Source organism: Vombatus ursinus, unplaced genomic scaffold, assembly GCF_900497805.2.
Source record: "Vombatus ursinus unplaced genomic scaffold, bare-nosed wombat genome assembly UNPS02014781.1, whole genome shotgun sequence".
Taxonomy (NCBI): Eukaryota; Metazoa; Chordata; class Mammalia; order Diprotodontia; family Vombatidae; genus Vombatus; species Vombatus ursinus.
Genome location: NW_020954559.1, coordinates 7213881 through 7285969, shown reverse-complemented (window position 1 = coordinate 7285969; position 72089 = coordinate 7213881). Strand labels below are relative to the sequence as shown.

General features: G+C 36.6%; 2 protein-coding genes across 6 annotated transcripts; one reads left to right on the top strand and one right to left on the bottom strand.

Moving 5' to 3' along the window:
• Positions 1 to 19709: 19709 nt before the first annotated feature.
• On the bottom strand, positions 19710 to 44771 carry LOC114046342 (protein ABHD13). 2 transcript variants are annotated; one of them, XM_027866648.1, is made up of 3 exons: positions 44633 to 44771; positions 23763 to 24796; positions 19710 to 20478 (listed from the first exon to the last, which is right to left on the bottom strand). In XM_027866648.1, the coding sequence occupies exons 2-3, from the start codon at positions 24759 to 24761 to the stop codon at positions 20458 to 20460; spliced, it is 1020 nt and encodes a 339-aa protein (XP_027722449.1). In that variant the 5' UTR covers positions 24762 to 24796; positions 44633 to 44771; the 3' UTR covers positions 19710 to 20457. The 2 variants fall into 2 exon arrangements, with proteins under 2 accessions (XP_027722449.1, XP_027722450.1); XM_027866649.1 differs by lacking the exon at positions 19710 to 20478 and having other exon boundaries at positions 22660 to 24796.
• A 241-nt stretch (positions 44772 to 45012) lies between these two features.
• LOC114046120 (DNA ligase 4) lies at positions 45013 to 60611 on the top strand. 4 transcript variants are annotated; one of them, XM_027866378.1, is made up of 4 exons: positions 45013 to 45190; positions 47246 to 47281; positions 49684 to 49795; positions 56767 to 60611. In XM_027866378.1, exon 4 carries the CDS (start codon positions 56795 to 56797, stop codon positions 59528 to 59530), a length of 2736 nt encoding a protein of 911 aa, XP_027722179.1. In that variant the 5' UTR covers positions 45013 to 45190; positions 47246 to 47281; positions 49684 to 49795; positions 56767 to 56794; the 3' UTR covers positions 59531 to 60611. The 4 variants fall into 4 exon arrangements, with proteins under 4 accessions (XP_027722179.1, XP_027722180.1, XP_027722181.1 ...); XM_027866379.1 differs by having other exon boundaries at positions 45072 to 45101; XM_027866380.1 differs by lacking the exons at positions 45013 to 45190; positions 47246 to 47281 and adding an exon at positions 48095 to 48178.
• The last annotated feature ends 11478 nt before the right edge of the window (positions 60612 to 72089 follow it).

Here is a 72089-nt window from a genome sequence, read left to right as displayed (position 1 = left end):
ATTCTACCAAACATTTAAAAAAAACAATTCATTCTAATGCCATATAAATTATCTGAAAAAAAATTGACAAAGAAGGAGTTTTAACAAATTCCTTTTAGGACACAAATATGTATATGATTGTGATGTAATACTATTGTGCTATAAGAAATGATGAGCAGGATGGTTTCAGAAATATCTGGTAAGGTTTTTATGAACACAAAAGTGCACATGAATATTATATATAATTTGCTTTTTTAGTATAGATTTAGCACATTTATTCTAAAGCACACACAACCTCCAAATCTATATCAGATGACTTAGCCTAATACTTCCCATAGAATATTAAATCCAACTAATATAAATTTTCTCCATTCCTCAAAACTTGGCAGCAGTATCATCCACTCTCTTTTTCTCTGGTCTCAGAAGGTTTCTATCATCTTCACTAATGTTAAATCCTAGAACCTGGACTCTTTATTATATTGCCTTCTTCTTGCTAAAGGATCTTACCTATGGCATCATGGATTTAGAACTGTCATTAGAGATCATTTAGTTATCTAGTCCAACATCTCATCTTATAGATGAGGAAAGTGAAATCCTGAGAATTTAAGTGACTTGCCCAAGATCACATACGTACTAAGTGGTAGAGTTGTATTCAAACCCAGGTCCTCTCACTCCAGATGCTATGTCCCTTCCTCCATTGATCTACACTGCTCCTTTACTCCAGCAATAACTCTCTCTCTCTTGCCCCACATATATTCAATCAGTTCTTTGAAATTAGCTCCCTCTCATCTGTCTATATAGACATGTGAAATCTATCATATAAAAAAAGCTTTCCCTTGACCATTTTAACCTATTCCTGTCTCATGTCCCTCTTCCCTTTCACTGCTAAGTTTCTAGGAAAATTTAGCCATATTCAATTCATCCACTTTTTACCATCCACTTTTCTTCATCCCTTGCAATACAATTTCTCCCTTTATCACTCTAATATAATGTCTCTGAATATTCATTAATGATTTCCTAACTACCAAAATAAATGGCCTTTTTCATTCCCATACTCTAAAATTTTCTGCAGTTTTTGGCATTTTTTACCACTCTTTCCTACTCTCCACTCCATTGGTTCCAGATACACTGCATTTGCCCAATTCTTCTTCTTCTAGCCCCTTTCCAGCTCTTCAACATGGATTTTCTATCATTTACCTTCTCCTCTTCTGTCCTTCTATTCTCTCCCGTGGCAATCTCATTATTCCCACGAGTGCAGATATGCCTAATGCAGAAGATTCCTAAATCTCTAACCCTGCCCTTTCTTCTCAACTCACAATCATATACTCAAAGGCCTACAGTATGTATCTGTGCCTGGATGTCCCCTTTAAACCTCTAATTCAGTATATCCAAAATTTATGATCTTTCCCCTTAAATATATTTCTCTTTTGCCTTTGCTATTTCTGTATGTGATGCCATCATTCACACAGGCTCCCATGTTTGAAGCCTTGTTTCATATTTGATTCTCCTTGCCCCTTGATTTCTCATGCTCAATAAATTATCAGGTCACATTGACTTCATTACCATAGTGTTTTTAGTATCAGTCCCTTCCTCTCTATTATCATTACCACTTGCCAGAGCTATTGTAACAGTTTCCTAATAGATGTTTCTATTTCCACTACCTCCCCAACCCCATTACCTAGCTCATTTTTCAGTGTGCTGAAGGAATCATAGGAAGAGACATGGGTAGGTTTACCTGTTTTAAAAAATATTCAGTGACTTTCTGTTATCTACCAAATAAAGTTGTGCTTCCTTTGACTGGCATCCAAAGTCCTCCACAATCTGACACCACCCAAACTTTATAACCCTATCCCATTTTTCCCTTCCTTGTATTCTATGACCCAGACAAACTAGCCTACTAAGAAAATTCTGGACTTTCTCAACTCTGTGCTTTTTCACATGCTGGTTCTAATGTTAGAATGTCCTCCTTCTTCCTCTCAACTATTGAATTATTACATCCTTTACAGCAGGAATTCTTAATCTTTTTCTGTGTCAATTTGATAAAGCCCCTTTCTCAGAATAACTGAAATATAGTTATCAAAATATACATATATTAACAAGTTCATGGAGCCTAGTTTAAAAACCCTTACTTTAAAGTAAAACTCAAACAAATTCTCCTACAGGATGCCATCTCTAAAGCCTCTTTCAGTAATGACCTTTCCCCTTGAACTTCATATAGAATTTTTGTTTTATGATTTTTAGTGCACTTATCATGCAATATTATACATTATAGTAGTCTATATTTTATTCTTCTACAAAACTTAAGCTTCATGAAGGAAGTGACCATGTTTTATATAAACTTTTTATCTCCCTTAGCAACCATCATAGTATTTTGTACATATTACATTTAATAAATTTATTAAATGATATCGTTATATCCATATTGCCTTATCATGGCAAGGTAATATCCTCCCAATGTAGTCTAAATACACTGTATACATCCTAGTACATATACTACGCTAGCCCTAGTACATACTAATACAGTATAGTGGGTTTATTATCTCCTTTTCTCTGGATACCATTCATGAAGTCTAAGGTTGCATTAGCTTTATTTACTGGGGGGGGGGTGGAGGTTGGAGGCAATCTCATCACAAACTGACAATATTACAATATTGTCAACCATATAACAATATTAACTAAATTTGCTTTCAACTAAAACTCCTAACTTTCTCACTTGAACTGTTATCTGTATGTTTAATCCATTATGTTCTTGGTTAAGTAGAGTTAAGAGCAAAGCCCTGAGGCATGACATTAGAGAGTTCTTTTCAAGTTTAAAATGATCCAATATTATATCTGTTATATTATATTACATTATATTATGTTATATTAATTCTTTAGGTGTAGTTGCTCAGATAACAATTCAATTCATCTTGCTTGGGTTGTTCATGTTGTCCACAAGGATGTCATACCATGAAATCCAGATATTGCCAAAATCAATGAGAATAATTGGCTTGGCCAGGCCATCTTTATGAAACAACGAAGCAAGTCCAAAAGATCCAGAGAAATCCTGGAAAAGTGTCTGTTCCCCTAAATCCACTGTCATAATGAATTACTTCCTAAGTAAGTAGCATAGTGAAGTAAAACATTAGGAATCAGGATACTTGGCATTGAGTTCTAGCTTTGTTGCTAACTAATTGTATGACCTTCAGCAAATTATTTAATTCCCTTAGAACTACTTTCCTTAGACCTTATCTCTAGGGTTCCTCCAGATCTAATCATTTATGACTCTATTATAACTACCTAGAAGGCTGTTTACAATTACTTATGAGCTACTGCTCTTTCCCCTCTAAGAACTGGCACAACTATTCCTCTCTCAAGCCTGCCCTTTCAATATTAGTACCAAAAGTACTTTTCTATCTCTTCTGTTTATTTTTCAGATGTCCTGCCTTTCCACAAAATATCTAACAATCAGACTCCCAAAATTTGGTTGTTCCACATCTGAATCTGAAAATTACTTCCTGGCATCCTCTGTCATCGAAGGACTTTCCAAAGCAGAGATCCCTACTTCCTGAGGTTTCCTCACTAATAGCTTGTAGCTGCTGACATGAGGTTTCTTCCTTGGCCTTGGCCTTGCCCTCTTTTCTCTTGCTACTGGCATTTATTGTTCCAGACTCCTTTAAAGATAAAATAGATAAGCTCTATCCATGGCATTTAGCTACTTTCATAACCTTATCAAGAAAGGAAATGAAGTTAGTTTGGTATGATATTCTTAGAGGAGCACAATGGCTCCCAGAGACCTTCATTTCATCTTCCAACTATTCCCAGACATTCATTCACTATTCTATTCTAAAATCTTTAGGACTGAATTTGAGCTCACCACTCTAAAGTTCCTGGAATCTTCCTACCTCTTTTCAAAATTAAAAAAAAAAAGATTCTTTATCTGCAGTCTTCTCAAACCTGTCTAATTCTCCAAGAGTTTGATAGATTACTGAGAACATTAACACTTCAGCAATCACAGCTGTCAAAAGTTCTTTCAATACCATGGAATTTAATCAATTCAGTCCAGAACATCTGAACATCTGAACTCACTTAAAGAAGCCAGGTACTTTTTTCCCCCTATCTTCTCACTTATCTTGGGATTCAATTTCCTCTTAATTTTATTTGTTGTACTTTTTTCACTCTAAATACAGAAGACAAAAATGAAATAAAAGTTGAGTTCTACTTTTTGTCTGACTCCTATTAACAACGTTACAGCAACCGTATCAAGTAGTGGGCTTATCCATTTTCTGATTCTTCTTTACCTTAATATACATTAGTAGTTTTTTTTTTTAATGGCCCTTGCATTTTTCCCAGCCAAATCTCATACTGGGCTTTAGCTTTACTTATACTGTTAACAGAGGTGTAAATAACAATAAATAAATAAATAAAAATCATCATTTGTTAAATTATCCTTCCAACTTTTACACAGATCCCTTTAAAAGTGAAGTTTATTTAAGAATTTTTTGTGGAGCTACATTTATCTCGTTAAATGACATTTTCTTTGGAATTGTTTAGCATCACATTTTCAGAAATTAATTTTTCAGAGCCTCTTACATTGCTTCAGTTGTCTTTGCTTTTATACTCTCAAGCCACAGTAGTACAGATGCATAAATTTTCACAGGGTCCCCATTACTTCTACTTCACCAAACATTTCCTCTTTCATGTTACACATTTAATGGCATTTACTTTTCTTTCTGCTGAAAAAAAAAAGACAACCTTTGCTAATAAGTCATAAGTCATCTTGATTTCTGCAAGACTTTAAATAGCAGTTTCATTTGAAAATGCTTCCTTAATTTGTATGGTGACTGTTTTAGGTCTTGGTGTTAAAGTAGTTATAAGTGAACAGGCTGTTTAGGTTGGTGTTCATGAATGTGTGTGTGTGTGTGTGTGTGTGTGTATTTCAAGGAACTGTTTTTTTTCCTATTTTAATTATTTTTATTCTGAATTTAATAAAAACCCCCCAAAATATATTTCCGTGTACAAAGTAGAACAAAAAGAGCATTTTAGGTGAAAATGTGAATCTCTCTTATATAGTTTGCTTTTTATAAGTATATGAAATAAATTAAATTTTAATAGTATTTTCTACAATGGAGTAATTCAGTTCATTATTATTTCTGATTGAATTAAACAGATCTTTTTTAAATGCTGCCTATGAGAAACTATGAGAAATAGTCTTGTTATTATAAATGTAGTTATGTTCTGTCTGTTAATCACAAGTACAGGCAACAGAGTTTTTGCCTTATTTTTTCAAGATGTGTCAACATTTCTATTGTTCTGAATGATTTCCACTTCATCTTTACAAATTAAATTACACACACATCATTTATCTATCTATGTGAAACCCAGCTTTGAGCCTGCTCAGTTTGCCTAACATGGATCTCATTGAGTCCACTACTATGTGATTGGGGAAGTCTCCTTTGATTGGCTGTCGAATCTTTCAAACCAATGAGACTGAGCTAGTCACTCTCTCTTTTCACCATCTTTTCTGCCCTGCTCTTAGGTGTTGTGCCTGGTGTGGAATCCACGAAGGGAACCAGTAAGAAGGGGGAGAGACTTTCCTTCATCCACCATGGTGAATTAATTTAACACATTCAGTAATATACTTCATCTATCAAAAATGAAATAACAAATTTGAATATTATATTCTTCTTAAAATACAGTTTTCCTCTGCTTTATGAGGAAAATGCAAAAACAAACCACAAACAATAAAGACCAAAAAAAAAAAAAAACCACTGAAACCAACGAAAAATATATCATACTCACCCAACAAGTTGACTTTGTGTGGAAAGGTGAGAAGAGGAGGTAAGGGAGATGTAAAACCTACTTTAATACTTTCTTCATTTTAGGAGACATGAAATTAAATTATCACTGCTATAAACAGGAAGAAAACTTACCATGAGGTGTACTGATTATACGACTTCAAAGATGACTACATAGTGGCTCTCATTTCCTGGTACTCTACTGCTTCTGAAGCATGCAAAGCATTGATCCCCCTAAATGTGAAGAAATGCCTCATAAACCAAAGTAGGGAAATTAAATTAAGCTCTACATAAAGTTGAATTCTAATAACCTGAATGCATTTATTTTGATATATGGCTGTATTCTAAAAAACAAAGGAGATGTGTTTGTATCCTAAAATGTAATATCCTAAAAAACTGACATCAATGACAAAAAGATGATCTTTCAGTGAGAGAAGAATTTGAATAATTACTTTTAAAGAAATCAGAGATTTAGCAGTTTATTCAACATATGAACATTTCAAATAAGAGAAACAAGAAAATTAATTACATTCAACAAGAAATAACTAAACAATGAAATTAATACTCTCATATTTTTAAAGTGAGACAAAGATGTTATTTAAAACAAACAACTTACATTAATTGAAAGCCAACCAAAAAAAAATTTTGGAAAGGACATTAAATTGTAAGCTCCTTGGGAGAAGGGATTATCTTTTGCTTTTCTTTGTATCCCTAGCACTCAGTAAATTGCCTGACATATAGATTTGCCTAAGGTACTGAGAGGGATACTTGGTGACATGAATGTGAAGAGGGAAACCAAAAATATATACATTTATATGTATATATGGAAATGTGGCTTAGTTTCAAAGAAATAAAAGGGGTCAAAGGCATGTAGTCTACTCAGATGTCTCACACACTTTATTTTATTATTTATTTATTTTTTATATATTTTATATTTATTTTTTTAATATTTTATATTTATTATTTATTATTTTTAAATAATATATTAATACATATATTATTTATACTTTTTAAAGAACAGTCAGAAGACATTAGACATTGTAGACACTGTGTAACATCCCCACCCCCAACAGAAACAGACTGTGCTTTAATAGACAAGAAATGATAACTGACATAAATTCTTTTAAGCTATGTGGAGGTTAGCAAATATCAAAATGAATGTAACATTAAAAGAAAGGAGAAAGATGATACTATATTGCATGGAAAGAGTAGCTATAAATTGAAAATAAGCTATTGACTCTTTATAAACATAAATTTTTATTAATTTCTTTTTTTTTTAACATGATAAAAATGTTTCCTGGCATTGATCTGCCTTCCCCTCCCTGAATGATACTCATAACAAATAATGTTTCTCAAAACAGAGAGAGATACATACATAGACAGAGAGAGAGGGGATTTTTAAAAATCAGTAAAAAATCAGTCAACAAGCATTTATTAAGCACTTACTAGCACCAAGGACACACACAAAAAAGGCAAAAGACAGTCCCCACTTTCGAGGAGCATACATTCAAAGGTGGGAGACAACATACAAACAACTTTAAACAAAGAATTTATATAAAGGATAAATTGAAAAACATTAAGGAGGATTGGGAAAGGCTTCTTATAGGTGAGACTTTAGCTCAGGCTTGAAGGAAAGCAGAGAAGTCAAGAGGCAGAGATGAAGAAAGTGAGTTCCAGGCACAGGGGACAGATAGTGAAAATGCCCCAAAACAAGAGATGGAGTATCTTGTTCAAGGAACAAGTACCTGGCACATAGAAGGTGCTTAATAAATGTTTATTCATTGATTGAAGGAACAAGGTAGCCAATATCACTGCAGCCTATGTGTATTTGGGGGTGGGGGGTGTAAGGTATAAGAAAAGTAGGAAGGGTTCAGGTTATAAAGGGCTTTAAAAGCCAAAGGATTTCATCCCACATGCAATAAGGAATTGATTACATAGGGGAGTAAAGTGGTAAGATAAGCATTTTAGAAAGATCAATTTGACAGCTGAATGGAGGATGGACTAGAATGGGGAAGGATTTGAGACAAGACAAATTAACAGACAACTGTGACAGTCCAGGTGTGAGGTGATGAGGGACTGCATCAGAGGGTGGTAACATTAGGGGAGAAAAGAGGATGTACATGAAAGTTATTGAGAAGGTAGAAACAATAAGACTTGGCAAATATTGGATTTTTTGGGGGGGGCTGAGGGTGAGAAGTCAAGGATGATATCTAGGTTTTAAGTCTGGCTAACTGGAAGAATAGTGTTACCCTGAATAATAATAGAAAATTTAGGAAGAGGAGAGGGTTTTGGGGAAAAGATAGAGTTCAACTGTGGATATGCTGAGTTTAAGATGGGACATCCAATTTGTCCAATAAGCAGTTAAGAAATATGAGACTGGGGGTCAGGATAGCGGTTAGGGAGGGACAAAAAAAAATCTCAGGACCAAATGCATAGAGATAATGATATCTATGGGAGGTGACAGGGAATATGATATAGGAGAAGAGAAGAGAGCCCAGGACAGAACCTTGGGAGGCACCCAAAGTTAATGGATATAACCTGGATAAAGATTCAGCAAAGGAAACTGAGAAAGAGTGGTTAGACAGGGGAGGCTGAGAACATTCAATACATTGCAAAAATCTGAAAATATATGCAATGTATCCAGTGGTATTTGGGCACAATACACATTTAAGTTTAATCTGCATTATTAAGGTTTTCTTTATCCCTTTCTTAAACCTAGGCAACCAACAAAACAATAAACAATGCCTTGATTTCTAATGTTTATCAGTTTCCAAGTTGTAAATATTCACACTGAAAGTCTTAAAGTCAGGAAGTAGTTTGGAAGAATGAGTAAACAAAAAAAGAATCCCACCATTAAAAAAGCTATTATGGTGACAGGGATGCTCAAGTCACATACTCAGAAAAGAATCACTCTAAAATATCTACAAGCCAAACCTCAAATAAAAACACAGGTTGGGCAAGTCCAGCTAGAAATTCTGCAGGATATGAAGAGTTAAAATTGTTGTTTTTTCCCCAAGTGAAATAAGTACTAAAAAAATAAAAAAGAAAAAAAAGAAATGAGAGCTATTGAAGAATTGGAGTAGGAATTAACAGCTTACTACAAGAGGTGCCGTGCTTAAGCAACAAACTCCGTGAAAATTAGAATGGCCCAAGTAGAAGCAAATTACTCCACAAGACAACAAGAAATATTAAAACAAAGCCAAAAGACTGGGAAAAAAGAAGAAAATGTAAGTTATATCATAACAAAAACAACTGATCTGGAAAACAGATTGAGGGGGAAAACTTAAGAATCACTAAACTACCTCAATGATAATTCCAAAGAAAAATAAAAAAAAAGCCTAAACACCATATTTCATGACATCTTAAAACTGCCCAGATGTCTTAGAACCAGATGGCAAAATGGAAATACAAAGAATCCACCAGTTACCTTCTCAGAGAAATCTCAAAATGGAAATTCTCATGAACATTAAAATCATAATCTAGTTTCCAGGTCAAAGAAAAAATACCACCAGCAGTGAAAAAGAACTATTTCAAATATCAAAAAGCTATAATCAATATCATACATGATTTAGCAGCTACCACTATAAAGGAGTGAAAATCTTGTAAAAAGATATTCCAAAATAAAAAAGATCAAAGTTTACAGTCAAGAAAAAGTACCCAGCAAAACTAAGTATAATTATACAAAGGAAAAAAAAAAGACCTTTAATAAAATAGAAGACTTCCAAGCCTTCCTGATGAAAAAACCAGAGCTGTATAGAAACTCTGAAGTTCAAACACAGGAGTTAAGAGAGATAAAACACAATGAGCAATTAGAAGGGACTACACAAGAATAAATTGTTTACATTCAAATATGGGTAGATGATACATACGTTCCCTCTGAACCCTATTATCATCAGGGGTGTATGGGGGAGTCTAATTAGACAGAAGGCCTGGAAGTAGTTCTGTTAGGTCTTGATTTTAAAGGAATGATAAGCAAGGGGAAGAGAAATGCATTGAGAGAAATGAAAAAGAAAGTTAGGGAAAATTATCTCACATACTCAGGCATTGCAAGTGGACATGTATACAAGCCAAGAGTAGGGGTAGGGAAAAAGCTGACATTTGAACCTCACTCTCATATGATCTGGCCTAAGCAGGAAAGAATACACACACTCATATATACAGAGATTCACACAAAAAAGGCTGGGTAGAGAAATACATTTCATTTAACAGGGAAATTGGGGAGGGGGAAGGAGAGAAAGAAGGAAGAATTAGAGAAGGGGTAGATCAAGAGAGGGTTTAATCTCAAGCAAAACAAACTCTTGATGTATAAAAATATTTATAGGCCTTTTTGAGGTGACAAAGAATGGCAACATGAGGGGATCTCATCAATTGGAGAATGGCAAAACAAGTTATGATGCATAAATTTGTTGGGACACAATTGTAATGTTAAGAAATTATGAAAAAGGGATGGTTTCAGAGAAACCTGAGAAAACTTGTATGAACTGATAACAGAGTGAAGTGAATAGAACAAGAAAATAATTTATATAATGACTTAATATTTAAAAGACAAACAACTTTGAAATAATTAAGAACTCTAATCAGAATAATGACCAACCATGATTCCAGAGGATTAATGATGAAATGCTACCCATTTCCTAAGAGTACAGAATGAGACATTGCACACACATGTTATAACGCATTGCCTTTTTTCCTTTTTTTTTTGATGTTTAAACAGTATTTGTTGAATTTAATTGTTTTTTTCCTCTCCTGCTATCCCCCAATGTCATTTCTTCCTTCAAATTTATGTACCTTCATTATAACACCATGAACTCATTGTCGATCTTCAGATCATCTTCTTACCTTCTTCAATGGCTCTAAATTGAACTTGGCTTGAATTCCTTCTCTACTCTTATGATTTAGCAGCTAGGTGGTACAGTGAATACCGGGCTGGGCCCAGAGTCAGGAAGACCTGAGTTCAAATCCAGCCTCAGACACTTACTAGCTGTGTTACCCTGGGCAAGTCACTGAACCCCATTTTCCTCAGTTTCTCAACTGTAAAATGAGCTGGAGAAGGAAATGGCAAACCACTGCAGTAACTTTGCCAAGAAAACCCTATATGGGGTCATGAAGTCAGACATGATTGAAACGACTAAACAACAACACTCATGATTAACATCCTCTCTAGAAGTCTTGGGATTTATGTCCTAAAACTTTCTAATATGCTAGTTTTATGATTCCTTAAGCTCTAATAACTTCCTTCTATATCCAACTGTAGCTACTTGCCACCATGTCCACACCTTAGACCTTAGTATGACTAGCAAAGGCATTCCCTCCAAAGCTCCCTATTCTTTAGTGCTCTCTTTCTGCCCAACTCTGATTCCTTTTGCCCTCTTTCCTAGTCTTGACCTCATTGTCATAAGATCCAAGTATTTACTCAATTTAACAATGTAGTTCTGACATTTCCCTGTTTTGTCTGTGTCCCCTTCTCAACTTCCTTCTTCTCTCTTCTATGTTTGTTTCTTTTGTTTCTTTTCCCCTATATCATTATGACTACCCTTCTACCTTCTTCCCCAACTCTTTTAAAATAAAACCCCTCCATTGTCACAAATACAGTTAAGCAAAATAATCTCATAAATTATTTGTATTTGAAAATGTATACCTCATTCTTCACATGTAATCGATCACCTCCCTGCCAAGATGAAAATATTGGGAAAACTGTCTGCTAGCACAGACGAATCTCTCTCTCCCTTGCTCTGTGACCAAATGATGACCTCTGGTGACACTTCTGGCCACTCAAAGTTCAAAAAGTTATAATCAATTCTCTTCAATCTCCAATACTCATTCACCTAAGATTAAGGAAGAACAAGCACAACCCACATAGAAGAAACAGCGGTAGCCTTGCATTCATGGCCATATGGAGGCCTATGCAGATGGGAAGATGAGATAGCCACTCCTGCTGACACTAATTCTCTCCACACCTGGAGGTCCACAGTATTTCTTTCTTTTTATGTCTCTCTTGAGTCTTGTATTTGAAGACCAAATTTTCTGTTGAGCTTTGGTCTTTTCATCAGGAAGGTTTGGAAGTCCCCTATTTCATTGAATATCCATCTCCTCCCCCGAAAGATTACGCTTATTTTTGCCGGGTAGTTGATCCTTGGTTGTAATCCAAGCTTCTTTGCCTTACGGAAGGACATGGAATATGGTAAAAGAAGCTGCAAGGTCCTGTGTAATCCTGACTGTGGTTCTATGATATTTAAATTGTTTCTTTCTGGCTGCTTGCAGTATTTTCTCTTTGACCTGGTAATTTTGGAATTTGGCTACTATATTCCTTGGCATTTTCAATTTGGGATTTGTTTCTGGAGATGATTGGTGGATTCTTTCTATGGCTATTTTATATTCTGGTTCTAGGACTTTAGGGCAATTTTCCTTTATGATTTCCTGAAAGATACTGTCCAGGCTCTTTTTCTCATCATAATTTTCAGGTACACCAATAATTTTTAAATTGTCTCTCCTGGATCGATTATCCAGGTCAGTTGTTTTACCAATGACGTATTTTACATTCTCATCTATTTTTCATTCCTTTGTTTCTGTTTGACTGATTCTTGCTCTCTCATAGAGTCATTAGCTTCCATTTGCCCAATTCTAATTTTTAACAAATTGTTTTCTTCTATTAGATTTTATACCTCCTTCCTCATTTGGCCAATTGTATTTTTTAGGGACTAGTTTTCTTCAGTGTACTTTTTTTCCAGTTGGCCAATTGTTTTTTTTAAGGATTTGTTTTCTACAGTTAATTTTTGTCCTTCCTTTTCCAAGCTATTGACTCTCTCTTGCATACCTCTCATTTCTTTTCCCATTTCTTCTTCTACCTGTCTCATTTGACTTTTAAAATCCTTCTTGAGCTCTTCTAAGAAGGCTTTTTGGGCTTCAGACTAGCTCATATTCCCTTTTGAGGTTCCAGATGTGGGTTTGTTGACAATGTTGTCCTCTTCAGAATTTCTGCCTTGATCTTCACTCTTCCCATAATAAGAATCTATCGTACATTCCTTTTTGCTCATGGTGTTTGCTTATTTCCTGGCCTTTAAAGAGAATGAGCTCTCCTGCTGGGGAGCAAGGGGCACTGACCCAAGCTTCTTGTATTGAGAGCCTAGGGCCTGGTCACTGGCTTTGTGTGCTGGGGCCTCTGATGTTGGCAGTTGGAGGCTATAGGTTTCTGGCAGCTTACCTGGTGTTGGGTGGGAATCAGCAACTCTGGAACTCTAGGGGTAGGATTGGGTAGTGTGGCTCCTGGAGATTTCCTGTTCACCGTGGCCTTTCCTTCCTTTCACTTTCTTCAGCTCCTTTCAGATGGATGTTGCAGGATATTTATCTGCCTGGGTTCCCTCGGAGCGCTTCACAGACTTTTGCTGGGGGGGGAGACTGCTGTAGGATGCCGAGGCACCTGATGGTTTTCCAAGCTGGTTTCCAACAGTTCCCCTGCCCTCACTGAGGCACTCGGGGTTCCTGGTGTTGGTGTTTGCCTGCTCCACCACATAGGTTTCAGGATCTCCATCTGGTATGCTGAAACAGGGCTTTCTGCTAGCTTGCTGGAACACCTCCTGTTCTGTACTGCTCCCCTTCCCTTAGGGCAAGAGGGGCTTTTCCCATTAATCCCTCAAGCTACCTGGGCTACTGGACTGCTGCACTCCATCTTTCTTCTGGTTCAGCTGTTCCAGAGTTTTTCCTGCAGTGATATTATCTGGGCTTTCAGAGGTTAGTAAGGGAGGGTAAGAGCGACTTATTTCTTACTCCGCCATCTTGGCTCCTGGAAGTGGAAGTCTGCATTGCCTTTTAAACATGGATAATGTGGACATTTGTATAACAACTACGTATGTTCATAATGTTTTATTTTTCTTTTCTTCTTAATTGGCGATAAGTGGATACCAGAGATGGGAGAAAAAGGCAGATTTTTGCTAACTGAAGACATACAAACATATACACATACTCACATGTGGATATATGTATATGTATATGCATATACATGTAATTTAAACAAAATGCATTTGATATGGTAGAGCAAAGAAGACTTACAGGATCTTTATCAATGAGAGTATGCACCAAAATACACCAAATTATGTGAAATATATGACAGAAACAATCTGGTCCAATGTTCCTCTAAACATAAGACAGATACATTCTCCCCAAAAGTGTTGGCCACTGGCATGGAAGATATTTAATACAATGTCCAAATTAAGGTAGATTATAAGGTTCTGTTCTTTAGAAGCCCTTTTTGAAGATGACATTGTGTTGGTTGCACTAAGCCCCAGAACACTGGAGAGTCTCATAAATAAGGTCTTTAAACATTCTAAAGATTTTGACCTAAGTATCAACACAGGAAAATCAGAGAGTAAGACTAATATCTCTATTAATACAAATAATTAAATGGACAATCATAAAAAACCTTGTCCATCCATGACTGTCTGTATGTTGTAATAGCAATGTGGGTTGTGATGGGCCTACTGAACTAGGTCTTCATTTAAATTTCAAATAACAATTTAAAGTAAAATCTTGTGTATTTTATTTGTGAATGAAACAGAAAGGATTCAAACTTAGCTAAGAGTCCTACTTTAATACCCTAGGCATAGATGAGACCCTGAGTTCTCAAGATATTACATAAATATATATGTATGTGTGTGTGTGTGTGTGTGTATGTGTGTATGTAGATACATATTGGGGATACTAAATACAAATGGAAAATTAACTAGGCACAAAACTTAACTGGAATAGAGCAAACTGGATTGTCTTTGGACAACTGTAAAGCTATTTGAATGACTCTAAGCTTTTCCTTGAAACAAAAGTAAGCTAGATCACATTTAGAAAATTGTGTAGTATTTTCAGTGATCTCAAGTTGTTTACTGCCAAACCATTCATTTTCTTTTAATATCCTCATTCTACTGATGATACTCTATAGCTGTGAAACATAAAAATGTATAGAATTACAATTATAGCAGAACCAACAGGCAATAGGCATATACCTAGTGAGTATAAGTAAAACACATCATATTACTGATAATTTACACATCATATTAAGGATATTATATGCACAGAAAAGGAGGTGGACAATCCTGCAATAAGAGCAAGAGGTAATAAGATATATAACTGAACCAAAGCACTAGTAATAACAAAAGGACCTCTAGAAAGTTGAATAGATCCTGAAGGGAGAATTTATAGAATGAATGAACAAGGATCATATGGACTAAGGTGCCAAGGGGTTGTTCTCTAAACCAATGGAAAAAGTATACATTATGAGAGCACAGATCTTACAACTGAGGGGCAATTATTTGAAATTGGGTATTTAATTCAATAGAATGAAGGAGTTAACATAATATGCAAGAGCTATAGTGTTTGACGGTAACATTTTCATTATATAATTGAGAAAGAACAGTGAAAAAACTTTTTGACTTTTTGATAGGCAAACACGTTAATGATTTCCCAAACAGAAAACCTAACATTTTAAGCAAAAATTTAACAAAAAATAGAACATAATAAAATTCTGTATCAAAGACTTTGTGATTGACACTTGCAGAAATTTACAATTATTTCAGGTTTGTATATATGGAGGGGAATCATTATAGGAATCATTTTAGGCTACAGGGATAGGATTCCATTAACTATCCAATTCAATGAAAAGGATTTTTTTCTTTTAAAGAGAACTGCTGAATTTCCAACTGATAGTGAACAGCTGGAAATTGCTATGATATGATTGGAAGCTATCAAAACCCAGATTTTTTTTTTTTTAACTTACTATGCCATTGATACTTGAGATCATTCACATTTAAGGATAGGATGAAAATGAGCAGAATAAAAGGAATTCAGAGGAGCTAAAGATGTTTACAGAAGTGGAAGTCAAGAATTACAGTAAGGAGAGGAACACAACAAAACATGCTAGGATCTACAGGTCCAAAGAAGGACTTTTAAATTCTGTTATATCATCTCACAATGGGGTAGCCGTGGCTATGAGTGCAGACTTCTCATTTAACTCACTGGACTTTTATTAGAATTAAATGAGATAAAGTATGTCAAGTGCTTTACAAACCTTAAAATGCTATATAAATGTCAAGTATTGTTAGTACTAACATGTTTACCTTCTTACTTCTTTGTTTTCCCTTCCACATATCTAGGTTAGGAGATAACAAGAAAAGCCCAAACCCCTTCCCCTTCGAATTGCTCCTTTTGCTGGATTTTATCTTCTATTTCCTCCACTATATTTCCTTAGGTAGGGTGATAGGTATATTTAGGTACCATGACAAACACTGAGGGAAATGAATACTTGTTGTACAAAATTTTTCTTGAATTTTGAATCTCCACACTAGTCATTCCAGTAAGGGAGATTTTAACATATCACAATCTAAATACTTTTGGTTTTAGACTATACTACACTGCCTCAAAAGCTGAAGATAGACAAAGCAACTCTACCTAACATAAACAATCCAGCACAAAGAACTGCCCTCATCTTATGCTTATTCCTTACCTCAAAATGTCTATCTATATTACATCCTCTTTTCTTCCTGTATCTCAGGAATAGGTAACTCTCCTGTGCAAGAATGAATCTTTCACTGAACATCTAATCCTAACCTTTCATCTTCTTTTCCAAATGATTACTCATTTCAAATTCTTGCATCTTTAATTTTTCCCTTTCCACTTCCCTCTGCCTACTAACATATTTAGGTATCTGTACGTTAAAAACAAAAAAAAAATACACAAAAATTATTTCCTTTACCTCATTACCCCTACCATACCTTTCATCCTTCATCTCCTCTATCAAATTCATCCAAATTTATTGCCTATTCTTTTGCTCCCATTTCCTTAGTACTTACTTTTGCAACAAATTCCAATATGATTTCTGTCTCCACTAGTTTTTTTTATAACCATACCAAATTAATTTGACTTACATCAATTTTCCTCCCCCATGATCTCTAAATTGTCTGATCAATGAATAAGCCTTTATAGAGCGCCTACCACGTAGCAGACATTGTGCTAAGTGCTGGGAATACAAAGACAAAAATGAACACACACACATACACACACACACACACACACACTTTCTACTTAATACTCTTTCTTTATCTACTTGGCTTTCATAAAAAAAAAAAAACCACCACCACATTTTCATGGCCTCTATCTCTACTTTCCCTATCTTTTTCCATGTTCTTAAATAAAACAAAGTATTTTCCAAGGACCTGTCCCTTGGCTATTCTCACTTCTCTTGAAGATACTTTCTCCTCCTAGAACTTCAACTAGTATCTTGACATGGATCAAATCTCTATTTCCTAGGGTGACCGATGTCCAGAGTTGCATTTCCTGTTGCCTACTGTTTATCTCTAACTGAAAGTTGCAAGCAGCACTTAAGCTCAATGTGCCCAAAATGAACTCACTGAATGACTCCAGGGTTCTTCCTGACTTCCCTAGATAACATCGCTATTTCCCTAGTCACTCATGTTCATAACCTGGTAGTCATTACTGATCACAGAAATATAGATGGTGGAATGTAGAAGGGATTTTAAAGGCTATCTACTGTAACCTCCTCATTTGGTAAATAAGGAAAGTGTGGCCCAGAAAGGTTAGTGACTCGTCCAAGGTCAGAGGTAGTAGTCAGCAGAGATGGAATTTGAACCCAAGTCCTCTGAATCTCATCAGTGTTTTCTCCACTGCACAATTCTGCCTAAATCTTAAATTCAGCACATCCAAAATGAAACTCATCTTTCCCCATTCCCCATCTTCTCACCCTCTCCTCTTCCTAACTTCCCTATTACTGTCAAAGAATACCACTATCTTTCCAATAACTCAGGCCAGTACTGTCCTCAGCTCCTCACCCTCTTCTCACCACCAGTGTGAGATACTGCCCAGTCTGCTAAGTCTTGTTGATTTTACCTGTGTAATACCTCTTATATTTCCCTCTCTCCTCTGATATTGCCACTATCCTGGTGCTGGGCCTCATCACTTTACACCTGCTGTTGTACAAGCCTGCTAGTCCCTCTGTATCTAGTGTATCCCCACTCCAGTTCATCTTCAACTCCGCTATTAATGATCTTCCTTAAAGTGCTGGTCTGACCATGTCACCACCACCACCATTCCCCTTACCAATTCAATCAATTCCAGAGGCTCCCTATTGACTCCAGGATAAGATATAAAATCCTTGGTTTTTAAAGCCCTCCATAACATGGCCCCTTCCTACATTTTCATTCTTACATCTTACTCCCTTACCTCACCCCCTAACCTCACACACATATTATCTCCCATACTTTGTGATCCAAAGACACTGAGCTCCTTACTGTTCATAGAACAAGACACTCTATCTCCCAACTCCATACATTTTTTCACTGGCTATATTCCATTTTTGGAATTCTCTTTCCTCATTTTCTGCCTCCAATTCCCTGACTTCCTTCAAGTTCCAGAAAACCCCATTTTCTATAAGAAGCCTTTCCTGATCCTACTTAATGTTGATGCAGTATATTCTGTATACTGACATGTCCAATTTATTATAGATACTATAAAGACCTTTCATCTATTTGGATATACATAAAGATATATATATATATATACACACACACACACATATATATATTTAGATACACATAAAGATTTATCTTGTACATAGTTGTTCACATACCGTCTCCTTCATTCTACTGTGAATTCCTTGAGACAAGGGACTGTCCTGTCTTTCTTGGTATCCCCAAGAGCTTAGCACTTCCCTACTTCTAATTTTTCCCCTTCTCAATTCAATTTATAGATCTTCCTGGTACACAAGTATTTTCATGTGATTCACTACTTAAAAATCTTGAATATGTGCTCATGACCTTTCTCAACAAGCCAATTAAAGTTCTTTACAATCTACCTTTATAGATTTACTACATACTATTCTACTTCCTAGTCAAACTGGATTATTTGAAAGCACACAAAGGCATTCCATGCTTTTACTCATCTTATTGTATTTGGTTCCAGTTTTTATACCTAAAATGCCCTCTCCTCTACTCAACCTCAACTATTTATCATCCTTTTATGCTATTAGGCCATTTTGTATGACTTTTTCAACGTGCATGATTAATATTCCCCTTCCAGATTGCAAACTCTAATTAGAGCATGAGAATTCTTTATCTATATCCCTCTAAGAATATCCTAAAACACTGCACAAAGAGTTTGTTGCAGCTTTAGGAATTCTAGGGCAAATCCCCTAGGAAAAAGGATAGACAGTAGGGATGGATCAATTGCCCTCTAATAATGAAAGGCCAAGTTATCTCAAGTGTAGCACTAAATGAGACTTAGAAATATAATTAGTCTTGCTGTAGGGAAGTAACAGGAATCATTCTAGGTTGGCTAAGAAGTTATCTGTCTGGGGACTTCTCTACGCTCTTAACATTTTCAGGGCTTCCTTTTCTCAGTAACTACCTAATTTGGGCTATCCATATCAAATTTCTGTACTAGGGAAGGTGGGGATACTACCCCAAAGGCTTGGTGAATTATTGTACATTTTTTTTCCAAAAAAGTTTAATGATTCCTTTCATTGGTATAATTAAGTGAACAAGAGGGAATTCTTAGAAGATATTTTGAAAGAGCTGTTAGTCAATTTGTCATCACATTTATAATCTTCCAATTCCAGGTTCACTTTTTGCAAATACTGGAAATGCTTTTAGGCTTTCTCCTGTTACCATCAGTTAATGATGTTCAGGGAATGCACACTTATTTAAATATTAGCTTAAACTAAATAATTAAGCAATTTACCTTAGAAAACATTCTAACTTATAGATTAAAACATTATAATGCCAGAACAGAATGCTAAATTGTTTCAATAAACTTGGAACATTTATTTTTATCATTAACTCAAGACATGATGCATTATGGAATTTAAAATACATTAGCAGGAAATGAAAACAACCAACTACAGATTTTTTAGACATTACTCAAACTTTTAATGTATCAATTTATTGCATATGTTAGTACAGAAAAATAGAAAGTGTTTTTTAAAATAAATTTATTGTAAAAAATCAAAATGTAAATGTTTAAGACTGCCATGGTTAGCACATAAACATACTGCAATGTTTAAATTTAATTTATAAAATGCATTACATCACTATTTCAAATAAGAATGGCAAGAAAATGAAAAAATATATGACTTACATTATGAATTCAGAATATCATTTTTTCACATCCTGAATTTACGTAAAGAATTTAATTTTCAGTATACGCTGTACTGATGGGAATTCTGCTAGCATTCTAAATCATTTTCAACACCACATACCACTCTCCCTTGTTAAATGTGTATTTATATATGGCACTTTTGTAACGTGTCTCTTGTACATAGTCCTATTTTAAAGTATACATAGTTCTAAAAATATGAAATATAAATGGAGGTATATTTGTGTCACTTGGCCAAGATGGATTGATTCATGGGTAAGATAAGAGTCTGCATTAATTTCATCATATGAATGAATGTATGACACTTTTGATTAGCCAAGAGATGCTGATGTGCATATATTATATATAAACAAACAGAAGTGCATTTCACTGACTACCCTTTCAACTGGGAGATTTATAAATAGATGTTTGTGCTATGTCACTTTGTAACTTTACCTGAGTGATATGAAGGAAGATAGCTCAATTTAACTGGATAATCTGAAAGCATTATTTGCATTTTTTTCAAAATTTCATAAATGATGCCAAAAATAACGAGGGAGTCGTAGAATCCTTATTAGTAGTCTCCATTCATGACCTAGAAAAAAAAGTGATTTCTGAGAGACATGCTTATGATCTTATCTCAAATTCACTTCCAACTGTAATGGAATGGAATTAAAAATAGTACTACAAAATATAATTTTGTTCAACAGATTTTGTAAGATAAAAATTTACATAAAATTAGTTATGGCCTTAATTCTTGCAACCATAAAATAAATCTATTCCCTCTACTGCTATTGACCAAATGTATTGACAAGTAAATATTAAATAGAATAGCCAAATGAACTGAATGTATGCCAATTCTAGCAAGCCAGAACACAGCAACAGAAATAGTGAATAGCAGAGAGATGCATAAAACCGAAGTTGGAAATACAAATATATAATCATCAAGTGATCAAAATATCCACTGTAAACTAAGGTTAATCCAAGTTCCATCCCCGATTTTTTTTTTTAAAGAAACAGTAAATACAACATAATTTCAAAACTACTTGTTGCCCAGGGTGTGACAGCATCAACTACTGCCTCAAAGACCTTTATGTATTTCAACAGTACTTTAACTGCATGACTTTCTATTATGTGCTGGTAAAGTTTCTTGCTTATCAAACTCATTTTATTGCTGCCCTCCAACATGATGAAGCCTATCTAGATTTCCCTTTCTAAAAGGAGTGTGTTTCCCATGTCCTATTGTGCAACATAACTTCCATTGTTGTGGTATTTTGTCTCGGTACAATAACAAATTTGGTTTGTTTTATAATTCTTTAATGGAATGTCCTTATCCTGACATGATCCATAAAAACAGGATTTCGCTATATTTTAAGATAATTTTCCCCCAAATAGCAATCGCTTACTAAATTTAAATTTCATGGCGGAATATTCTTATGGCAACTACTGCATAATAATTAAATCAGAAAATGTATATATGTATTTCTATTGTTTCTGACAGATACTCTTAAAGAGAATAATTGAATTTATTAATTTTGTCATGACCAGATGAACACTTTTGGCCACACAACTTGAAATGTGTTTGAAAACAGGTTGCCATGAGTTTCATAGACCTTTGATGTACTATTAAAGACTATTTCCCACCCCCTCAACCATCTGATTAGAAGATGCCTTCCCAAATACCTAGTAAAGAAAGACACAGCAAATTCCATACACAAATTGCTCAGTACATCATAGAAGTCAGAAGTGCTTTTCCTCCAAAAGACAGAGGACATAATACACTAGCACCCTTAAAAAATTGTCTTTTAGCAATTTTTATGAATTTTTTCAAAAGGGGGAAGAGGAGAAACATTTATCATAAATGAAAAAGTTTTGTTTTCAACACAAATTCCTACACAGTGTTTACGATTAAGTGTAGGTGTGTAAATGTGGACATCATTACTTGTTGATAATTTCCTAGAATCAACTTATGTAACAATGTTAGAGCTTGATGAAAAAAATGTATGTATTCTTTTGAATGATATTAAAATATAAAACTTAATGAGAGCACATGGACAAGATACTATGTAAATTTTTATGGTGAAAAATTTATTCATACAGATTACACTTTCTAAAACCAGGGAACTTTCCTTATAAGAAGAGTACTTTTCTCAATTACTCAGTTATGTAAAAAAAAGATACATTATGTATCTTTAATATTGAAGTGAATTGTATTACAAAAATGTGATTTGTGAAAAATATTTCTGGTCCAAACTTCATAGAACAAGTTTTAAATAAGGTCAAAATTATTACTCATTTACTGAATCTTTACGGTATGGCTGTTTTTATTAAGTCAAGGAATGCAAATTGAAAAGATATGAACTTAATGAGAACCATGTTTAAAAAAAATTGTATTGAAAAGTTGGTATATATGAATAAACCTCATTTACATATAACTGTCAAACATTACTGAAAACAACTTACCATATCTATGGCTCATCTGCTACATTTTTGGTAAGGTAGCATTATGGAATACTCCAAAAATCAAAGGGAAAATATTTCTGCAAACATATCTAAATACTACTTCCATTTAAGCCTACTAAATAGTGTAGACTAGAAACCATAAAAAAAATACTTATTGTGAAAATATGCTTTATGGCAAAGTCAGGAAATTCTCTGCCCTCCACTTCTACAGAAATAAAATACTTCCTATAAAATCTACCATTTGATGTAGACACTGTTCTCTTTAATACCAGATGAAGCAGGAAAGAAACCAAAGAACACAATGTTTTCTTTCTTTTTTTTTTTTTTTTTTTTTTTTGGTAAATCCACTGAGCTGATATCCTGGCTTTGGTTTGGGGTTTACATGGATATTGGGACTTAAAATTCAAATAAAGGTTAAAATTTAACTCTTCTATGTAACATATACAATCACATAATGAGAAGTTCTTTCAAAGACAGTTCTTTAAAAAGTTCAAATCTTTGTTATGGCTGCTATTAGCATGTCTAGCTACAGACTGTTAATATTTACATAAGCTAAAATTCTCTGCCACCAAAAGGACTATAAATGCTTAAAAATTTAGATAAACACAATCAACCAAAGCTGCAGTAAAATCCTAAATATCCATTTTTACATGCCAAGGATTTTGGTTGTATCCAACAGAAATACTATGATTACAGTTGAATAAGTGCTGCTATTTATTACTAAGGGGGGGAAAAAGACCTCAGCACTCACAGAAGCTAAGTCAATGGCACCCTGCACATAGGCCTTATGGTTCATCTTTTTGACAAACATCTAATAAAATGTTTACATAAAAATAGATATAACCCAGATTATAGTATACACTAGTATACTACTGGTGCTATTTACATTAAAAATGTTGAATTGCATAATTTGGGGAATAAAATACTGTCATGCATTTTGTATTAATTCTTGAAGTGAAATATGCAGTTACAGAACATAGTTTGCTAACCATGATTGTCCCAATATTTCCTAAAATGAAGAATACTGAAAAATGACTTGATATCTCAACTTTTTCTTCCCATCTTCCTCCCTTCCCCCCACCCCAAAGTATAAGAATAGCATAGATTATAGAATATTACCACTGCTGTAACCAGGAACTTTTGAATAGTCTCCGTTATACTGGCATAATAAAATATGGACACATATCCATATTGAAAGGTTTGATGAAAATGTATGAAACTACTCCAATAACAGTTTTTCAAATGTAAAAACTATCTGGATCATCACAGAGAAGTATTAAAGACCTTTCAAAGTTTAATTTTACTCTTTAGGCAAGTACAGACATAATACACATTTAAAAATTAACATTCTTTATCACTTCGCACAAATAAAGATACAGTGCATTAATCAGAAAAAGAATATTATATAATTGTTACATTAGATGAAGTCTTTGCCATTTCTTCAGGGGAGTGACTTTTTATAACTTCTTTGATGAACTGTTCAAGTGCAGTGAAATAACCCTGGCACTGCCATGTGTCATTATGAGTTCCATCAGGAAAAATTGCTAATCTCTTAGTCCGAGACGGGGAAAGTTCATAAAGCTGCTTCATCATTACTGGTGGAATTAACTGGTCTGAGAGTCCAGAGATGAAAAGAGAAGGCATTCTGCACTGAGAGATTTTTCTGTAGGACAGGAATTTATTTTTGTAGCACCACAAAGGAAGATACCGCATTGGAAAGAAAGAAAATAAAGTAGTGGCCATATGTGGTATGCTTAGAAACGTGTTCTCTACCATGATGGCTGAAATCCTATGAGAATTTTCAGAAGCTAAGTGAATAGCCACTGCTCCCCCCAAGGAACGACCAAAAAGAAAAATTTTTGTTTTATCAAGGTCTGGTCTGGTCATCACATAGTCCAGTACAGCTTCAGAATCTAAGTAAAGTCCTTCTTCACTTGCTTCACCTTCACTTTTTCCATAACCTCTATAATCTACAAGTAAAAGGTTAACTTTCAGGTTAACCAGCATAAGCAAAGCATTTGGTAACCTGTGACCAACATTGCCTGCATTTCCATGAAAATAAATGATAGTTGGGATATATGTTGAATCATCTCCAGTGTATCTCAGCAAAATAAGGTTGAGAAGCACTCCATCTTTGGTTCTGATGAAAATGTTTTCATGTGGAATGCCAGTGGGCATAGGGACATAAAGGCGGGATGATGATGGCTGTTCTGGAAAATAAAGCAATACATCCTGGAATTTATATAGAATACCTGCTATCGATACAAATATTAACACAAGTAAGGTGATGCCTCCATACAGATGGAAAGTCACTATTAAAGGTAAAAGAGAAATACGGCAGAGGGCCCAAGACCATGAAGCTAAGGCGAATAGCCATCTTTCAACAAAGGTCCACCACATCCATGACTTTTCCATTTTAGGTCTCCTTGAACTATTATTCCATATGTATCCTAAAAAAAAGAAAAAAAGATATACATATATAACCAAAAATTCAACAAAGTATTTCATTTACAAAAAAAAAAAAAAAAAAAAAAAAAAAGGGCAGGTAGGTGGTGCAGTGGATAGAGCACCAGCCCTCAAGTCAGGAGGACCTGAGTTCAAATCCGGCCTCCGACCAAACACTTTGATAGTTACTAGCTGTGTGACCCTGGGCAAGTCACTTAACTCCAATTGCCAAAATAAATAAATAAAATAAAACAAACAAACAACATCCAATCATCCTTTTTACAACATATGACAAGAATATTAGGTTTTAGGTTAATGTATGTGCATAGGCATTAATCAAAAAAAGATCCACAGGAAAAGGAGGAACTTTGTAGAAATATTACCCATTGCAGTCATTAGAATATCAGATTAAGACACTTATAAATATGGTTACCCAAAACATATTCAGGACACAGTTTTCTTAAAGTTCATCTCAGAGAGCACTTAAGAGAACTAGTATACATTACAGAAAAAGAAACAAATACTAAAACCAAGAGAACAGTATTAAAAAAGTGAGACTGTTATAATAAATTGGTTCCTAAAATGATCTACTTCTTGTAGCTTTCAATTATCCCCTTTACTTGATCAATTCTCAGACTCTGCAAGCTTACTACACTCTAGCAAACACAATATATATCTATAACCCCTTATTCTCACATTTGTGAAATGTACCAATTTATGAAGTCAACTTTACTTTTATAGTGGAAACCAAAGTTAAAAGCAGCACTGCTTTCCTATTAAGAACACATATGAATAATATGAATAATTTTTATTTTATATAAGAAAATTACCATTAAAAATTAGAAAAAAAAATCAAGAAAAAATATTTTCTTCCTTCCTTAATGCCCTAACAGCTCAATTCAATAAATTTTTTAAAAAGGGCTTCAAAACCAGTATTTCTTGATATTGGAAGCAATTTTTTTCCTTACAAATGAGCTAAGAAATGTTAAAACTGAAAAAAAAACTGATAAAATAATAGGTTTTTCTTAAAAGGCAGGGAATTCATCATCTTATGATTTATACTCACCTTTCACATAAACTGTTTTTTTAAGGTTTCACACTACTATACCTAACAGTGATTTAGCATGCCAAAAATACATATATAGAAATCATTTGAGAAAGAATGAAAAGCAAGCAAAAATTAAGGTAAGATAAAAAATAGAATAAAATTGTCGAGGGGAAAAAACTACTAAAAATATGAAATAAACCAATACAGTTAGAAAGATATTAAGAGAACAGGACCATCCCATAAGGCTCATCAACATGTTGAAATGTAAATATGGTATTTTTAAAATACACTGAAGTCTTAACTTACCTTCATATCACAGAATTCTACTTCACAGCACAAAAAAACTTACAATCTTGTGGTACTATTATTCATTTTTAGACCTTACCACCAGTATTTTTATTTTCCTCATTTAATATCATAAGATTATAAATTTAAGCCGGAAAGAGATTTTCAAGGCCATTTAGTGTACCTTTATTTTACAGATGAGGAAACTAAGGTTAGAGTAGTTAACTAACTAGTCTAGGGTCATATAGTAAGTGTCAGAAACATAGATCTTCTTGACTTTAAGTCCACTGTTGTGTTCTCTACACAACACTGAATCTCTTTGATGGTTAATAACTATTTAGTCTTACATACTAATCTCATATGCTAAAAATATAAGAATAGAATTTAAGGCCTAAAGAGTAAAAGTATATATGAAAATAACATATTAAAAGTGATAAATACGAGGGCTTAAGAACTTTTAAAAAAATTTTAAAGCATACTTTAGATGTTTTTCACTATGGTGCTGATAATCAAATATTTAAAGTAGTTCTCATTCTTAAATTGTTTACTTTTGTAAAGTTTCTTTCCCAAAATTGAGTTACACATTAAAAATGTATTAGTCTTTACCCACATCCCAGAAACCAACACTGCCACCAAGTTGTAGCATACTTTATTACAATGAGTAAATATGTTAAACAAGAATGCATACTATATTTAACAGAAGAAATGGATATTTGAAAATATTAAATCAAGTTCAGGAAAACTGCATACTTGTGACAAAGCCAGCTTACACTTAAACAAGATTGCAAAATAACATTATACTAAAAAAATTTCAGTGCAGAAATTCTAAATAAATGACAAGTTATTATTATTACTTTTAAAAACTGGGTCTTCTGCATCTTCTCCACGCTGGAAGTGCAGGGGCTACTCACAGGCCTGATCCTATTATTGACTGGCACAGGAGTGAGCTTTGACCTGCTCAATTACCTACCTGGTAGGGCAATCTGGTCTCCTCTCCTTATCTTTCTTTCTGTGGCTCTCACCATACTAATGTCAAACTTAAATGCAGACACTCAATCTGCATTGCCCACTGCAGATCAAAACTCCTGAGCTCAAGAGACCTGCCAACAGCAGACTCCTTATACTAACTGGGATTACAGGCATATGCCACCAACACTTAGTAAAATGAGAGGTTATTAACAATCCCTACTACAGGCAAAACACTGCGCTAGGTGCTCTGTGACACAAGAAGTATAAAGACAGAGTCTCTGATGTGAAGAAATTTACAATTTCCTTTAGGAGACAAAACATATACAGAAAAAAAGATAGCTAAAAATGCAAGGCAATACATAACTCACAAATCCACATCAACTTCCCTGTGACCTTTCTCCAGATCACTATAATCATAATTACTATTGCCCACTTTCTCCATTTTGATCTTCCATTAATACCTCAAGGCCATTCAACATGTCTCAAAGTGAAATCATCATGTCTCTGAAATCTACTCCACCTCATGATTTCCCTTTGACAAAGGCTCACCACCCTCCTCACTGCCTAATACTCTTAATCTCAAAGTCATCTGTGACTACTTCCTTTCCTTTTATGAACAAGTACTCTACCTCTGAACTCCTTTTTTTGAGGATGTTCCCTCATCCCCACTTCCACTGCTGTTGTGAACATTCAGGCCTTCATTATCACTCATCCAGACTCTTTCAATAGCCTCCTGACCAGACTCCTAGTATCCAATGCACCCTCTATCAACTGCCAGATTGATTTCCCTAATGCACAGTTCTGATTACATTACACAATTGCTAAAAAAAACATTCAATGGCTTACTCCTGCCTTTCCACTTTAAAAAAAAAAGTCTAAATTTTCAACATTCAAGACTGTGTAATCAACATTCAACCTATCTTGTCTCATACTACAAACATACAGCATTTTGGTTCTAGTCAAACTGAATCAGTTACAGTACCCGGAACACCTTTGATTGTCTACCTTTGATTCGGATCTAAACATCCCAAGTTTCACTGTTACCTGACCTCCTCCCTATTCTTCAAGTTCCTACTTAAATGCCACTTTCTCCAGAAAGCCCTCCCTGATTCCACCAGTTTGAAAGATCTTTTTCTTCAACTGATTTCAAAACACTTCATTTGTGCTTCTCTTATGCACCTATATTCTAATTTGTATTTTACTTATTTCTGTATGCTATCGCTCCGAATAGGAAGCGTAAGAGGAAGAATGACAGTAAAGGATAGCTTCTGATAAATCAAAAGCTAAGTCGAAAGCAAAAGTTGGAGTTCAATAATTAACCTACACTCATAATCAGTATTACATGTACCTTCTAAAAAAACCATTTAATATATGCCAGCGAAGATTTAACTGTATTAGCTAAGGTCTTCTAGTGAATCGGTTACCCACTCTTATTTTGCTACCTATATGTGCTGATGACAGCCTCTAAAAAGTCTTTCTAATGTGGTTCTTAAGCTTTTATCTTTTGTTTTAAGATAGGTAGCTCTTTAGGGAAGGTATTCTAATCACAGAATTCTCTAGGCTTCTTGTGTGTCCGAATTCTGGATTAATTAAATTAAGAATTAAGGTCACTTGAGGGCTCTAGTTCCCAGTGTAATGGTCATGCAGAACACTTCTGGTAATGTAAAACAATTTCTGCCACTGAAAATAGAGTAAACAGTTTCTGAAAATTTGATTCTCGAGTCAATTAAGGTAATAAACAATTACTTATCCCTCACCATTAAGTAAAATCACACAATGATTAAGTAAAAGCACCCCAATATATAAAAAACATTCAAATAGTCCTTTCCTCATAAAAACTCGGCCAATATAGACTGTCAATGTAGTAATATTTCAATTTTACAGATAAAAAAATGGAAGTTTAGAAAAAGTGAAGCAATTTACCCACGGCCACACAACTAGTAGAAGAGTCATAACTTGAAACTTGGTCTTCTAACTGTCCAGTGCTCATTTTATTACCATGCTGTCTCTCGGGATGAGTGACATTTATTTAGCCAGAAAGTTGAAGGGTATTTGTAAGATTCAAAAGACTCCTAAGGGAACTTTCTAAATGAGTTCCAGAAGCACAATATCCTGAAGAATGCCCAGAGCTTTGGGAGAGAGCCACACATGGTAAGGATAGGGCCAGTGTGATCCCAGTTTATTAATTCTGGTCATTTTCTTTTAAGTCTTCAACTGTTTTTTAGAAAGGATGAAGACATAAAAAAACTTTCAGTTCTCAAAACAAACTGAAGTTTGTTTTTTATTCAACCTTATGTGGAGTCAAAAAAAAAATCCAATAGTGTACTGTACATTTTTGTCACTCATTTCCATACTGACAGGGCAAATACAAATTTGGTCTAAATGTACATGATGACAAGCAATAATGTATAGCTGTTCTTCCTCCTGTATACTAAGATGTAAAACCTTAAGGGTCAAACAATACCAAATGTATAAGCTTCATAACCATTTATAAATTAGGGCTTTTCTAGTTTTAGCTAAGATAACATTTGGAACACTAACAAATGATCATTTAAATGCAACAATGTAAAGTGGATTTCTTTTTTTTTATAAAACATTAGTGGAACAATCCTGAAGACACTCCAAGAGGTACAGCTCAAGTTGTGAGCCAATTAAACTTGCTTCAGCAGTTTATTCTCTGTACTAAAATCTGAACATTTTCAATTCTCTCTAGTCTATCCTGTCGAATCAGGAAGAAGTGATTTTAAACTACTTAAAAGACGCTAAGTTTTCTCACTATGTCAGTATCTGTGTTATGAGGCAGTAAAGAGACTCAGGAAACTTTCTTTTTTTTAACTGCAACAACTATGTCCATTGCCGATACCTCAATTACTTCTTTGGAAGTCTGGAAAAATGTTCACGGATAAGGTTACTGCCTCAGCTGACTTAAAACTGACCCATATAATAGTACCCATCAATTTTTCGTGAAGCCTTTTAAAAACAGACTGAATGAAAATGGATTAAAGGAGGGAAATACAGTATCTGCCTTTAGAGCTACTAATGCAGGAATTCTCTCAATTATGAAAATTTTACAATGAAATTATCTTTCTTCCCCAAACCCTGACGATGACATTTTTTCCTTTACACCAGATCTGGCATCTTTTTATCATCACTGTCTGGCGATTCATACCTGTTCCATCTACTTCTAGTAAATCTACATCCTCATCACCTCCCATGTTCATCTCAGAGAAATGGCCAAAACTGGACATGTCTTCACACCCAAAATTGGACATGTTTTCATCATGAACCAACATCTAGCCAGTCCCAATTACATGTATTTTATGTCACTTCAGCACAAGAATCAGGGAAGAATTCCTAAAATTCTATTTGAAATTCTCTGGCATCTGGGGACTCACAAGGCTAACCCTAGAACCTATGAGGGACGGTCATCCCCTGAGTCCCATATTTCACCATCAAGATTTCCATGTTTGTAGTAAGAATTCACTTTCTTGATTAGAGAAGATTGCGGAGAATATGGCAATTGATTATTCCCAAACTTTTGCTTTTTTTTTTCACCTAAGAATACTGATAGAGATTCATGTTAATCATGAGACAATAATATATAAAACTAAAAAAAATTACAAGCATAACTAGAATTTCTATCTAACCTGTACATCTCCCCCAAAAGATGGGACATGATTAGCTAAATATTCTGATAATTCCAATAATTAGTAGATTTCATCTTCAATTCCTTTAAAGGTGAGAGTGAGAGTGAGAGTGGGTGAGGGTGAGAGAGAGAGAGAGAGAGTGTGTTTGTGTGTGTGTGTGTGTGTGTGTACACATATATACTTTAAAACACGTGGAAAAGAATCTCTTCAGAGAAACAGGGATTCAAGCTAATTTTTCTCATTATATAAAACGGTATTTCTTCTTTCTCTGACTCAATGGCTTTGCCAATGTGAAAAATGTATTCCAAAATAAAGTGGGCAAAGTTCGAATCAACTCAACAAGCATTTAAGCACCCAATTATATAGCAGAACAAGGTGGAGGAACCAACCAGCTTCTGCCCTTGGTAAGCCCATCCTTTTCTGTTGCAGAAATGTATTGGCTGTGTAATTTGTGGCAAATTATTTTATCTCTGTTTGCCCCAGTTTCCTGATTTGTAAAGAGAAAGGTAATAATGGTTGTTGTTGTGAGATCAAAATAATATAATGATTGTAAAGTGCTTAACACACTAACGAGCATATGCTAAGCATTACATTATTATAATTTCTCTCAATGAAGGTAATTGTTCCATATTTGATAACTTTAAAGTGGTTTTAAAATGCCAAAAGCAATAAGATCAATTATTTTTAAATGATAATTTGAAAATGCAACTGATGTCATCTGAAGTTCGTTAGTGTTATCAGCGTATTTCTAAATTGTATTGTATTTCTAATTTTATAATGCAAAATTTGAGAGATCATTGTAAAACAGAAATGCTGTTGGACAAAAACTTCCCTTCTAATTTGAATGCTATTACATATGAATTGGGTTTTTAAAAAAATGTGAAAAAAAATGGATATATGAAAACGGTCAAATATTTAATGAAGTATATTTAGTTATAAAACAGGTAATACTACCATTACTAACAATAATAATAATATTTATTATAATAGCAGATTTTCATTTGAAAATTTTTTTTTACTATTATGAAAGTATATACTCTGGTTAAAAGATGTAGCTTCAACATATTAAAGATGAGTCAACTATTAAATATTTTCTGTATGAAGTAAAGGATTAATGAAATGTTAACTGTTACAGAAACATTAGAAAGATATTCAAGTTCTAAGTTGAGGTTAGTGAAGTTTTGCTATTTAAGGTAAAAATTCCTGGGACTGTAAATTTATTGTTGTTTCAAGCTTTGATTACGGGGATAGTTATCTGAATTCTCATAATGCCAATAAGAGAAAATGGCATGTACAGCAGTCTAATGGCTGGTAAGGTAGATGTTTGTGCCTGGGAAAAATTGTGGAGACAACCTAGGACAAGGCTTAGGCAGGATCTTCCTAATTCTATTTCCTTTTTAAAAAAAGAAATCCCCACCTGGTTAATCCTAAACCTTGCCTTTAGGCAAGTGACTACATGATTGGCTGTCAGATACAACTCATGTCTGGATTCAAACAGAGTTAAGGGAATTTTTTTTTTCCCAACAAAATTAAGGTAGTTTTTCCCTCTGTCCAAGAAAAGATATCTAGGGACCAATTACTACATGAAACATCTGGGACTATTCTTTCTGCACGGTCTGTCCCCCTAAGCAACTGTTTCTGCCAGCTTTGTTTTGGATCTGCCGCCGCAGACTAAGAGAGTGATCTGTTAGCTTGTGCCTCTGTTAGATGGGACTTGATATTAATGTTTAAGTTTTCTTTGTTACCTTGGTGACATGTAAATCTCCCTTCTCAGAACTAGTCCATTGTGAGCCCTCTAAGTTGATTTGTACCTGACTTAATATAATTATGTAATTATGAGAATTGTGAGAAAAACTTTACTGCACTGTTTAAATCTAGATCTGAAGTAAGCAAGTACCTGCTCCTGAGTGAATGGATCCAGAAGCAGCCAACATCCAGATGAAACAACTGTCCCAAGATTCTGAACAAGGGCTAACTCTACTGTTCTATTTTTTTTTAAAAAATCTCTCCTTTTGTTAATGTGCCCAACCACCAAGGCCCTGGTTCAAGCATGGCATTTTGTCACTTTGACATTCTTGGATCCCTCTCTTCTCAATGAATTACCTGGGACTCACTTCCCTGATAGGTCCCCTCAAAGAACTAAACCCCCTGAGCAATATTCCGTGGCATATACCTGCCATTCCTTTATTGGCCGTAAGTGTAGGAGTTCTTTCAGACCCCCTCCCTTTGGCCAAAAAGGGGGATATGTCAAAATATTTTGGAGATACCCTTTTCCCCAGAACTAAGGCCCAGCAAGCAGGCTGTATCTTGAGCTTGGCATAACAATATCCCTTCCAGCTAAGGATGCTGTCACCCACTGGCAAAGTGTATTGTCTGGACCAGTACCAGGCATTCACTGAGGGATTTATCTCCCCCTATTTCCCAGGGCCATCCATCATATATTCACAATCCCCATTCCCTGTCACTGACAAGTACTGTACCCCTGTTCCCATCACAGAACTCTGGTTCTGTACCCTACAGAGTAGTCATGACCCCCCAGTCCTGGGACAACTCTGTTTGCGCAGGACCTGTGGAAACAGCAGCTCAAGACCTAAAATGATTATGTCATGGTCCAGCCCAGGATGTCTATAAAAATCCAACTGTAGTCCAGCATGTTAAGCACTCCTTAGGAGGGCAGGGAGGAGGGAGTCCATACACATATGTCATTTTCCTCACTCTGAAATTAGTTAAACTTCTGTTTTGTGTCCTGACTGTCCTGTCTCTTACCTGCTCTGTTTGTTTAGTTCTGGCCACTCACAGGTTAGAGAGGGCAGTTCCAAGACAGAGAGAGAGAGAGAGACAGACAAACACAGAGACAGAGAGAGAGAGACAGACAGACAGAGAGAGAGAGAGAGAATTTAAGTGTAAATTTTTTTTTTAAATCACAAAAAAAAAAAATGTAAAATCAACTCAAGTCAGGGGTCAAATCTCCACACTTCACTATATCTCTTCACAGTACCCACTATTAAGATACACCTACTTCTGTGTATCAAATGCACAGTATTTGGCGATGACCAGTTCATATAATAAAATGTCAGGGCATGATCTGCCAGACAAACTGTGTTCTGTTCCTTTATTTCTTCAAACAATAATAAAATTGCTTAATTTAAAAAAAAAACCATAATTAAGAATCTTAAAGACAATCTAGTCCAACTCCTTTACCTGCTGTACATTTATATAATATTTTATGAAGTTACAAAGCATGAGATCATAGATTTAGAGCTGAAGAGAACTGAGTGGTCATCTAGTCCAACTCCCTCATTTTAGAGATGAAGAAACTGAAGCCCAGAGTGATTTAATGATTTTCCCAGGGTCTCACAGGGAGTAAGTGGCAAAGCCAGGATTTTAACCCAGGTCCTCTGATTCTATATCCAGTAGTCTTTTTACTGTACTGATTTGACCTATTTAATATAAACATACACATATTTATATGTTTGCATACAGATACATATGCATGCATTATGCCAGTTGATCATTATAACAACCTTTTGAAATAGAGCAAAAACAATAATGTCCATTTTACAGATAAGGAAAATCAAGCACTTAGTAAGTACCTACTGTGAGGTACTAGGGATGCAGAGAACCAAATGAAACCATCTCTGTCCTCAAGGAGCTTACATTCTACTAAGGTGGACAATATATACCCACATAAGTATATACAAAATAATTGTGGGGAGGAGGGAGAAATCAGGAAAGGTCTCATATAGAAGGTGGTATCTGAGATGAGCTCTGAAGGTGACTAACAGTGTAAAAGAGGTATAGGTAAGGAATGACTGAGACTTTTGCAAAGGCTTGGAGCCAGGAACTTAGAGAAATAACCTACCTGAAGTCACCCAACTAGGCCTTCTGACGCCACCTAGTGGTCTAAGTGCTATCCACCTCTGTAACGCCAACATATACTGAGTGAAAGGAAAAGTTTAAAACATTTTATACCTATGTAACCTCAAACTTAACTTATAAAAATTTACATCAAGCTAGTTAAAATGTCAATCTTAATTGTATCTACAATAGCAGAACCAATTATTAACAATGTATATCTTTACAACTAATGAGTAATGTGGTCTATGCTACTATAAATTAATGGAAATACAAATGAAATTAGGTACTGAAGATGAAAAAAAAATTAAAAGAAAACATGATTGAAAGAACTGATATATTTTTTGTTACTAATATTCACTCGTATCAAATGCCTCAATACAAGTGTGTTGATAATTTTAGGAATGGCTAATAAAAGTCCAATGGACTGCTTAAAAAACTATTAATTCATATGAAAAATAAATATCTTCAATAATGAACAAACAATCGCAACACAACATTTAGGAAACTCAGGTGAAGGTTACTGATCAATAACAGCAGACCTCTTAATAAACAGAATGAATATACACCACAATAACAGGTAGTAATGTATTTTTTGATTCCACACTTCAGTGACATTTTGTTTAGTTTATATTATACTTAGCAACTATATGTCATATTTCCCCTTGGAAAATAAATTCAACATTATGTTTATAACCTTAAATACCTTAAGTATAGGTATCCAAAACTACAGTGTGGGTGGTGAGGGAGCATTACTATTCAATCACAGTTCCAGATGCTTCTCTCTCCTATCACATTTCATTTAAATTAAGGTTGAGATTCAACATGCTCCCAACATCCATATTTTTTTTTTCAGCCAAGAATTGAAAATTTGAGAAAGCATGCCATCTGGGCATCTGAAATGGAGACACAGATATGAGTTATCAAAAAAGTGGGGATAGCATGCGTTGTCTATTTTTCTATTAATTTCACGTAAGACAATCAAGAAAAAAATTATGTATTAAATAATCACATGGGGTGAACGAACCGTCACTGGCTATCAATAAATTAAATGGCAACTTGCTATGAACAAAAATTTGGGAATAATCTTAGTTTATATTTATTTAACAGTTGTCTAAGCACTTGTACTTGACTATCAGATCCTAAACCCAAAGAGGACAGTACATGTTATCATGAAAGAAGTCAACTATAATCTAATCTGAAAAATCTTATTTAAATAAGCTAGTAGAATCTTGTAAGTTCCTTGAAGTCAGGGTCTATTTTTAATTTTTGTCTTTTTTTACTCCCTCCCCCACCCCATAACTAGAATGGAGCCTTTAAGATGTGTGCTTAATAACTACTTGCTGAATAATAAACACATTTTTATGGCCAAAACTAGAGCAACAATGATAAGAACGAAAAGCTGTAATGTTGTAGTTAAGGTGCTTTCTTAAGTGTCCTACACATTACTTAATCATTCCATGGCTTACTAAATATAAATAGGTTGTGTAAAGAGTTTGCTTTAATCAGTTGTATAAAATGCAGAACCAAGTCTCCCCCAGACACAATGTTATTAAACACAGCTAAGTTCCTAGATACAGCTAGAAAAGTCTATTTAACCAGTGATGTAGATGAAATACTTTAAGCTTCTAATGAAAAGAGTATTATTAAAATAGTAACAACCAAAAAGAATAAAATGTAATAAAAATAGAATTTCTAAATGGATATTAGAATATACTGGTGCTTGAGAAAAGAGATCAGTACTAGATCTGATTTCACTGATCTAGGTGGTTCAGTGGATAGGAGAGAGAGTTGGGCCTACAGTCAGGAGGACCTGAGTTCAAATGTGACCTCAGAAACTTACTAGCTGTGTGACCCTGGGCACTTCAACTCTATTTGCCTTAATCCACTGGAGAAGGAAATGGCAAACCACTCCAGTACCTTTGCCAAGAAAACCCCCTGAACTGTATGGTCCAGGGGGTCACAAAGATTCAGACACCACTGAACAACAATGCAAAGTGCTAATAGTATACAAACTATTATTACTGTGTAAGGCTATTGATGATATTTTTAGGCACCTGAGTGGCTCAGTGGATAGAGTGCTGGGCCTACAATCAGGAAGACCTAAGTTCAAATCTGGCCTCAGACATTTACAAGCTGTGTGACTCTGAGCAAGTTACTTAGCCCTGTTTGGCTCAGTTTCCTTACCTGTAAAATAAGCTGGAGAAGGAAATGGCAAACCACTTCAGTATCTTTGCCAAAAAAATTCTATAAACAGTTAAGTATGGTCCACAGGGTCACGCAGAGTTGGATACAATCAGACTACTGAGCAACAATAAGGGAAATCTGGGACAAGGAAACTCCTTCACCAATACAGGTTGATCCATTTAAGGCAACTTAGTCTTAAAGAGATTCCTAGAGAGGTTAAATGACTTGCCTAGGGTCACATAGCCAGTATGTGTCAGAAGTGAGGCCTGAACCTTGGTTTTGTGGCTCTGAGGTTAAGTCTCTATGCACTACAACAGAGGTGTCAAACACAGAGTCCTGTGCATGTAGCTCCCAAATAAATAATGTTACAATAAAACATAGGTAATATCACATTTTGAAACTAATATGTGGCCCAAAGGATCTTATGTATAGATTAGGGGCCACTATTTCTATTTGAGTTTGACATCACTGCTCTAGAGTATCATGTTGCCTCTCTTGAGAAAAAGAATATTTAGTTACGGGACGGAGAGGTTGGAAACTCAGAGTCTGAATCAAAGAGTTTCTGGATATTGAAGGGGTTTAGGGGGAAGAAAAAAACTAGGCAAGACTGAGGATAAAAGATAGGGTTAAGTGTTAAATCAAAATCTCCTCAGCACTGCATTCAACTGTGTGTTGTTGTTTTAACTGGAGATGGAGAAGAGAATTGGGTAAGGGAAAAGAGAACATCTTTCAGAACACATCATCTTTACTTCAAAATACACCTCTTTTTCAAGATTTCTTATTACTGTTGATGGCACCACTCTCCTTTCCAATCACCCAAGTGCATGCACCTCAGTCATCCTTGCCCCCTTACCATCGGCTTATATACACAATCAGTTGCCAAATTTTGTTTCAACTTTCAGACACTGATCTCACAACTGTCCCCTTCTCTCCACCCTCAGGCTCTCAACATCACTAGAATAAACTAATGAAACATACTAACTGTTCCTCATATCTCAAATCTCTCAGCATTTTAATCCAGCCTTCATACACCTGTCCAAGTGATTTTCTTAGAGCAAAGGTCTGATCACGTTATTTTCCCACTCAGTCACTCTCTGGAAGCAAATAACCTCCTCTGCCTTCACTGAAATACATTCACAACCTGGCCTCAACCTACCTTTTCAGCCTTATTGCATGACTCCCCTTCAAAAACTATAGTCCAGTCAGTAAGGCCTTATTAGTCACTGTCATATATGACACTCCACTCACCATTCCCTTTCCATGCACTGAACTGTCTCCCATTCCTGGAACATGCAACACCCCCCTCACCTCCTCCTCTTAGAACCCTTAGTTTCCTTTGAGACTTAGCTCAACAATCACCTTCTGGATCATCGAAGTGATCTAGGGCTGGAAGGGACCTCAGAGATCATCTAATTTAATCCTTTTATTTTACAAATGAGGGCACTGAGATCAAGGGAGGTTAAGAGACTTGCCAGAAGTCCAACAAGAGTCAGATAGAGTGAGGACTGAAACTCAGGTACGTCCTTAAAGCACTACTTCCACATTCAGTGCTCTTTCCTCTGCACCAACTTGATTCCTAAAGGATTTCACACAAACCTTTTCTCATCAACAAATTTATTTTGCATAAATCAATATATGCACATATTTTATTCACACCCTTTAATTTCTCCACAGAATGTAAGCTCCTTCAGGACAACACGGCACAATAGAGAGAGTGGACTTTAGAGTCAGTAACACCTGGGTTCAAATTTTGCCTCTGATACCTACTAGGTGTGTGACTCTCTGAACAAATAACTTAACTTATGGGGGCCTCAGTTTCTCACATGTAAAGTGACAGAGTTGCTTCTAAGGTCCTCTCTTCTTTTTCACTGCGTCCCCAGCACATGGTATCTGACACATGGTAGGTTCTTAATAATTATTTACTGACTGATCACCGTAAGATCTGAAGAGACAGAGAAAGAGAAAAGAAAGACTGTATCTGGGGGCAGACACTGTACAGCCCAATAGCCTGGGGCTGCCTTAGAGAGGTGGCCTGCTATAGAGGAAAGTGCCCTGGATTGGGAGTCAGAGGATCTCTGTTCAAATCCCAGCTGTGTCACCTCGTACAAATCTCTTCACCTCACTAGGTCTCAGTTTTGTCACCTACAAAATGACAGGACTGGCCTACACATCCATTCTAACTCTAGATCTATGATCCAAAGATATCCTAGGTAGGTCCAGACAAGAGGTAAGGAGAAAAACACTGTGTTCAAACAAATGCTTTTTTTGTATGTATGTCACAAACTTTTTTGTTGCTGTTCTGTCATTTTCAGTCGTGTCAGATTCTTCGTGATCCCATTTGGGGTTTTCTTGGCAAAGATACTAGAGTGGTTTATCATTTCTTTCTCTAGCCCATTTTACAGATGAGAAAACTGAAGTAAATAGGGTTAAGTGACTGCCCAGAGTCAAACAGCCAGTAAGTATCTGAGGTCAGATTTGAGGCCTTGCACTTTTTATCCACTGTGCCACCTAGCTGCCCCTCATAAACTCTTAGCTACCTTTATAAATTCTGCTGAATGGTGAATTAGTATAAATATGCATATAACACTATTAGGTATACACACATATGCACAATGTAAGTGTAAATGTATATATACCACCTCTTTCCTCATTGTAATAAAATCTTTAGGTCAAAAAAAAAAACCCCACAACAAATAAACATACAGAGGCAGCTGGTGGCACAATGGATAGAGTGCTAGGTCTGAAATCTGGAAGACCTGAGTTCAAATCCAGCCTCAGATACGTAATAAGTATGTGACCTTGGGCAAGTCACAAATGGGGATAATTTCAGTACCTGCCTCACAGGGTTGTTGTGAAGATCAAATGAGATAATATTTGTAAAGTTCTTAACACAGTGCCTGTGACATAGTAAGTGCCATATAACTGTTAGCTATTATTAGTAGCATATAGTAGGTGCTATATAAATGTTTTATTACCAAATATCTATATATTCACACACACATTGTACATATTTGTATATATGCATATATACGATAGTCATATATGCACAAATACATGTATATGTAACTATCACATTATATATAGCATAATTAAATCAATTCAGAAACTCTCAGAAATGACCGGCCTAAATATAAGGCACATTCTCTTGTGAAAATTAAAGGTGTAGAACCTAACATGTGAATAAACCATCACTAATTATCTACACAAGGATTATACTTAATTTAGTTTATACCATTTTAATGGTCTTAGCTGTATGCTTGAATATAATTAGCCGTAAACCTAAAGATAATGTCATGGGAAAAAAATCCTAATCTGTCTGAAAAACAATCCTAATTAGAAGATTAGATAACTTCAAGTTAAAATGTAAGCTCCTTAAGGGCAAAGTGTTCTTGATTTTTCTTTTAACCATCTTCTGCCTCATCTCCCATCCCAGCCCCCAAAGCCAAGCATACTTTCCTGCCTTCATGAAGGTCATGATCTAACATTCAGCAGCTACCATGTTATGAAATGATATATCATAAATTGCCTCAGGAAGATGCAAAGCAAGTGCTAAGAGATTCAAAAGAGAATGGATCACTATCAACCAATGGGGGAGGAGGGCAGGGAAATATTCATGGAGGAGTTGACACATAAGCTAGAACTTAAATCTTTAGTAGTTCTTTCTTGCCTCTAAGGAAAAAATACCAACTCTTCAGGTTCACACTTTTTAAAGTCCTCCCCAATCTAGATCCCCCCAACTTGACCTGACTTATTTCACATTACTCCTCCTCACAAACTCTATGCACTCTATGATCCCGGCTAAAATAGCCTACTAGGTGGAGTAACTCCACCTTCTACCTATGTCAGTTCCCCTCAGATAGGCTGTATCTCCTTGTGTCTGTAAACTCATTTTCACTCCACAGAATTCCCTAGCTTACTTAAAGCAAAGTTTAGTCTTTCATAATCTTCCCCAATTGCTGGTACTCTCTCACTGCTGAAATTTCTTTGTCTGTACTTATCTGTGTATATATATCCCCACAGAAGAACATATGCTCTTTAAGGGCAAGAATGTTTTCACATTTTTGTCTCTGTACCCTTGGTACCTAGCACAGAGCCTAGATTGTAACAGACGTTTTTTAAGTGTTTGCTGAATTTTTTTATGACAACACTATTTCAAATGTAGTTGAACACTGTATACAATGGAAGCTCTCACTCTCTTCTTAAACTTTCTGCAGTCTAACTTCTTACATCATCATTTAACTGAAATTGCTGTATGCGGTTATCAATAATACCTTCTGTGTTAAATCTAATGGACTTTTCTCAGACTGCCTCCTCAACCTTGGCAATCTCTGACACACAATCATCCTCCTCTTGGTATTCTATACTCTTTAGGTTTTCACTATACTGCTCTCTCCTGGTTCTCCCCTTACCTGTACGACAGCTCCATGACTTTCTCTCTTGCTGGACCTCCATCCACATCACCCCCACTAAGTCCCAAGGCTCTGTCCTGAGCTATTTCTTTTCTTCCTCTACAGTTTTTCACTTGGTGATCTCACAAGCTCCCATGGTTTCAATTATTATCTCAAATGACCCTCTGATCTACTTGTCCTGCCCTAATTTCTCTCCTGACCTCTAGTCTTACATCTTCAGCTAGCTCCCTTTTAGGTATTTTAAACTCAACTTTTCCCCCCAAGCCCTCCTTTCTTCCTACCTTCCTTATTACTGTCAAGGGTACCATTGCCCTCCCAGTCACACAGGCTCACAACCTAGGTGTCATCCTTAACTTCTCATTCTCATTTATTTCCCATTTCCAATGAGTTAATCCCTATTGTTTCTACCTTTCTAACATTTCTCTGATATAATGGCCACCACAGTGCAGGTCCTTATCATCTCAGACCTGCACTATTTCACTAATTTGCTAGTTGATTTCCCTGCCATGAATCTCTCCCACTACAAGCCATCCTCCACTAAACTGTCAAATTAATCTTCCTAAAGCATAAATGTGACCATGTCATTTCTCTATTTCAAATAACCTCCAATGGTTATTACCTCTAGGATCAAAGATAAAATCCTCTTGTTGGGCACTCAAAGGCCTTCATAACCTGGCCCCTTTCTACCTTTTCAATCTTCTTACACCTTACTCCCCTCCATATACGCTTCAATCCAGTGACATTTGTCTCCTTGGGTTCTTTGCACACGACATTCCGTCTCTCAGCTCTGGCATTTTCATTGGCTGTCTTCCATGCCTGGAACTCCCTCCCTCCTCATCTCTGCCTCCTAGCTTCCCTTGGGTTCTTTCAAGTCTTAGCTAAAAATCCCAACTTCTGCAAGAAGCCTTTGCAATATATCATGCATATATCTTGTTTGTCCATAGTTGTTTCCATGCTGTCTTCCCCATAAGAATGTGTGTTCCTTAGGAGCAAAGGCTATTTTTTGTCTGTCTTTGTTTCCCTAGTGCTCAGCATAATGCCTGAAACATAGTAGAAACCTACTAGTACTATGCTAAATGCTAGGTCTCTGACTGACCAAGTAGTGCCACTGACAGAAATGTAAGGAAATCAGAAAGGGAAACAAAGTTTCTGACAATTTGAATCTCAGGTCCTGGTAGGCAATCTGTGAGGAATCCAGCCTCATACACTTACTTAGCTGTGTGACCATAGGCAACTTAACCTCTGTCAGTCTCAGATTCCTCACCTTTAAAATGGGGACAACAATAGCACCTACCTTCCAGGGTTGTTATGAAAAACAAATGAGATAACATATATAAAGCACTTTGCAAATCTTCAAATACTAGATAAATGCTAGTTATTAAATATCTAGTGAACAGTTGGAAATGCAGATCTGTTATTTTGGTGTGAGATAGGGGATGGAGATTTTAGAGTCATTTGTGTAAAGGTAACTGAATCCATCTAAGTGAATGAATTTGACCAAGAAGAAAATAAAGACAGAAAAAATAAAGGGGAGGAAGGGGGAATATCTCTGGACAGATCCTAAAGGAAATACAAACATTAAAAAGGGCAAGAAGGAAAAAAAAAAAGAGAAGGAACTATTAGGGAGATAAAAGAAGATCCAAGAGAAAAAAAAAAAACAATACATATGCACAAACAGAACAAAACAGTCCACACGGACTGCTTATAGTTTGTACTGGGCACAGAATGTACTTTAAGTATAATTGGTTTCCTTCACAATTCTTTGAACCTCATTTTATGCATTTAAAAATATTATTTGGAAAAGGGGTCCAAAGGCTTTACCAGACTGACAAAGAGGTCCATGACACCCAAAATAAGGTTAAGAACTCCTAATCTCCATTGTTAGTTCGTAATTAAACCAATTCATGAAAGCTTAAAATTATTAGTGCCAAGTGGAGGTCAAGGGTCATTCCTCTAACCCATTCATTTTTACAGGTAAGGAAACTGAGTTTGCTTTTTTTTTTGTTTTTGTTTTATTTTGGGGGGGCGAAAGTGACTTGCCTGAAGTTACAGAAGTATAAAGTCGAGGTGAAACTTGAACCAGCTCTCTGAATTTGAGAATCAATGCTCTTTCCCTTTTAGGCTACCTCCAGCAGAACATGATCCTCCAGAAGCATATGAAACTACCTTGCTTGGTTTCTTTTCCCTCAGATCCAAGTCTGCTCAAACCCTACCTTGTTTAAGCCTTTCCTGCTACTGCTAGTGTCTTCCCTCAGTGCTTCCCTCCATTTACAACTTAAATATCTGGGACATGTATAGTTGTTTGCATGTTGTCTCCTCTACTAGAAAATGAGCTCTAGAATACGAGCTTATAGAGAGTAGGGACAGGTTTTTGTTTTGTTTTTTAAACTTTTGTTTGTGTCCGCAGCTTCCAGCTCAGTTTTTCACACACAGCAACTGAATGACAAATAAGGTCCTTACTGCTACTTCAGTAATAAAATCTCCTTGAATGAGATATGAAACAAATATCAAGTTATATGATATATATACCAAGCTGTAGTATGGTTTATTGGGATAATTTAAAAAGTTACCTCAGGACTTTCTCAAAATTATTTTTACTTATGAAAATCGTTATGTTTTTCTTTTAAAATGTTTGATACATTTTATTTTTACATCACTCAAAATTACTATCTTCACCTCGTTCACTTAGATTTTTAAGGAAACATCAACCATACCACTCCAAACAACTGTGTAGCTATTTCTCTCTCTCTTTTTTCTTTCCCCTGCCTCACTGTCTTTAATGGAGTGGGAAAAGGCAGTTGGACTTCCACGTTATGGACACGTCAATCTAGTTGGAACAATTGAACTCAAGGAGCATTTAAGTTTTTGGCACAGGAGTGCGCCGGCAATTCAGCAAATCATACGTAGTTTTTAGGGGCTGCTCGGTTACAAGTTCCAAGAGAAGAGGAGCACCACCATCAATGCGAGTCACGATAACAAGCGCCCTTATTTTCCAAAAACGGCTTTTCAGCTACTAGGTGCAGGATAAGTAGCTCCTGGGGTGACAGACAGACTCTCATGCCCCGGAAGGCACCCATCACCGGTAACCAAGCTTCTCATTGCAGCCACCCACGGCTTCGAACCGAACGCGCTCCAGAAACTGAGCCCTTCTCCTCCCGGCCCTGGGAGCGGAGGCGGGCGCTTAGTGCACTTTAAGGTCGCCTCTCGGCCGGGTCCGATCCAGGAAGAAAAGGAAAATAAGCCAGGGACGAGGTTTCCGTCCAGCGAGCCTAAAGGCACGGACCACACTTCCTTCGGGGCTCCCGTTCCGGCCCCCCGCCGCTCCGGGTCCTGGCACCTGTTGCAGGACATTTCCCTCCCGGGGCCGTGGACGCCTGGGGTCCGCCTTGCAGTGAGCGGAGCCGGCCCCAGCCCCCTGCCCGCCCCCGGAACCTCACTTACTCAGATGCGTTCCTCGGCTGCGCAAGTAGCAAGAAACACTAAACCGGGAAGCGTGCAACAACCCCGACCGCCGCTTCTTCCGTCGTTCTTCATCCTCCTCCTCCGCCTCCGCCTCCTCGCCCCGGTCCGCTGCCGCCACCGCCGCCACCTCCCCCGGAGCTCCTACAGCGTCGCTCCAGCCACTTCCACTTCCGGCCCACGCTGCGTGTGTCACCTCCAAATGTCGCCCCGCGGCCTCACGCTCCCAACTCCTCCGCCTTCCCCTCTCTTCCGCCCCCAGCCGCGTCAGGAACCACAGCGGCCGCAGCCGCCCGCAGTAGCTTCCCCAAATCCAGTACCTGCCAGCGCACCTAGACATGCGCACTGGCGCCAGCGTCCGGGGAGGCGGGGTTAGAGTGGGAGGGGGTATGGGCGGGCCTCCGTCCCTGGTTCCGGGATTTGAACGGTGGCCTCAGAGGAAAGAAAGCTTGTAGGTATCCGAAACGTAGGGGTACACGCGAAAGGATGAAAGAGCGTAGAAGCCTGGGAGTTTATAAACCCTAGATTTCGACTGCGCAGGTGTTCGTCAGTGACGTCATACGCGGACACGTGAGCTCGCGCACAATGAGCACCCTACTGGGTTTAGGCTCTGGGGCCTCTGGAAGGTTTCCTCTCCGCAACTGTGCATGTCCTAACATGAGTCCACAGCCCAGCAGGTTTCTCTGACGTCATCGTCATCATCATCTGCAGGGTTCTTTATTTTCTTCCTTCGTCTCCCCAGTGCCTAAATCGTGCACTCCTATTGGCTACCCAATAAAAGTTGTTTTATTTTGTTTTTAATTGTTGGTGAGAGTAAGAACTACCCATAGAATGTGTCAAAACAGGTTTTCATTAATTCGGAGAATTGAGAGAAATAGCTGAATGTTGGGGGGAGGGGTGCGGTAAAGGTTTTTAAATGGCTTTGGAAGAGAACAAAAATTAATTGAAATAGCTCCAGATTGGGAGCCAGGAGAGAATTTAGTTTGGCAGAGGAAAATTAATTGAAATAGCCTTAGATTGGGAGCCAGGAGATAACGTCTCGTATTTATATAGCCCTTTATGGTTTCTAAAGCATTTTTCTTAAAAGGAAACCTAACAAGCTTGTCGTTGTGACTTACCCAAACAAACTGCTATCAAGTACCACAGAAGAAATTAGATTCTGGATGCCGTGTTCCTCTGACTATACCTCTCAGCCCCTCCAGCCTTCGTTCTTGTCCCAATTCTGTCACTAATTACGGCTTTGGACAAGACATTTAACCTTTCTGGGCATCGTGTTCCTCAGCAGTAACGATAAGGTTATTGTGTAAATTATGCCAAAGGTTTCTTCCAGCTGTACAGTTTTATGAATCTTTTCCAGTCCAATTAAGGAGGAAAGCTCTTTTCCCCAGGTACAATACAGAAGAATTTTACATACAGTCTGAAGTATGTCATGTTTTAAAACTAAATTAAAAATTTTAAGATATACAATTTTAGCAGTGGGAAGAATCTTAAAGACAACCTAACCCCCTTGTTTTACAAAAGCTGAGGAAGCTGAGCCTCACAAGGGGTGATTGACTTGTACAGTGGGTATTACCGATAAAATTTAGACTACAATCTAAATCTCAACTTATTGTTCAGAACTTTTTCTTTTGCTGCCCTGGACACCCTTCTTTTCCATTTTAAATTATCAGGTGTTATCTCATACAGGAAGCTTTCTCTGATCTCCCACTACCTTCATATTTTATTGATGTCAACTGTGGCACTCTTTTTATCCATTTAAATACATATATATTCATTTAATAAATACATATACATTTAATAAATACATATATTCATTTAAATGTGTATATTTTATGTGTGTAAATATATATAGACATATGTAAATGTACCCATTTAAATATTGCTATGTATATTATGTGTGTTTATATATTCAAGTATATATTTATGTACATATACACATATACAGATGGATATATATATTGATGTACTGAGTATAATGTAAGCCCTTTTAAGGAAAGTGACTAATTTTCATTTTGTATTTAAGTTCCCAGTGCCTAGGACAGTACTTTGCCCTTAGTAAGAACTTAATAAATATGTATTGAGTTGAATTCTCTGATTCTTTATTTTGTTTTACTGTTGCTGATTTGTTTTTTTTTTGAAGCCACCAGGATTTTTATTATTGGACAGGCTCACACTCTAGAAAATAGCCCAAAATGGATGTTTTCTGAATACTATTATCAACATGGCTGAACAGGTCCAAACTCAGAGTAATATAGATTTATTTTTCCCTGTGGATACAACGGATAAAACAGTGTGGGACACAATTGAGAGAAGCAATCCAGGACACATAGAGTAGGCCTCTATTACTAAGAGACACTGATATTCTCTTCCATTTGATTAAAAGTTGTTACTAGATAGGATGTAAAGATAGAAACAAGTTTCTAAATTGAAACAATAGATGACATTTTATTTATATTCTGCAAAAGCAAACAACTTATCATTATACTATTTCATTTAGGCCTCAATACAACCCTGTGAGATGAGTACTATAGATATTATCTTAGTGCTGGGCACATATTTAGTGCCTAATGACTATTTATTTATTCTGATTTATAGATGTGGAAACTGAAGCTCAAAGATGTCAAAACTTTGGTAAGTACCACAAAGGGGGTTCAAACCCAATTCTTTTTTCTTCTCCCAGCCTGTATCTTATCGATCATGTCAGCCTGATTTCCTTTGGTTACAGTGGGTTGGGACATTTGTGACAAGTCGCTTGTGTTATTAAGAGGGCACTAGGTAGCACAGCAGATGAGTCAGGTGGACCTGAGTTTGAATTCAGCCTCAGAATTCAAACTTGTGACCCAGGGCAAGTCACTTAACCTGTGTGCCTCAGTTTATTCCTGTATAAGGGAGGGGATTATAATAGCACCTACCTAACAGGTTGTTGTGAACATCAAATAACATGTGAAGCCCTTCAAAAACCTTCAAAAAACATTATTAGCTACTATTATTTTCTATTTTTGTCTGCCAAGAATTCTCCCTTCTAGTTGGTCAGTCTCTTTGTAAATAACCCCTGTTGCAAGGCAGTGGTGTGTTCAGGGGTGTGAGTAGGGTAGAGGGCCAAGAGGAAGGGAGAGCTTTCCCATTTCGGTGACCACTAAAAAGCACCAAAGTAGAGTCCTGCCTCCCCAGCCTTCCCTGCCTGGTTCAAGTCCGTGTTCTGCCTAATTTACCAGACCTGGGACCTTGGGCATATCATTTAATCTCTCTGAACCTCAGTTTCCTCTTCTGACCAAAGGAAAGGGTCCTTCCCTTTTCTAACAAGCTTAACCATTCTAAACCTCACAGAGCGAACCCAGTGCGCCGGGTGGAATGCCCGAGGCATGCGCAGTAGCTCCCGGGGGGGGGTGTCCAGCCGGCGCTCTCTCCCGACTGCGCCTGTGCAGGTTTCAGGTTTCTGCCGAACCTGCAGCAGCGAGCCGCAGCGAGCCGAGCTCTCTCAAGCGGAGCCGGGACCCAGCCGAGGGGCCTGCGGACCCTGGGAGTGAAGTGAGGCGGGGCTGGGGAGCAGGGCGGTGAGTTTGGGCTCCTTTCTCTTCTCTTCTTTCTCCCCCTCGGCTCTAGCATCGCATAGCTGACCTTTCCCTCTGCATTCCTTTCCCCATCAGCAACCTCCTAACCGCCTCCCAGCATCCCCCAGCCCAGGTACAGAATCCCGAACCTGCTGAAGCCTCCTCTGGGGGAAGAGAAGCAGACCTGGACCTGGTTATGGGCTCTGGACTTGAAGTTAGAGGAACTGCGTACATGTCCCAGCCCTGACGTTTACTAGGGTGTGTCCCCAAGTTAGGCAAAAGTCATTGAACTGTAATGGAATCGTGGGATTATAGATCTGGAGCTGAGGCCGTCTAATACAACAGCCCCTTCCTTTAGTTTACAGATAAAGAAACTGAGGCCCGGGACGGTTGAGTAACTTGACTTAGGTCACATAGGTAGTAAGCATTAAAGGCAGAATTTGACCTCAGGTCCTTTTCCTCTTTATACCAAACTGCCTCAATTTTCTCCTCTGGAATATGGAAATAAGGCTTCTTGTACCACCTACCTCATTGACATCTTGTGAGAAAAATGTTTATAAACGTTAAAGCACAATGGAATAAGAATTATTGTTATTTTAGGAAGGACCTTGTGAGGAGCCAGAGCCCTGGGTTCAAATCCAACTCCTGACATTTACTACTTGTATAAATTTGGCTTAACCTTTTGGACTTAACAGTTTCTTCATTTTTTAAATCAGGAGGTTGGACTTGATGGCCTCTGAAGGCCCTTTCATCTCTAGGTCTTTGATCCTATGAACTAAAAACTTTAACTTAGTAACTTTTCTCTATCCCCCCCCCCAAAACAGACTGAATCAATACTTTCCCCTTTTCTGCCCTTCCCCACCCCACCCCGATTCCTCATTCATGAAATGTAAAGTAGCTTCTTTTCAACACTTCTTTCACATTTGGGGCAAGTTAGCCACAGTCTGACCTTTACTTATAATTTTATTTTCCTTGGAATTCTTTCTTTATCGTTGAATGTCAAATCATTCTCCCTTCCAGTCCCTGACGCACCCCTCCCCCCATCTCAGTTGGCTTTTACTTCTATAATAAGATGACAGCTGCCTGATTTTTCATCAGGTAGTAGAAATCAATGCCTTCTCTTCCAGTATGATCCTTGTCCATGTCCCTACCCTAAATCCTTCACAAGGGGTTCACCCAGTTAGCTGGTGGTTTCCCCCCAGATCTCTTGACAAAAGGGTACCAGTGAAAGACAAGAACTTTCTATATTATCTATTGTTCTTGATACTTGAGCAGCCCAACTTTTTTTCTGTACTGTATCTCTTTGATGATACATTTTAGACCAATTTGGGTGTGCAGTTCTTTATCAACATGTCTTTGCTGATTTATGTTCATCCAAATAAGTATTAAATTATATTCTCTAGGCATTCCTCATTCACTTGATTTTAACTTAGTTCAGAGTTAAGCCAAACTCTTTTTGAACTATTTTGGATCTGATTTTAGGTTGCTCCACAGTGTTTCCATATTTACATCTGAAGGACATCACCATCCACAGGGAATCCTTCTGTTTGGACTTTGCAGTAGACATCTTCAGTGACACTGGCAAATACCTTTGGTGAGCATATGTCTGCGTCTTTTATGCTCTACTTGATAATAAGTGGGATAGCAAAGTTATCTCTGTTGCATCTTTCAAAATATTCTGTATGATTTTAACAGGAGTGAATGAATGAATGAAAAAGCATTTATAAAGTGATCTCTATGTGCCAAGCACTGTGCTAAGCACAGGGGACATAAATAAGAAAGTAGAGACAGTCTCTTCTCTCAGCTAGTTCACAATCTAATGAAAAAGACCACACATATAGGAAGTTTCAGTTGCAAATTAAATGGAAAAACCTCAACGGTGCAATGGAAAAGCAGATGGAAACACCTTGTTGGACAAGAGTTTTTAAGGCAACATTTTGTTCTACCAAATGAGATGTCTTTTTATAACCAACAAACCACAAGCTCAATGAAATTTTATATTTTCTGCACTTTGATTTAAGTGTGTGGCTACAAAACTAAAATAAAGTCTTTTACAGCATATTGTTTGAAAAAGTCTAATGTTTGCTACTCTGACCGTCAAGTATGTCCTCAGTAATTAAAATAAAGATTTTTGAAGTGATCAGAAACTAGGCACAGATGTTATTAGTCAATAACTACTTCTCAGGGGCCATTTTTGGGTGCTAATAATATTTGATTTTTGCCACGTATTTGACATTGTTCCCTCTTTTAGATATCTTGGTGATTAATTCCTTAGTGTAATCAAATTTTCATTGACTTTAGCATGAACGACTTCTGTGTCTTCTTACTTTTGTCTAACTGTTCTTCCCATCTTTAGTGCCATTTTTACAGCAAATTGGGGGTTGTGAAGTTAGAGGCCAAGTGTGGTGGCCTATTTGACATTGATTGAAAGAGTAGTTTATTGTAGTAATCTGGACACATCTTTTTACTTTTATGTCTGTCACTTGGCCTTCAAATTTCATATTTAAATGTCTTTGGGATAATGGCTTAATTGAATTCCTCATCAGGCTTTTTATAAACATATTTTTTCCCTTCATGGCTCCTTGATGTTTTCTGGAACAATGCTTCTTAAAAATCTTTCTTTCCCTAAGATCATACAAACAAATTTATATTCTAAAACTATTCTAAATTGCCATTATCCTTAATTGTCATCCTGTTCTTCTTAGGACAGATATCAAGTGTTTGTTGGCAAAAGTTTCTGCATTCTTTTAGTCTCTTTTTACAAGAGTTTATTTACATTGGGTAAAATTCCTTAAGAGATGGTAATAATCTGTGTTGATGTTTGTTATTTTGTCTTTTCCCTTGGCAGTTGGGATCAATGTCTTGTTTAAATAGTTTAGGTTGAAGCTACTTTAATTATATATCATGTCTTCTCATTTTTATTCTTCTTAAATGATATTAATTTTCATCTTTACTCTAAAAAGTTAATGGTCTGACTTTATAAAGACAAGTTGATTCACAAATGACTCTATCATTGTTTACCAGGTGTTTCCTGTCTGTTAAGAGATAATCTATTTCCTTTTTTTTTGTTGTTGTTGTTGGTGATGTTACTTGATCTTCAACGTGTCCGTTGCTTCCCAGCTCTCTGTTGAATAAAATATTGTTATAGGTGTAAGGATTCTGTGTAAAGTGTATTTGATCACTTTATCTCTTTAGCCTGAGTTATATTTTCCAATAGATTTTTTTTTTAGAGTCATTGAGTATTAAGGCAAAGGTTAATTTTATTTGGATGGTATTATCTAGTTTTTCATAGAATTTCTCTTCCTCCTTCTCTGAATAGATGTTGGCATATAAGCTGCAACTGGTTTTTTTGTTTGTCCTTTTGCAGATACTTTTCATGAGCACTGGAATGTGAAATTTCAAAGTAATGTTTCTTGTTGTTTAGTGTTTAACGTTTCTTCAGGTTTAGTGTCTCTGATAAATGTGTATTCAGAAATTTTGTGCATTGGTAACTTTGAATTGTTCCAAAACACTCTTATTCTATTTTCCAAGTGAGACAGTAAGTAGCTCATTGGAAAGAGCTCAGGATTTAAGAGTCATTAGATCTGGGTTCACATCTTCTCTGCTACTTACTACCAGTATGACCTTGATCAAGTCACAGTGCCTCAGTTTTCTCATATGTAAAATGAGAGGGTTGAACTCTCTCTGATGATCTCTGAACTCCCTTTTAAGTGTATGATCCCTGCCAGGCCCTGTAATGAACACTGAGAATAATGTTATATTTTATCAGGATGAATAATTTAAACATAGAAAAGTAAATACAAAAGAGATTCAAAATAATTTCTTATGGAGAACAGTCTAGCAACCATAACTATGACTGAGTTTAGGCTGTTTCCTGTAGGAGATGGCATTTGAACTGAATTCTGAAGCATACCAGGGATTCTACAGGGTGGAGATAAGGGGTGAGAGTATATTTTAGGCATGGAAGATTGCCTATGCAAAGGCATAGAGATGGGATATCATGTATAGAGATTAGCATGTAGGCCAATTTCATAGAACATAGTGTGTGATGGAGAGTAATATACAATTAGCCTAGAAATGTAGGTTAAAGCCAAACAGTGTTGGTTGTTTTTTTTATTGTAGAGAAATGAGGAGTTTCTTTAACAGAAAAATGACATAGTTATACTTGTAATTTAGGAATGTTCCTTTGGTAGCTGTATGGAGGTGGGATTGGAGAGTGGAGAGACTTGAGTTAGGGAGACCAATTAGGTCTCATAAGAATCCAGGCAAGAGATTTTGAGTGCTTGAATTCTGGTAGTGGCTGTGGGAGTTAGAGAGAATGGTATTAATGTGAAACGTATTATAGAGGTTGAACCAATAAGACATGGCATTTGACTGGATATGAAGAGCAAGGGAGAAGGAAAAGTTAAAGGTAATTTCAAGATTGTAAACTCAGGTGATTGAAAGGATGGTGGTATTCTCAACCTAAATAGAGAAGTTATAGAAGAGAGGATGAAAAGATAATGAGTTCTGTTTTGGACATGTTCAATTACAGTGGATGGATGGATGGGTGGATGGATGGATGGATGGATGGATGGAAAAGTATTTGTTAATGTACTCAGCACTGAGTTAAGGACTAAGGATACAAATACAAAAAACAAGATAATTCCTGCCATTAAGGAGTTAACATTCTAATAGAATGAAACAATGTATTTAGGAAAGTGGTAACCAGGTAGGGGTATTTTGGTTTGGAAAGTTACAGGGATGTTAACTAGAACCATAGTGGAATAGATTGATATACCCTTCTAGGAGCAATGGCGATGTTGATTTATTTGATTGTAGTTCTGGAATTAGGAGGAGGAGGGAATAATGCTGATGGCAGCTATTGAGGAGATTGCCAGGAAATGAAGTTCATCATCAGAAATGCCCATGGGACATCTAGCTACAACTGAGACTGTCAATATTGATATAGTTCAGCCTATGCAGTAGCATGTCAAATCTAGACATTTGAAAAGAATCTGATATTCAGCATACCAACAATAAATGTTTTAGTCTAAAAACTGTAATAAAAAGCATGTGGGATTTGATTATCGAATAACTGGGTTCACATATTGCCCTTGATTCTTACTGAATTTGTGACTATGGGCAAGTCACTTGACTTCTATGAAATATAGAATCTCAGTTTTCTCATCTACAGAATGAGGATAATAATAACTGTAGTATCTTCCCTCACAGGGTTTTTAAGTCTCAAATAAAATAATCAATATAAAAGTTTTGCAAACCTTAAAACATAGAGATGTAAGTTGTTTTGTTAACAGTAACCTTTGCAGTGCTTAGGACCATGTCACCTTTATACTGCTCTACCACATTTTTGTAGTAGCAGAAGGGGTGGCTACACAGAACTGAAGGCCATTTTGCTCTTTGTTTTTTTGTTTTTTGGGTTTCCATGGCCAAAGAATCTATCACCAAATGGCCTGTCCAGTGGTGATGAGGCTCTCTGCACTTAGCTAGGCTTAACCTAAAGTAGACGTTGTCTCTTATAGGGATCATACTGCAAACATCTCTAGCAGTTTAGTAGATACTGTCATAACTTGTACTCTGTTGGCATAGCCTTTGAGAACTCAGGGTCACCTTCATGCTATGCTGAATCATTGGCATAGAGCTCTTAAGAACAATTGCTTTGGGTGGGTATTATAAATGTTGCTTAGAAAAAAATGTTTAACATTTTAGAATCTCAGAACTACAAGGGAGATAGCCTCCCTGTTTGTAGCTATACAAAAACTCAGACAGTTTTGTTATTTCATTGGGTTCTCATCAAGAAAAGAGAAATGACCTGTGATGACAGCTGTTAAAATGTCAAGACAGAGGAAAAGGAGTACAGCAAGTAGTTAGATACCAAGGGATACCACCCTAAATGTTAGATGCTTTGGGGTGATCTGCCCTCCAATTATTCTGTTATGTGTATAAAGCAAGTAAGACCTCAAGCAGAAGAGTATAATGCTTATTCAGATAAGAAGTTGACTTCCTATTCATCAGATCCTGTGGGTTCAATTCTATGAAGATGACTCCCAAATCCATATTTTCATCCCTGACCTCTCTCTTACATCTCATGTCATCAACAGCCTGCTTACTAAACATTTCAAATTGAGTGGTCTATAGGCATGTAACCGAAAAGATTACAGACTACACAGATCTTTCACTTTAGGTTCGGATCTCAAGATATAAGGATACGCACTAAGTATAAACTTAACAATCACATTTATTTTACAATGATTGATAATGATTAAGGCAGCACAAGCATGTAAAGATAAGAATAACATTCAATGCAATAAATAATAATCAAAATCAAGAAAAGGAGGAATAAGAAAAGAAAGGATAAACACTCACTGACCAGGCGAGCTCAAATTCCTGCAAGACCTGAGAAACTGGAGATGATCAAGAAGTCCGATCAGGAGGCCAAAGGAGCAGTGTTCTGCTCCAAACCAACAACAAGGCCATGAACTTGGTCCGCCCTTGAACAACAACAGAGATTCCGAGTCCCTATCTGACATCAAAGTACTCCAAAAAATCCCCTTTCAGATGCCCCTTTTATATCTATGTAAACCAGGGAAAATCAATCTTAGTATTTTGTTTTGTGTATATATCCTTGCTGAGCTCAGGTCCTGGATATGCACACATTCTAACAAAGGTGGGAGCTTGATCAGAGCCCCAAGTACCTCTTTGTTGTGTAAGTCTCCAAGGAGGGAATCAGGTCCTTAGACAGTTACACACTTCTCTCAAGAAAAATGTTCCTTGAGATAAGAATTGCTTTCCCAGGTAACATAGTTTGCTGGTCACCTAATGTTCTGTTTCCATGGTACCCTTGGCTGTGCATAGCTCCAGTTTACATTCTTTATGTCAGGTCATGAGGTGGTTTCACGAGGGAGCTGGGGAAGATCTTCCTCAGTTTCCTTCACAAGACATCTCAATAAAACCTACTCCTCTTCTCAATTTCCTTCCAGTCATCCAAGTTCACTTTATTGTTATCCTTGACTCTTCACTCTTCCTTACCCCACATATCCAATCTCATCAGTTGTCAAGTCTTGTCAATTTTACCCTAATTTCTCTTGCATCCATCTTTTCTCTCTATTCAAGAAAGCCGCTATGCTAGTTTATGCCTTCATGTCTTAACTGTACTGTTGCAGTAGCCTTCTATTTGCTCTTCTTGCCTTCAGTCTGTTCCCTATATCTATTCTCCATAAAGCTTTCAAATGATATTCCTGAAGTGCAGACCTAACTGTGTTACTTCCATACTTAAATTCTATACTCCCATACTATAAATTCTTTATAATCTCTAGAATCAAATACAGACTCCTCTGTTTGATTTTTAAAGACCTTCACAACTTGACTTCATGCTCTCTTTCCATCCTTGTTAGACATTACTCCCCTTCACATACTCAGCAAGACAGCCAAACTGCCCTTCTTGCAGTCTCCACACATGACATTCCATTTCCTTTCATCTTTCTTTTATACAGCCTGTCCTTCATGCCTGGCATACTCTTTACCACTATCTTTTATAATCTCTAATTGCCTTCAAAGCTCAGTTCAAATGTTGAGTCCTCTTTGAAGCTTCTCCAGCTCTCCCAGCTGCTAGTTTTTCTCAACCTTCCACAAATTCAACTTGTGTTTCTTTTGTATATATCTTGTATATACTCATGTGTATGTATTGACTCCCCCTGCAGAACATAAACTTCTTGAAAAAAGAGACAGTTTAATTTCTATCTTTGTACCCCAAGTGTCTGGCACATAGGAAGCACTTCATGCTTGTTGATTGATAGACTTGGAATCAGTCTTTAAGATCCTGAAAAATATCTTGGACATAGAGTCATAGGTTTCTTATGGAATAGGAACATAGAAGAATCTAATGACTGACATTAAAGGCACAAATCAATTTGAAGGAATGCCATGGATTCTGTGTATCTTACGAAGAAAAGTAACTTAACAAAAAATAATATATATATGCATATAGATACACATATAGATAAGTAAAATATATAAAATCAACTATAGTGTAAAAGACCAGTGACATTGTAACTGTCAACCAGATGGAACCAGCCTCTAACCTCTGGGTGGCTGGAGCCAAACAAAGCAGACTAGAGACAGGTGAGTCAAGAATCAAACAGAAGGTTAATTTCAAAAAGAGGAAAATGGTTTGTAAGCAAGGACACGTGTGCTGGAGCCCTGCCCTAGTGAGGAGACCTGAGGCAGTATAGGGAGATCTCAGTACTTATACCAATGGCTACACAGTGAGCTGTAGCCCTGACAATGGGGTAACAGTAATTCTGGAAGACAGGGTATCTCCTAATATCGTAACACTACCAGTCCTGCTGGCAAGGTTTAAGTCTGGCTCTCTACGTATACATTTGTTTATGATGTTAGAATGGAGTAAAACAGTTGATGGTGTAGGCAAATTTGACTTGAGTGGCTTTACTGTTATGGATAATAAGAAAGCTCATAGTGATCTGATATACTCACGTATGTTGAGCCTATAATGAACATGGATCCTGCTTTTATGCTCTTAAAGTTGTTTATTTTTTGTTCCCATAGGTAAATCGAGGAATTTGTTAACTTTGTAATGGCCACTTCACAAGCTTCACGAACAGTAGCATCACAGGTGCCTTTTGCAGATTTGTGTTCAACTTTAGAACGAATACAAAAAAGTAAATCCCGTCCAGAAAAAATCAAATACCTCAAGGAATTTTTAGATTCATGGCGGAAGTTTCATGATGCTCTTCATAAAAATGAAAAAGGAGTCACAGACTCTTTTTATCCAGCCATGAGACTTATTCTTCCACAACTGGAACGAGAGAGGATGGCCTATGGAATTAAAGAAACTATGTTTGCTAAGCTTTATATTGAGTTGCTTAATTTACCAAAAGAAGGAAGAGATGCTCAGAAACTTTTAAACTACAGAACACCAACTGGAACTCGTGGAGATGCTGGAGACTTTTCAATGATTGCATACTTTGTGTTGAAGCCCCGGTGTCCAAAGCAAGGGAGCTTAACCATACAGCAAGTCAACGATGTTTTAGACCTGATTGCTAGCAACAATTCAGCCAGAAGAAAGGATCTGGTGAAGAAGAACCTTCTTCAACTCATAACTCAGAGTTCAGCTCTTGAACAGAAGTGGCTTATCCGAATGATTATAAAGGACTTAAAACTGGGTTTTAGCCAACAAACTATATTTTCTCTTTTTCACAGAGATGCTGTCGAGTTGCATGGTGTTACGACTGATCTAGAAAAAGTCTGCAGGGAACTTCATGATCCTTCAGTTGGACTCAGTGATATTTCAATCACATTATTTTCTGCTTTTAAACCAATGCTGGCTGCTGTGGCAGATATTCAGCGGGTCGAAAAGGACATGAAACACCAGAGTTTCTACATAGAGACAAAACTAGATGGTGAGCGTATGCAAATGCATAAAGATGGAGATGTGTATCAGTTCTTTTCTCGAAATGGTTACGATTACACTGAACAGTTTGGTGACTCCTCACTTAAAGGTTCTTTAACACCATTTATTCATAATGCTTTCAAAACCAACATACAAAACTGTATTCTTGATGGTGAGATGATGGCGTATAATCCCAACACACAAACATTCATGCAGAAAGGAAATAAGTTTGATATTAAGAGAATGGTAGAGGATTCTGAACTACAGACATGTTACTGTGTTTTTGACGTGTTGATGGTCAATAATAAAAAACTGGGGCATGAAACTCTGAGGAAAAGGTATGAAATTATTGATAGTGTTTTTACACCAATAAAAGGTAGACTAGAAGTGGTACAGAAAACAGAAGCTAACACTAAAAAAGAAGTCATTGATGCCTTAAATGAAGCAATAGATAAACGTGAGGAGGGAATCATGGTTAAAAATCCACTTTCCATTTACAAGCCAGATAAACGTGGTGAAGGATGGTTAAAAATTAAGCCAGAGTATATAAATGAGTTAATGGACGAACTGGACATTTTAATTATTGGTGGTTATTGGGGTAAAGGTTCTCGAGGAGGAATGATGTCTCATTTTTTGTGTGCAGTAGCAGAAACACCCCCTCCTGGTGAAAAGCCATCTGTGTTTCATACTCTTTGTCGTGTTGGTTCTGGATACACTATGAAAGAATTGTATGATCTTGGTTTGAAATTATCCAAACACTGGAAACCATTTCATAAAAGAGCACCACCAAATAGCATCTTATGTGGTACAGAGAAACCAGAAGTTTACATTGAGCCTTGTAATTCTGTCATTGTTCAGATTAAAGCAGCAGAAATTGTCAGCAGTGATATGTATAAAACTGATTGTACTCTACGATTCCCTCGAATTGAAAAGATAAGAGAAGATAAAGAGTGGTATGAGTGTATGACTCTGGATGAATTAGAAAACCTTAGAGGGAAAGCATCTGGAAAGCTTGCTTCTAAGCACCTTTATATAGGTGGTGATGATGAAGAACCACAGGAAAAAAAACGAAAAGCTTTGAAGGTTAAGAAAGCTATTGGAATCATTGAGCACTTAAAAGCTCCTGATCTTTCTAACATAAACAAAATTTCTAATGTATTTGAAGATGTAGAATTTTGTGTTATGACTGGGACAGACAGCCATTCAAAACCGGATCTCGAGAATCGCATAGCAGAATTGGGTGGTTATATTGTACAGAACCCTGGCCCAGACACATATTGTGTAGTTGCAGGTACTGAGAATGTGAGAGTGAAAAATATCATCTCTTCAAATAAGCATGATGTTGTAAAGGCAGAGTGGCTCTTAGAGTGTTTTAAGGCCAAAGAATGCATTCCATGGCAGCCTCGCTTTATGATTCACATGTGTCCATCCACAAAACAACATTTTGCCCGTGAGTATGATTGCTATGGTGACAGTTACTTTGCTGATACTGATTTGGTACAACTGAAGGAAGTATTCTCAAGAATTAAAAATGTGAAGGAAAATAGTCCTAAAGGAATGTCTTCAGTAATTGCAGATTTAGAATATCGTTATTCCTGGGACAGCTGCCCTCTCAGTATGTTCCGACAGTGTGTCATATATGTGGATGTATATGCTGTTATTAATGACCTCACTACCCAAATCCAGGGAAGCAGGCTATCCATTAAAGCCCTGGAGTTGCGGTTTCATGGAGCAAAAGTCATTTCATGTTTAGAAGAAGGAGTGTCCCATGTAATCATTGGGGAGGATCACAGTCGTGTTGAGGAATTTAAAGCTTTTCGTAGAACTCTTAAGAAAAAGTATAAAATTCTACAAGAACTTTGGGTAACTGATTCTTTGAAAAAGGGTGAGTTGCAGGAAGAAAAGCATTACTTGATATGAAACTAGCTTTCCTGATAAGCAAAGCCCTTCGTTTTGCCCAAGAGGACTCACTGAAGTGGGTAGCTAGCGCATCTTTAATGTTTATGAGTTCAAAACCTGTGCTTACAAAGCATTATTAGGTGTAGCAAAGCAATTTTAATTTTCAGAAATTGAAAGGAAATTGGATAATTAAAAGCTGAAGGACTAAATATCTTTTCAGCAAATTAACACTTGATGATTTTTATGGTCAAGAGAAAATAATTACTGTTTGTGAAGCAAAGGTGATTACAGAACATAGCTCAAGAGAATTAGAAATTTCAATGAAGTGGCAGTAAAATACATTTTCAAACATTTGAAATAATTAAAATGACCCATTTTAATAATAGCTGCTAAGTAAAGGACATATCTTTTTTTATTGGTGCTTTTAAATACACTGCTTTGGAACTAGCCTGTATCTCACACATGAAGGAATCTAATTCTACAGATCTTCCTAATTCTAAGTTCATGGTCATAGACTCTTCCTTACAATAAGAGAGTAATATATACTACAAGTGTTAATTTTAAGTTGATGGTAAGGTACATTAATAAATTGGCAATAAGGTCTTCAGGTAGAGTAGGATAAGTTGAACTAGACTTATTATTTTGGATAATTAAAGTTGGGATCTATATAATAAAATTAGGCATCTTTAATTTTAAACAAAAGTTATGTTTCATATGTTTTTAAGAAGATAGTTTTATCTGCATCTTGGATCCAAAATTGTACACACAGATTGGCTCTTCTAGAATTAATCAAATGAAAAACTCTTGTAACTTATACTTTATAGAGAAATAAGCTATTGTATGTGTCATTCTGTTTTAAAAACATTCATATTTAAAATACATGAAGGGAGAATTATTTATATTAAATTATATTTTCAGTCTTTGGAGAATGAATACTGTTTTTAATATTTTGAATATTGTTTTGCAAAGCCCGCTTTCCCATCACAAGACAGAAATGCAGTTTAAAAATCAGTACAGTTGGTAATGATAGGTGTCTCATAAGTATTTTAGAAATGATGAGAATAAACTGTGTGTTTTTGTTGTATTTATTTAAATAAAATATGTGCACGTTTGCAGAAAAACTTTGTTGATACTTTGATTTTAAATGATGCATTAATTCAGAGTAATCACTATATTTTAGGCAACCACATGTACTGTTGTCTTAAGCAAAATATTAGCTAAAGTAAGCCTTACTAATTCCATGTCCCTTGTGTTCAAAATAATTCAGTTCAACAAACATTTATGGCATGCCTGCTATGGGGCACAGCACTATGCTAGATGCTGAGGAAAATGAAAGGATAAATAAAAACATTAACATTGTCATCAAGGAGCTTACAATCTAATGGGAAAGATGAATATAATGAATACAAATGAATATAAATTAAACTATAAATGCATAGGTAAGACTTGGAGAAGAGATCAGTTTTGAGTAGGGAAATGGAAGGCACCATATGTGAGAGGTCACCTGAATTTGACCTGGGAGGATGGGCAGGATTTCAACAGATGAAGGTGGAGGGAAATGTATTTCTGGCATAGGGCGCAGTGATCAAAGGCTTCTCACAGAAGTCGGTAAGGGAGTGAGGGATTCAACTCAAGTCATGTTGAGTAGTATAACTAGACTGGAACATAAAATAACTGAAGGGAAATAGTGTAAGAAGTATAGAATGGTAGTTTCAAACTAAATTCTGAAGCATCTTTAATTCCATGATAAATAATTTGAATTTTATTCAGGAGACTTTAGGGAACCATGAAGTGGTTTTGAGGGAAGAAGTGCACTATTTATATTTGGGCAGATTAAATCAGCACAGTGTGTACGATGGATTGGAGGAGAGAAGAGACTGGAAGCAACCAGACCAACCAGGATTCTTATAATCAGTCATCCAAGGAAGAGTAATAGGATATGAACTAGGAAGGTGGTAATGGAAATGCAAATAGAGAAATATGGGTAGCACTGTGGGGGTGTTATAGGAGAAATATGTGGTAGGTAGCTGCTGTCAATGCAGAAATTAGAGATAAATATGCAAGTTTTATAAGCTCAGATATAGATCAGGCCTCAGAGAAAATCTGAGCCCCTGTTAGGAGTCTAACAAGACCTCTTATAGACAAAATTATGTCAGAGTGGCAGAAAAATAGTTCTTTTACATAGCGAAATCTTACATTCCTCTTAGGCCACAAAAGTTAAAGAAGGTAGATCCATAATCCCAATGCTTTTTTCAATGTCACAATGTCACAAAACTTGAACAAATTGTTAGTCATAATTTCATACATAAATCAAGTCAAACAGACTTTGTAGGTCAGTTAAGTCCTGTTACAAATTAAACTACATTTAGAGGGTTCACAAATAGGCTGATTGAAGAGGAAGATTTACGTATGGCCAAAGAATTGGGGATAATTGAGATTCTTCCTCTCGATTCTTATCTAAGGAACTTTTAGACTTTAAGTAAATTTTCACATCCTATGAGGCAGGTTTTGGTCAGGTGAGGTTACTTTTAGTTAACCAAAATTTGTAGAAGGGGTGGTCTTGTCTCCTAAATAATAAAAGGAAATTAAAAATTTTCCATAATGAGGGTATTTTTTTAACATAAGCTTAGCTAAACTGGACTTTTTCTAAAAGTAAAAAGAAAGAAAATTCTTGCCCTAAAGGAGCTTACATTCTAATGGAGGTAAGACAGTATATAAAAGGAAGCCGAAAATGAGAAAATGGGGAAAAGGTACCCAGCAAGAAGGCATGGTAGGGAAAGTCCTGGAGATGGGTCAGCACTGTTGCAGGGAGAAGGATGAAGATATCTTTGGCTTGATTCTCCTCCTTAAATTGGAGGTTTGCTTCATTATTTTTAATCAGTGATTTGAATGAAGCTATAGATGGAAGGTTTTTCAAATTTATAGGTAATAATAGGAAGCCAGCAGGGATAATGCATTGGGTGTCAGAACTGGGATCTGAAAAGATTTTTACAAGCTAGGATGATAAGGGAGCAAGGGAAGAAAACTATTAAGATGAAACTTAATAAGGAAACTATAAGGTCCTTATATTTGTTAAAAATTATATAAGGGCTGTATGGGAAAGATATGTCTAGACAAAAAAAATCCTGCAGGTTTTAGTAAACTGCAAACTCATATATCATGTGCAGTCAAAAATTCAAATATAAAAAGAAATCAAATATACTCTTGAGTTGTATTATTAAAATAAACAGAACAAGAGAGGTGATACAAGTCCAGAGTACAGATTATTGGTCAGAATATACTTGAATAAGTGTTTAATTATAAATGCCACATTGTAGTATGAAGGGATTTAATGATCTGACCTGTGTCCAGAGGAGGGTAACCAGAACAGTAATGAAATTAAATCATGTCATATAAGGATCAACTCAAACATCTGAGTATGTTTATTCTAGAGAAGATTGAGGAAAAACGTAATTACTGTCTTCAAACAATTGGAAGGGCCATTCATTCAAGCATTTATTAAGCTAGGAGCTAGGCATTCAGAGACAAAAACAAAACAGACCCAGTTCAGCTTACATGGCAGTAGCTAGTAGCTAACATTTATATGGAGCTTTAAGGTTTGCAAAGCACTTTTACATGTATTATCTCATTTGACCCTCACAACAACTCCATGAAGTAGGGGCTATTATTAACCCCATTTTATAGATGAGGAAACTGAGGTTAAGTGGCTTGCAAAGGGTCCCATGGCTACTAAGTGTCAGAGTCAAGATTCAAACTCAGGTCTTTCCTGATTCCCAAGTTCAGCACTCTATGCATTTTTCCTAGTCCCTTCTATTTGGGAGGAGTGGGGGTGTCATGAATATATGGTAACATAAACAATGTGCACTCAAATAAGTAAAAACAAATTATATAGAGTATATGATTACATACAAAGTAAATACACAGAAAATTGTGGAGTGGGGAGAGGGGAATGAGGATAGTGTGGCAAGTAAAATGCAATAAAGGGAAACTAAGATAGTTCTTGGAGCAAGATAAGTTTATCAATAGTGGCCACAATGAGAAAGGGAAGACCATCTTTATTGACAAGCAGGAAAGGAAGAGACATGGGTAGTTGGGGAATATTACAACTGGCTACAGCTGTGGAAAGTGGGTTGGCATTTGGGTGTGGCTGATCACTCCTCTCTGAGAATTAAGGAATGTTAATTGCTATATGGGACTTGTCTGCCTCTTGTAGTCTTGGCTATTAGACCAAAGCCATGCTATTTGACCTTAAATGACAAAAGGAGCTTGACAAAATGGGGAATACGGTCATTTATAGAAAAGAATCAATTATTAAATGATCCAGCATAATTTTAATTTCCTAAGTAGATTTCACGTAGGAGATAACATGAACTGAGATTTAAAAGAAACTAAGGACTCTGAGAGGCAGAGATCAGGCGGAACTGCATCTCAGGAATTGGGAATAGTCTGGGGCAAAGACTTGGAGTTACAATGTCATATGCATCAAGGATTGTTATTTGTGCTGAGCTGGACTCAGGTCAGTCTTCTGATAGTTTGTTTTTTTTTTTAAGTTCAGTACTAAAACAAAAATCAGACACTTGTAGATCATTCAAGAGTTAGTGAAAAGGTTTACCTAGCCATAGTAGGAGAAGGATATTCAACAAGGATAGATTTTGAGGATACCTCAGGTTGATTCATCTGAGCTAAAGCTTCCTTGCATGAGCTGTGCATAGTAATGCACCAAGTAAGCATCAAAGTGTCATTGAAACTCCTTGTGGCTCCTATGTAACTCAGGTGACCAAGAAGTGATGTCAAGAGTCTGAACCTCCAGTCCCCTGAGACAACCAAGAATTGAGTCTCATCTCAATACCTCAATACCTTAGTCAAATTGCATGGGGAATTAGGGTATTGCTCCTACCATTCTGCTATTTAAAATGACCTACTGTATGAAAATCTGAGCTAACAAAAAAACATAAATTGTGTTGTTATTCACAAATTTAAGATTTTTCACTTTATAGATTTTAGTGAGCTCTTTCCTAGAATTCATTTAAAATATAATTTGAATTAAAAGACTAGATTTCCTAGAATGTTGTCTATTGCACAAAATAAGACACACTTCCCTACACACCTGTCCTTAGGTCTTTAAAACCCTCCTCCTTTCCATATCCATAGAGGAGCAAGATGATGCCATACACATTACTGTTTTAGTGACTAAGGGGTAGCACAATGGAGAATGAACACTTGCTTCCTTTGCTAAGACTGATGGACTAGCTACCTGCATGTTATTTGGAAAGCATAAAGGTAGTACAGAGACATAATATTAGATAAGATGAGAAAGAAAGCAATGTACTGGAAAAAGAAACCTCCACCAAAAGACCAGTGGTAGGATATTTGAGAATATTTCTTTCTCCTTTTGCCAGGTACCATCTGGTATACAATAGGAAAGAGTCTTGCCTTACTCCTAAACAACCAATTTGGCCTAGGCATAAACTATCAGCCTTAATGCTTGTCAGTTTCCTCTATAAAAGATAGGAGCTCATTACCTGCTTGCATATATGACTGGCATATGGGTTAATTAGCATTTACAAAGTTTTTTGAGGCTATTAAGACAACATAACTATTGATTATGAATTATCCTGGAATGCTTTTGTTCTGGGGATACTAGCTCAGTAGTCAAATCATTTATTTGAGAAATATGGATATGCATTTTGATAAACTAGAGAATTTATATAAAAAAGGCATCGGCCACATGAATCATTTCTCAATAACTGAGATATAACAATATATGAATTGTTTCATCAAAATACTAAAGCATTTGTTTTTAAGTTTTCCTTGAGTTTTGAAAAGTACCTATTCCAAGGATGGAAATAGGATGAATGTTCATACATAGATTCAAGGCATTAGAAAGAAATAAAATTAATTGGCCAAATGGAATTTTATTTCTTCTGTCTATGCAGGTTCATTTTCTCTTTGGCCAGTAAATCAGTGGCTAAATGGAAGTGCATCAGATTAAACCAAAATAATAATATGATTTGCAAAAATCTAGAAAAATATAAGGTACTGGAAAGTACCTAACTTGGCATTTTCTTTTGACTTGAAATCCAAGTCATGTCAAGTCAACTGAATTTCATCGTATGCCACCTTTAAGGACCTTGTAAAGATGTACACAAATGTAGATTTCAGAATGACTTTTCAGCCTGATTCATGTGACTTTAAAAAGAAAAATTACAAATTAAGGTAGGCTCAATTATATGACCTTTATGTGACATTATATTCATCATGACTGTCTGGATTCTTCAGAACTTAGTACTGCTCTGGAAGAGCATTAAGTGGAATTAACAAGTTCTGGTTATTGAGGCATACAGACTTTGCAATTATCTCATTTCTATTGTGTTGTGTCCAATAGGACCCTCTTGGAAAGACTTTTGATTTTCCCCTAGGTCCTGCCTTTCTTAACTCCTTCATTGATAATCTAAAGGGGTTAGGCCTCCATAAACTTCTCAGGTCTTCTTGTACAAGAAATCTTCTTAGGGACTTAGCCTACCAATTCCATACTTTTCCCTCCTCCACCCCCACCCTTACCCATTAGGCACTCATAATACTCTAAGCCAATAGGGAAATGAGAGAAGAAAGGTATTGAAGGAGGGGGAGAAGTTGACCAAATGAACAGGTTGCCTTGAGAAGGAAAAGATCTGTGGAACCAGTGTGCAAATCACAGTTCCCTGTGGAGGATGATATGGACTGCCAGGGGAAGGATGTTTAAAAAAAGGGAAATTGTATAAAATGCTACAGGATCTTGATAAATGAATTGAGGAAATATCCAGGGGTAAAGAGGAGATGAGGGATAATAGAAAGATTAATCCTAAGGATGCTGCAGTATGAAATCATTGAGATAAGTACGCAGAAAAGTACAGGGGTGAAGGGGAGATTTCCTTCTTGCTTCTCAACTCCTTCATCAGTGGTAATTTTTAGTGAAAACACATGACAATGACCAGTCAAGAGACTCTAGCTGCAGAGAAGTTGAGAGAGATCAACAAGAGGAGGGAGAGAGACTGTTGCCTAGGGCTAAAATCCTGCTCAGAAGACAGAAGACCTGAGAGCCAAGGCCTCTGTTGGTACTAAAGTATAAGTGCTAGTCTTTTCAAAGTTCGTATTAGAATCCTAGGCTGGGTGGATAGAGCACTGGCTCTGGAATCAGGAGGACCTGAGTTCAAATCCGGCCTCAGACACGTAATACTCACTAGCTGTGTGACTCTGGGCAAGTCACTTAACCCCCAGTTGCCTCACCAAAAAAAAAAAAAAAAAAGAGGGCTAGAGTAGGGGTAGAGCTGCAGCTAGATGGCAAAGAGCACGGGCTCTGGAGTCAGGAAGACCTGAGTCCAAACGTGGCCTCAGACAGTTACTAGTGACACTGGGCAAGTCACTTAAACCCCATTGCCTCAAAAGAAAGAAAAAAAAAGAATCCTAGGACAGGACTTCAGCAGAGCCATAAGTTGGAGCTGGTACAGACTAAAGCCAGTAAGTGTTTAGAAGCAACCATCCAGTAAAAGCTGAAAAGTCAGTGGGGCCAGTGAGGGAACATGTGCTACAGGATTGATGACATGAGTAGCTCCCTCCATATGAGTCTTAGCCACATACGTTACCTACATGTGTGTCTCTCCATTTGTGAGCTCATTGGTGTCTATTCTTTCCACTTACAGGGTATGTATTTATGGGAGAGTGCTCCCCAGGTTTATGTGAGAGATATTGCTATTTGTCTTATTGTCATTTTTTGTTTTAAGCTAATTGAATTTTTTTTTTTTTTTGCTTTTTGGTGAGACAATCAAAGTTAAGTGACTTGCCCAGGGTCACATAGCTAGCAAGTGTCAAGTGTCTGAGGTCAGATTTGAACTCAGGTCCTCCTGACTCCAAGGCTGGAGCTCTATCCACTGCACTACCTAGCTGCCTCTACTAACTGCATTTTTAGAGATAAGATAAATACACCAGAGGAGAATGGGGTTCATGAGCTATAGTTTTAAGAGTTTAAACCCACTAACATGAATTGAGGGGAGTAGCCCCATAGGAGGTATTAAGAGATAAGAACTATATGGTCAATAAGATACCTTTTGCTCTATGACTTTTGATTCTAATATACTCCTGTACCTAATAAGAGGTAATGAGGTGTAGTAGAAAGAATACCAGACTGGGATTCAGGGAAAGAGAAGGAAACAGTCATTTGTTAAATTCCTACTATGTGTCAGTCACTGTGTTAAGTGTTTTACAAGTATTTCATTTGATCATTGTAACAATCCTGTGAAGAAGGTGCTATTACGATCCCTAATTTATAGTTGAGGAAACTGAGATAAATAGAAGTTAAATGCTTTGCCCAGAATCAAACAACTAGTAAGTGTCTGAGGCACGTTTGAACTCAGGTCTTTCTGACTCCAGGCCCAGCACTCTATCCACTGTACCTCTTTTATTCTTTCAAGTCCCATCACTACCACTTACCAACTACCTATATGAGCTTAGACAAATCGATTAACCTTTTTGCATTTGTTTTCTTCTCTGTAAAATGTTAAGATTGGATTATATAATCCCTAAAATCTCTTCTGGCTATAACGATATAATATAGAACAGCAAATCCTGTGCCATGCTGAAAACTGTGCTGGAACTTGGAGAGAGAAACAGCTTAGGTAATGCACAGCCCTTGCATTTACAGTTTAGTAGGAGAAAAGACAGAATTTGTATTTCTGATGTAGGAAGTTCCTGGTGTAGTGAAGGATCCCATGGAACACCCAACGGAATATGTATGGGTGTCAGCTTGTACACAAGGTATATTCAGCAACTCCCCAGCAGCCTCTGGAGAAATATGTGGCTCAAAATCTAAGCTTTAAGCAAATTTCCTTGGAGCTCCCCTGTGGGAGTATATAGAGCCAAAGAATGTAGGACCAATTTAGAAGGCCAGATTCAGGCTTCCTCAGGACTAAACAGTCCATGTGTGTGGGTCCAGAGCTGAGTGGGACTCCTTAATGGAAAAATGCCCTATCTGGGCCCTGCAATGAGGTGTTAGTTATTGTTAGAACAGTAAGGAAACCTCCTTCTATCTGTCATATATACAACTTTTCTGCAATGTATCCACATAGTAATGTGTGGGGCACCATGAGGTTAAGTAATTTGTCCAAAGTCACACAACCAGCGTGAATCAGAAATACCACTTGAAGCCTGTTTCTCTGACAACAAAGCCAACTCTCTATGTACTATGTGAGTTCCCTTTCAAGAAAGTAACAAAGATAACTATAATATACAGTATTACTTGATAAGGTTGACTTCCTGAAATCATTCTGTTCATTACAGGTGAAGGTTGATCAACACAAATATTTCAAGTCCCAGGCCTACCCATGCTAAAACTCAATAAAATGTAAGTACCTGAAATCTGATTGACCTTTAATGATAGGTACAAATGTCATGGCCTTGGGTAAAGATAAATTTCAATGGACTTGCAATCCTTTTATTTACTAACTGGTCAATTTTATATTATATTCCACTGAAAGACACATACACTAAATTATATAAGAACCAAAGACAGTACAACCAAAATCAAAATCAAGAGCACCATCAACAAAAACAAATAACAAACTCCAAATTAAACCAATCATAGAATAAACAATTCCTATAAATAATTTAGCAAAATAGCATAAAATGTGTTCTGGACCAATTATATATGCAGTTATCAATTTGTTATTTACTAAATTTCATTTGTAATTTTTTGAAGGCCAAATACAAGATTATACCAATATTGTCCATTATATTGAGTATGAATTTTGGTATTCATGATATTTCAGGAAGCCTCTATAACTGTTTTTGGATGCCTTGTACTTAAGGAAGGCTTCTTCCGCTCTGTATATGCCCCCTCTTTCTGGATCTTTTCAAGAAATTTCTGGAAACTTCCACGTGTCACACTTATATATTATAGAGAATACACTACAATGGGCTTTCCCCAACTACTCCCTGATGTTCCCCTACTTTAGGAGCGTATCAGAGATGGAAAACCAATGAGATGGCCTAAACTGAACCCTACCATCTTCTTATAAAACCTAGGGCCTTCACTTCTGTCTTTACTGGAGCTGCTCTGGGGCAGGCATGCCAAAGGACCCATTAAACCTGAGGCCCCATGAAGTGATTCCTTCTTTTGACTGAGACCCTGAATCCCTCAGTCTTTTATTCTTTGTTCCTAATCCCTCATCTCCTGCTTCTGAGTATTTCATGCTGTTCCTAAGTCTTCCCCTATGTGAGTTAAAATATAACCCTATTTTTAAGTATTTTTTATTGGCCTGACCTTTTTTTTTGGCTTTTTAAAAATAGTACCTTATTTTTTCCCCCAACTGCATGTCAAAACAATTTTTAACATTGATTTTTACAAGATTCTGAGTTCCAAATTTTTTTCCTCCCCTCCCTTTTTCCCCTCCCCTGTTCTGAAAATGGTAGGCATTTGATATGGGCTGTCATTTAGAACATATTTTCATATTAGTCACAGTTCTGAAAGAAGGAACATCAAAAGGAAAAAAAAAAGATCATGAAAAGAATAAAGGGAAAAAAGTATTCAATCTGCAGAGTATATCAATTCTTTACCTAGATAGGGATAGCATTTTCCTTTATGAGTCCTTTGTACTGTCTTGGATCATTGTGTTATTGAGAAAAGCTCAGTTAGCTTTTACACCTCCTTTTCCATTTGGTCAATTGTACATTTTAAGGAGTTGTCTTCTTCAACAGATTTTTGTATTTCTTTTTCCATTTGCCCAATTCTACTTTTTAAGCTTTTTAAGTTGTTTTCTTTTCCCAAGCTGTTGACTCTTTTTTCATAATTCTCTTGCATCACTCATTTCTCTTCCCAATTTTTCTTCTACATCTCTTATATTATTTTTAAGCTCCTTTTTGAGCTCTTTCATGAGTTTTTTCTGGGTTTGAGACCACTTCCCATTTTTCTTTGGGGTTTTACCCATAGGTGTTTTGACACTGTTATCCTCTTCTGAGTTTATGTCTTGATCTTCCCTGTCATCATAATAACTTTCTATGGTCAGGTCCTTTTTTGTTGTTTTTTGTTCATCTTTTTTGGCCTTTTTTCCTTTTTGTTAAATTTGAGCTCTGATCCCTGGGGTGCAAGGGGCACTGTCTCAGGCTTCTTGTACCAATTGCTGCAGGCCCTGGCTGTTTACCTGGTGCTGCATTGATGTAGCCCTGAGGCCCACTGGCGACCCCGTGTCTGGTGCTGCACTGAGGACATGGAGTGGGGAATGGCTGGTGTTTCTGGAGGCCACATGGGTCTGTCAGCTTGTTTGGTGCTAAATCGGGGCCCTAGTGGTAGTGTCTGGTGTGTGCTGAAGCTGGTGGGGTGTCCTTTGCACATAAAGGTCTTGGTGCAGCAGGCTGCCTGTCCAGAGCTATGCTGAAGCAAATGGAGGTTCTTGGAGCCTCATTAATAAAAAGCAATGATCTGAGAGACAGAAAAGCACCCCCTCCTGAGGTTAGTGGAAAAGTACTGATGCAGCTTATTCTTGTTTTGTTTTGTTTAATTGTTTACACAACCTTCCAACCCCACTAGTTCCTAGAGGAGTGTAATTGAGTCTATGAACCTGACTTAGAGGCTTTATCACATTTCGAGATGGAATCTCCCCAAGCTAGCCTTACACTTGATATTTGCATAAAGGCAGAAGCTGAGAGAGGAGGATTAATTAGTGCACATATGCATTCCCTTTCTCTTCTGAGGAAGCCAGAAGCCAGGAAAAGCTAATTCCTGGGAAATAGAAACAAGTTGAAGAGCAAATCTCCAAATGAATAAGTGATAATTGCATAAAAGATAAATAAACTCAATGTGACAGTAGAAAGATCACTAGATTTGTTGAAGGTAGAGAACCTGGGTTCAAATCATGACTCTTCTGTCTACTGCCTCTATGTCTACTATCTTAAGCTGGTCTCTTTGGACCTGAGGTTCCTCATTTGGAAGGCAATGAGTTTAGACTAGATGGCCTTCTGATGTAATCTCCTACTTTAAATTTATGATATGATGATCCTTGCCAAGATTTATACCTTTCGGTTTGTTTCATTGTCTGGTAATATAACTGCTTTCCATCATAACAATGACCTTCTTTGTAATTTGTGTCAATTCTCTGTAGATTTTGAATGTCTGACTTTTGCCAAAGATATTTCATACAAAGATACTTTCCCAGGAAAGAATCATATACTTGTATATCATATCAAAAACAAAACCAACCAAAAATATGACTACTGCAAAAGATACAGAAAAAGCTTTTAACAAAATTCAATCCCAGCCCCTGTTAAAAAACACCAGAAAGCAAGAGAATAAATGGAGCTTTACTTAAAGTGATGAGTAGTATCCATCTAAAACTAAAACTCAAAACAAAGCACCAAAATAGATACATGACATCAATATTGAAAAGTTGCATCATAAACAAATTAGAGAAGCAAGAAAGAAATTACCTTTTGGATTTATGGATGGGCAAGAGTTTACGGCTAAACAAGTGATACTGAGGATCACATAAGATAAAATAGACAAGTTTGATTATATAAAATTTTAAAGTTTTCACAAACTAACTTAGTAAAAATT

Excerpts from the sequence above, each read along its gene's own strand:
- LOC114046120 (XM_027866378.1), top strand. The coding sequence starts at position 56,795 with ATGGCCACTTCACAAGCTTCACGAACAGTAGCATCACAGGTGCCTTTT.
- LOC114046342 (XM_027866648.1), bottom strand. The coding sequence starts at position 24,761 with ATGGAAAAGTCATGGATGTGGTGGACCTTTGTTGAAAGATGGCTATTC. Across the intron at positions 20,479-23,762 it reads TGGCAAAGACTTCATCTAAT|GTCATGAATGGAGACTACTA; the intron begins GTAACAATTATA and ends TTTTTTTTCTAG.